The sequence below is a fragment of the Carassius gibelio genome, chromosome B14 (assembly GCF_023724105.1).
Source record: "Carassius gibelio isolate Cgi1373 ecotype wild population from Czech Republic chromosome B14, carGib1.2-hapl.c, whole genome shotgun sequence".
NCBI lineage: Eukaryota > Metazoa > Chordata > Actinopteri > Cypriniformes > Cyprinidae > Carassius > Carassius gibelio.
In genome coordinates, this window is record NC_068409.1 from 11,760,510 (window position 1) to 11,832,598 (window position 72,089).

At 35.4% G+C, this 72,089-nt stretch overlaps 1 protein-coding gene and 2 long non-coding RNA genes across 10 annotated transcripts; 1 reads left to right on the forward strand and 2 right to left on the reverse strand.

Annotated features, from left to right (window-relative positions):
- Positions 1-2,322: 2,322 nt before the first annotated feature.
- LOC127971734 (T-cell leukemia homeobox protein 3-like) lies at positions 2,323-12,765 on the reverse strand. Of its 2 annotated transcripts, XM_052574958.1 has the most exons (4): positions 11,757-12,763; positions 5,487-5,724; positions 3,245-3,425; positions 2,323-2,737 (listed from the first exon to the last, which is right to left on the reverse strand). In XM_052574958.1, the coding sequence occupies exons 1-4, from the start codon at positions 12,217-12,219 to the stop codon at positions 2,726-2,728; spliced, it is 894 nt and encodes a 297-aa protein (XP_052430918.1). In that variant the 5' UTR covers positions 12,220-12,763; the 3' UTR covers positions 2,323-2,725. The 2 variants fall into 2 exon arrangements, with proteins under 2 accessions (XP_052430918.1, XP_052430917.1); XM_052574957.1 differs by lacking the exon at positions 2,323-2,737 and having other exon boundaries at positions 2,744-3,425; positions 11,757-12,765.
- Positions 12,766-20,940: 8,175 nt separating this feature from the next.
- On the forward strand, positions 20,941-25,965 carry LOC127970930 (uncharacterized). 7 transcript variants are annotated; one of them, XR_008156696.1, is made up of 8 exons: positions 20,948-21,062; positions 21,157-21,209; positions 21,675-22,039; positions 22,224-22,336; positions 23,268-23,376; positions 23,522-23,611; positions 24,140-24,324; positions 24,392-25,965. It is a non-coding gene; the product is annotated as an uncharacterized LOC127970930 (long non-coding RNA). The 7 variants fall into 7 exon arrangements; XR_008156699.1 differs by having other exon boundaries at positions 20,955-21,062; positions 21,157-21,203; positions 21,969-22,039; XR_008156700.1 differs by having other exon boundaries at positions 20,958-21,062; positions 21,969-22,039.
- Positions 25,966-27,172: 1,207 nt separating this feature from the next.
- Positions 27,173-30,143, reverse strand: LOC127971053 (uncharacterized). The gene is made up of 4 exons (XR_008156734.1): positions 29,922-30,143; positions 29,269-29,617; positions 28,972-29,084; positions 27,173-28,015 (listed from the first exon to the last, which is right to left on the reverse strand). It is a non-coding gene; the product is annotated as an uncharacterized LOC127971053 (long non-coding RNA).
- Between the last annotated feature and the right edge of the window lie 41,946 nt (positions 30,144-72,089).

Sequence of the window (72,089 nt, forward strand, 5' to 3'; positions counted from 1 at the left end):
TTAACCTCTCGCTTCTTTCTCATCTTGTGTGGTAACATTTTATTGGCTGAGGTGGGGGCCCTCAGGTAGATAGGGCAAAAAAAACATGAAGGCACATCAGCAGGAGAAAGAGAGGCTCGGAGCACCTGTGGCCAAACACAATAGAGAGTTTTCGAAAACAGAGGCCGAAAGGAATTCCAGCAAAATGAGCCAAGTCACGTCGCAATGGCAGAATAGACAGGAAGATGAAAGCGGCTGAAAGACTGACAGAGGAAATGAGGGTAGGAGAGGCGTCACCGCAGCAAGCGACTCACACTGACAGGATCTAAACCAGGCGAGATGGCATCAAACTTGGCTAAACACAGCAGGAGTGTGATGGCTAAAACAGACAGTTGCCAAATTGTTGTTTTGCTTATTGTATAGGCCGATACATTTGACGACAGCTTTATAATAGAAGAGAATACAGAAACAAAGAGAAGTTTGAGCAACACTGTAAAAAAGAAAAAAAAAACATAGAAAACCAGTTAATGTCCTTGGCAGATAATTACCAGTACATTTTGTGTTAAATTTACAGACATTTCCCCTCAAACCTAAAACAAAATTCTAAATAATGAATTCAAAACACCTGTAAAAAATAAATGAATGCGGAACATTCTTTCATATTATGGACTTATTTAAGAGTGAATATTTTACTTGATAAATTATACTTCATTTAAATTCCATTGAAATCTAATATTTTAAGTACATAAATCTAACATTATAATTTTTTTTTATATATAGTTTGTGCTTACCAATGAAAGCATAACAGTAATATGCGAAATATTATGGCGATTTAATATAACACTTTTTTTATTGTAATATTATATTTTAAGGTGTAATGTATTTTAGTAGTATTTATTGTACATGACTCACTACAGTTTCACAAGACCACTCTAATATGCTGATTTACTGCATAATACAATTTTTAATAATGATTCTTGTTATTATCATCAATGAGGAACAGGTCTTAGGATGTTTTGATAAGTTCAAGCAGCATTTATTTGAAATAGAAATCGTTTTATAAATGGCTTTCCTTTGACTTTTTTTATCATTTTTATGTGTATTTTTTTTATAAATTAATTAAAATGTATTTATTTAAAAAACACCCCAAAACTATATGTACATTTTAAGAAGTTTAACTAGTTATGTTATTTCTACTCCATTTGACTTTAGTTAGCAACCTGATTTTGTCAGATTCATTCAATCATATTAAATTCTATTTTTGACTTAAATACAAGTAAATTGGATCTCATAACACAAAATGCATTTTTAGGTTACCTGAAGAAAATAAAAATAAAAAAATTTTGAACAAAAATATGTTATTTGAATGTCGTCAGTAATTCAGAAATAGTTTGCAAGATGTTAATATGTTTAATTTGCTCGTATGAGAGTAAAATTCGAAAATTATTGTATAATGAATTTTAAAACAGGCCAATCACACAAATCCAGCAGAATTGTTGTTTCCGTTGAAAGATGTTTGTTTTCCAGCTGTGGTTTGTGCAACTGCTGGTTCCTTTCTGTAAGCCACAGGCTGTAGAGCGCTGTAATCAGTTTAGCTCTTTAGCATTTCCTGGGAGATGCAGTCGTGTGTAGAACAGAATGTAAAGGCTCATTTACTGCGGATAAAACTGCTATGATTCCACGTCCCCTCCCTGTGTTACGTGGATATCACTCTGCTGTGGTAACCAATGAGGAAACTGCTGTTTTGACTGCTGTCTTGGCTCTCGGAGATCCCATCAGTTGTTTACGCCCTTACGGTGTCTGGGTGGACATGGGTGATGAATGCTTTCAAAATAGTTGTCAAGAACTTGTTTTTGTATACAAACTGTACTCGCAGGTTCTCACCAGCAGGTTTGGACAAGTTGACAGTGAATGATAATTTTGGCTTAATATAGGTAAAATGTAAAAGTGGCGTGTTGTTATCGATGTTAAAATAAGCCATTTGTTGTATGATTTCCCCCAAAAAATGGTGGTGGTACTATCAAAACCTTGTTTTTTTTAGCATCCCTATCAGCCCAATATTGGCTCAACCAAATTGAATGAGTTTAAAACTTCATTCAAACGGGGTGTTTTTACTTTAATGTCAAACAAGAACCTTTTTTGGTTCCTCATAGAACCTTTCAATGAATGGTTCTCAACGATCTAAAATATAAAGAACCGTTTTCCACTATAAATGCAATGGAAAGATTTCATAGATTTAAAGGTTCTCACATGGAACTATCAATGCCAATAAAGGAATAGCATTATTTCTGCTATTCTATAATCAGTAGTTGTGCAAAAATAACAGATTTCACCATTTATAGTATTCTAAATAAATGTTACACAGGATGAACCAGAAGTCTTAGAAGTCACAATTCTTTTTAATATAAAACACCTTGAAACGTCACGTCATGAAGAATCCATAGAGAGTGCCTCCATAATTGCTTCCAAATTGCGTTATAGTTAGGACTCCAGCTGGACAGAACGAACAGTTTTTAGTCCATTTCTTCATACAGGAAATGTAGAGAACATGCATCACAAACACATCTTACAAAGTCCAAAGAAAAAAAAAATAAACACAAATAAAAAGAACAAGAATGAACGAGTCTGGGGTTGAGTCAGTCTCCTTGATGCCAAATGGCACGTAGACAAACAGCCGTCTTGATGGGTGAAATTCATCAGACAGCTTTGCGGTTTTGGGTTGGAAAGGACAAAGCCCCTCTCTCTCTTAGATGGGTAGCTGAAGAAAGAGGAACGAGAATGCAGCGTAAGGGACGAGCAAATGACCAGTCAGATTCAGGTGGGAATGAAAATGTGAACTTAGTGTGCTTGTTTTTGTTTTGATTAGGGTTTTCTTTAATTAGCATTTTTGTTCCATGCCTAGACTTAAATATGCATGTTTCTGACAAATGATAAACAGATACAAAAAAATCCCTGTTTGTTATTGGGTTTATCTAGCGGGTATTTATCACAGGCTCAAAGCTGATCCTGTCAAAAATCATTGCAATTGAATAGAATCTTTCCATATATGATTGGAAAAGCTAGATCTCTTCTACCATCTCACAGAAGAAAAAAAAAAAAGCGTATGGCTTGGTACAGATGCTCATGAAGTGAGTCCAAGTGAGAATGTCAGAGATCCACCTAGATTAAGTTCTAATTGGCGTCCTATAAAATCCTTTCTCAGTTAACTAGCACTCATGAGAGTTGTGGGTCAGACCACAGATGCGACTGAGGTGACGGACGTCACCTTGTTGTCTTCGGCCCAAGGCTGTAAGTTCTGCAGGGCGTAAAGCGAGGAGTTGTGTAGGCAGAGAGGGTCTTGTTGGAGCGGCTGACTCAGGGTCTTCTGAAAGGCCTCCTGTTGAAGCTGCAGCATCAGGCGGCTGGCTTGCTGTCGCTCAGCCTCTCTCTCCTCAGCGGTCTGCCTCCTGTCATCAGAGACGCATGATTGAAGTCAACATGATGTGCAGTGACAGAGACCCTTTTCAAATACAAAAGCGGATTATGTCAACTAACATGTTTATCTGGTGCAGGTCCTAGGCTGGTTTTAATTACCTTGAGAGATCTGAGCTCTCCGCATACACAAAAGACATGTCATGCCTTTGTGAAAAATAACAATATGTGTGTTATGACTAAAGTCATTTTGAATGAAATGCATGAATGTTAATGGTTCTGTACATTTAATAATGTACACATGAGGAGCCAACTGGAGCTGTCAGCATAAAGATGGGAGTATTATTATATAACAGTACATGACAAAACAATGAATAGATGCTATTTTATTGGTCAGGGACCCTATGTACTTTGATAAATCAAATATGATTAAGTCTTCGACCAGTTGCATTAACTTAAAGGGATAATTCACGCAAAAATTTACATTTTATCATCATTTACTCAACCTTTTGTCATTTGTCATTGTGATTTTCATTGTATGGACAAAAAAAAAACTGTAGACAAAGCAAAGACAGAATTGACATTTTTTGGTGAACTTTCCCTTTAATGTCCAATTTACCACAAGTTTGTTCAATTTGAATTAAAAAAATAAATAAAGTTGATTTGACATCCCCTTTTCAAGGTTAGAAGGCATGGCTAGGCAGAAAACTAATTTTGAGTGTAACATAAGTGTTACAACTAACAGGCAAATTAAAACATATTTCAGGTAACATAAATTCATTTATTTTAATTTTATAGTTTTTTTTACTTAATTTTTTGGCAGCATCAAAATAATGTTTTTCCCTGCATTTTTTAGAGGCTTACTATTGTAATTAGTAATTCAAATGTGTATTTTCTTTTTTTTTTTTTCTTAAAATAAATTAAAGAATTAACATTTATAATGTCCTAGTATTTGATCACATTTAAATGATGGTTCGCTGATCACTAACAGCATGGAAAATGCAAACAGAAACAGTGCATTTTACTCCAGGTTTCTCAGGTTTGTTGTGGTGTAAAATATTCGACTGTAGTCTACAGACACTTTGAGAATGAAGGATGTATTTGCGTGTCGATCGTACGGGTAACAAGCCTGTGATCAAATGAGCCAAGTGCAATCGCATTACAGTGATGCATTTAGCTGTGATGTGTGGCTAATGGATGCCAGGCGGCAGGTATGGAGACCCTCATGGCGGACAGATTTTGTCATGGAGGAAGGAGTCATTAGGATGTATGATTTCATGCATTCATGACATCTGAATCCATTCTGAAATAAACTGTTTTCAGTGTTGCTATTGATATTCAGGTTCGGTTGGTATCCAGTGGTGAGGTAAGCTTTACCAGAATTTAATTCCTAAGAGACCATCTAAAAGCAAAGCGACCACGCTAATGAATGTTTCCCAGCAGCTTTCAGCAGATACAGATAATTGCTGAATTAAGTTGAGCTCCATAAATATTGACGAGTAGGCATACTGAAACAACCATAATAAATTTTTATTTGTTAAAGGCCATGACTCAGCTTCATTATAAATAAATCATGTTCAGCCAGCTCCCTCTTCTATTGCAGCCTGTTGGTAAAACCAAAGGTAAGTAAGCCAGCTCTTAATAAGATTGGGCACTTATTTGCTTCAAAAGAGCCAACAGCAAAAGGTTGAGTAGATTATGGGGAAAGGATGGACATGATCTCAATTATTCAGAAGTATAGGTACTGCATGGACAGCAAGTTTCCACACAGCCTTTTAAGAGCTTGAATGTTTCTGCTTGGTCAAGGCAATCGGTGTCAAATGTTAAATAAATAAACAAATAAAACGCAATCCTCTGCAAATTTACAATATTATTTTTTCACTAAACACCCTTTTCACTTAAACTGTTCTGACCAAATTAGCTGCTTTAGGGAATTATATATAATCAGATACTGACAACAAAAATTATTTGAAAGCCTTGGATTCAGATCGAAATAATGAATTAGTTACAACAGCCTTATACAGCTTTATAGTGAAGACTTCTAGGACTATATAGCTATTATTTTCTATTCGTGGATCCAATATATTTCCACTCACCTCCATTTTGTTCTTCTGTTTTGAAACCAGGTTTTGACCTGAGCGTCTGTCATCTTCAAGGCCTTGGCGAGCGTGGCGCGCTCCGCGGACGCCAGGTACTTCTGCCGGTGGAAGCGTTTCTCCAGCTCGCAGATCTGCACGCGACTGAACGACGTGCGGGGCTTTTTCCGTTTCGGTGGAGTTCGGTTCTGGTACGGATGACCGATCCGTCGTGTCACGGAGAACGGTGAGAGAGCAGCTGAAAAACAAAACAAAACAAAAAAACAATGAATTCAATAACACTGAAAAGAATAACATTCACGAAGAGCCATTAAATTTAAAAAAATCATAGCCAATTAGTATTAGCCTAATGAAATGAAATCTTGATTACAATAATTCTATATTAATTTGATAATTTTATATTAGTCCTGTATAAATGCAAATCCATTTTGGAAGAAAAAAACGTTATTGACAAGTTTTCTTGTTCAATGCCTTTAATGTTTTTGGGACATCTTAATGGCATTATACCGTCTTAACAGTGGAATGAAATTCATGGTCATTAGGACAGAAACAAACGAACGCCAGGAGGGTCTTTCTGAGCCTATTTACATATACCTAGGCTATGTTCTGGAACATTAATTTAATTTGATAGGTAAAAACATAAGTCAAGATTAATAATATTGATGATATAGCGATATTTCGACACGCACTTAGAACCTTAAATAAGCTCACGTTTTATGTGATTTGAATTTGTGATTAGTTTATCTGAACTGAACATAGTGTTCGCTTCGAGTTCCGTTTACCTCAGTCGAACGCACTGATCTTTATATATATATATATATATATATATATATATATATATATATATATATATATATATATATATATATATATATATATATATATATATATATAGGTCAGTGGTCACCTTTAACTTCAGCACATACATGGACATTTTTATTTCAGGCTTATATAACACAAAGTGCTAGTAGCAGTGAACTCAGGCTCATTTCTCATTCAGTCCTTCTGTATTGTTTATCCATTATTCATGGTTTTACAACAGAGGTCTTGATTGTTGCATTCAGAATTCTTTGTATGTATTTATTTGAATTTCTTTTCACCTTTCCCCTCCTTCCTGTTTTTCCCCACCAATGTCCCTAATAGAAGCAGCTGTGAATAAGAATAACCGATGTGGACAGTTTGGCACCTTTCCTAGATGCATTTGAGCCCAATTTTGACACTATATGTCACTTTATAAAATTATAAATGCATTAAAGCAAATACTACTTGCTATACATATATCAGAAACTGTGTTTTTTCAGTATTTATGGGGATCACAAATGATTCCTATGGTGGGACCTTTTCACCAAAGGGTAACAAACTGGAACCCAATCAAGGCCTCTGTGGCGGTTAGGAGTCTAAACAACATTGTTTTTCTGACCGTGTATAGTGTCCTGATGTTTTAGCAGTGTTTGTGCACCTGAATAAAATGAAAACACAAATGCATCGCAGGTTGCACATTGCTGTTTATAGTGCACAGGGACGTTCATTTGCACATTTCGAACAGCATCTGTTAGTAGTGATGCTGCTACATTACCCAGTGATGCTACCATTTTACACAATGGTGTAAAAAAAAAAAAATTATAAGCATGTACACATTCAAGAGGACCAAATAAGAATCAACCACTGGAAAAACTTGTGTCAGCCAATAATATGAATTTTGCACCTCACATATGCTTGTTTTAATTTAGTAATAACATATGATTTATGATATGTTATGAAAAACTATGAATGTAATAAAAAATAAATAAAAAAAATAATTCACATTTTGGCTTCCACTGCACTATATTTTGAATGGGGAAAAATATGTTTGATTCAACAGAAGCCAAAAAAAAATTAATATTGAACATTTGAAGAAAATGTAAACAAGGACTGTACAGTGTAGATGCAACTCTGTGAGAAAAAAAATATAAAAAATAAAATCAAGCAAAGATATTTCCAAAACATTATAATGCAATAATTTATATAGACAAATATATATATATATATATATATATACACATATATATACACACACACACACACACACACACACACACACACACACACACACACACACACACACACACACACACACACACACACACACATATATATATATATATATATATATATATATATATATATATATATATATATATATATATATATATATATATATATAATTCAAATTAGACCAGAGAGTGACCTTTGCTTAATGTGTTTTGTTATTCTTGTGGCTGAACTTGGGTCTAGCAATGGTTGGCGGGTCATGTGTGAAGACAGAGTTGGAGTTCAGATAATACCATGTTGGGGATCTGTAAATGTCTGTTCTTGGCCACTCAACTACATTCATTCACGTACTTCTGTAATTCAAGATTCGTCGGTGGCTCTCAGAAAAGCTTCTCAACAGTTCACACTAGTCACGCTGGGATTCCTCAAGGTCTGTCATGAGGTCAGTCTGACACTGAATCTGTTTTGGGCAACCTCAGTGATGCAACTTAATTTATCGTTAAAACTTATAATAAAAAAAAAACAAGATGTCATGATTTTATTTATATAGGCTAGATATTTTATTTTGATCACACCATTATTAATGCTGTGAGATCATTAGTTTATTTGTCATGTTTTATTAGACGAGCAAGTAAAAAGGCTTCTGATTGGATTAAGCGCATAGACTTCATTCCTTTGCGTAATTAGATTTGCTGGCTTTTAATTAAAACGCTGATCTTGAATGACAGGCGGCACGCGTCATCATCACTTAAGCACACGGGTAATCAAAATGATCAAGAGAAATTAATTTGTTTTGGTATTTAAAATGTATTTTAGATGATAAACTCAGTTTACGTGGTCACAGCTATACTTAATCGGTTTTATTTATTTATTTTTGTCTTTTTCTTTTATATGTAAGGTGTGCAGATTGCAGAACGAACTAATAGCACATTACCCAGAAACACTCCTCTGCAGATACATATGTGGGTCAAATGGAAACAAAAACAATCCCCGTATTCAGTCTCGACAGCAGAGGGAATTCTAAATGATTAGTCTGTGTAATAAAATTTATGGTGAGCACATCAAAAAATCAAAGCTTGCCTTAGAGAATATGCGGCCAGTAATAAAATCAGTTATACGTGATATCACCTTCATGCGACAGCCCCTGCCTTTCCCATTGCGCATATTACCTTTGTAAAAATCTAATAAATATACATGTAATGGATTCAAAGCGCGATATTGAAATATAACATGGGCATTTGTCGCTATTTACGCGCAGTGAGGCAAAACAGAATGTGCCTTTAAATTTTCTCTCCAGCTGGGAATTGAAATATCGAATAAAATAAAATAATTGTCAAGGAAAGCCATAAACCGTCCGCTCGAGAGCCTCGTCGTCCCTTCAGACACTGTCACCATGGCTACGCAACCTCGTCTCAGTTTCATAATCATTTGTATTTATGGGTGGGAAAGATCATTATTGTCATTTCAGATAGAGGGGCATCCACATGCAATTTCATTTAGCAATTTCTCCAAGGCCAGTGATATCAGATTACGACCATCGCCTCCCCTTGTTGTGATGCAGCTGGACCCAACAGTCCTCTCCAGCAGCGGTAATACAAATAAATTTACCTACTGATGAATATACTGTTATGCGCATAAGTAGCCTACAAGCGACTGAGCCTTTTCAGAGCACGCGCGGAAACAAATGCAGACCGTTTGAATTAAGACACCAAAACGTGCGTTTTTCGCGCCATCAATTTCAAAATGGTCGATTATAGCATTTATTGTGTTTCCAGAGTTATATTTATACTCCCTTGCACGCCGCAGTTGTCACCAGTGCTGTTAACAGGAACAGAGAAGCCGTGCGTAAAGGCCGTTACCATCACCAGAGCGCCTGTGTTTATTGACCGGAGAACGACTGATCTGTTTATGCATTTCTGGATTTTTATAAACTTGCAAACTGCCAAGGAGTCAATTAACAAAAAAACATGTGGTATAGCCTTTCATCGCCTCCCAATCCGGCATGATATGTCCGGCCTGCAGTGCATATCGAGTCTCAGGCCTGTCTGTGCAGCTTTACGCGCCGTGACACTTGTGGTGAAATGCAGACATGCAGTTCAAGCTGACGGAGAAAATAGTTGGAAAAAGAGAAACCAATTCCAGACAGTCACCGTGACTTGTGCATTATGAATAAGTGGCTCTGGTTCCTTTGGATGACGCTGGGAGAGAGGCATCAAATAATTGCAATTGTTAAACTATATTGTAACTTATACATTTAGTATAATTTAATGTAAATATCTTGAAAATGAAAAGACCGTGTGGTTTTGTGTTTTCAATGTTATATATAAATGTGGGTGTGGGTGTGTGTGTGTTAAACATATTTCGTTTAAAAAACTGATATATGTCCTGCTTTACCTTGTATCCACCGCAATTCAAAGGCACGAAAGAGATGCTATATAATAAACGAGTGGCCCAAAGTGACTATGAGTAAAATTGATAAGCATATTTACAAAAGAGCTTTTGCAGTTGACATATCATTCTCTCATTTGAATAATTAATGAGAATAGAGCGGAATTCTGAATATTTAATGCGCAGAAATCCATATTCTTCCTCATCTTCATCTCACTGTGGGTGACGTCATCTGAAGACGCGAACTGACCAGATGGAAAACCAAAGAGGATGTTACGACTACAGACGAGACACAAATAACGTGATGCATAAATCTCTTATATTTCTTATTCATTATTTTGAATTTATTTACTAAAAATATACATTCAAATTATATATAGAATTATGTATATTAAAGCGTATAAATTAAAAGAGCATTCACGTAATAAAATAATTGTTTCATTTTCTGTAACTAATCAAGCACAGGCATTGCTATTTTTCTTTCTTTGTGTGTGTGTGTGTGTGTGTGTGTGTGTGTGTCCCACTTGGAAATGTTATCCAAAATCGTCCTCTGTTGGATCTCTATTGGTATTACGTTTGCGTAGATTAAAACGATTTGTCAACATGCCATTACACATTACTACTGGCTGTGGCAACATTTAGCTCCCTGCAAACAACTGTATCATGATTCATTTGTCGTAAAGGCCCAGAGAGACAGTAGCTCAAGAATATAGATGTGACTTGGTGTCATAAAACCATTGCACAAAAAATTGTGATTTTGAAAGCCACTGTGTTTTTATGAGCAATACACACGTATAATATCCACAGGCCGAGATGATGTCGGTTCTCCTTCAATGCAACATCATGGCCTCTCTCAAATAAAATCTTATTGTGCTGGTTCAAAAGATTGTCTCGTGTTACTCCTCAATCTTCTGATGGGTCGAGTGGTAAAGCTAGTGGAGTGTTTAAAGGGTTTCCGATATTAATTCAAGCACAATGCTGTGTTATAGACATCAGAAGTGTTTTAGCAGAGAAAAAGGAAAAACGTCAACTTAAATATAAACACCTACTATTGGCAAAAAAAATAAAATAAAATAAATGCAAACAAAAAAAAAACATGTTTTAGAGTAAAATCTATTTGGCTTTAAAAAAATTAATTCTTAAATAATCTTAAATTATATGGGCCTATTAAATAGATTTATTGGTGCTGTGTTCCTTATTTTTGAATAAAAAGCCTTACTTTTGAATAAAAAGCTTCTACTAACTAAATAAATGTAAATGCAAAAGACCATTGTACATTAAAATAGGCTACTATTTCTTTAAGGTAGTACGGCACAGAGTTAAAAATATTTTAGTAGAAACGGATCCTGAAAAATAATAGGTTTTATTTTTTTCATTCTTTATAGCTACAATAATAAAATACAATTCATTATTGTAATCTTGAGACGTATTGTTCGATTTTAAAAGTAACAGTGCAAGTAATTTCAGTACAAAACATACCGTAGCAGTTTTTTTTATATATAGGCCTGTGTTTTGTTTGTTTCTATTAATGGGAATGCTGCTGCTTTTCTTTTTTTTTTCTTTTTTTATTATTATTATTATTTATTTTTTTGTGATTCATCGTCTTAATTTATCCTATAAGAAAATCACTGCGAAATCTGCGATTTACATTTAATCTGCAATTAAAAAAAAAAAACCTTCCGAACTAATAAAGGGAATTTCTCATTGTTAGTGAATAACACTGACCTTAAAAGTCAGCAACAAAATGAATCGTCCGTTTTTGTTGATGTTGCTCATAAGCGTGCCCTTTTTTCTAACAGAAGCAAGACGTATTCTTCTTTTGGCAGTGCTGTAAATATCTTCAAGTCTTACCGGTCAGCCGATCTTTCGCAAATCTTCTGCTGCTCTCCATCCAGGGGAACGTGAAGCTGGCGGGGCTGCCCATGCTAGGTATCCCCGGCGCGATGCCCGGTGGATGGGCAGAAGTCGGGGGGTGAGGTGCGGGTGGCATGGGTCTGTGGGCCGGGACGCGGATGACACCACCTGCGTTCCCTGAGTTCACGTTAACGTTCATATTCATGCTCACATTCATGTTCATGTTTACGTTGTAAGAACCTGCCAGTCCCGCCGCCATCGAACAGGCCGGATTGTACATGCTGTTGTAGCCGTTGCCATAGACGTTCGGCGCGAGCGCGTAGTCCGGGTCGCCGGTTCTGCTCGGCAGCATGCAGCTACTCGGTTGGTCCGAGCCATTGAGAATCTGATCTATTCCAAAGCTGATGGGTTCGTGCTGCTGGTGCGTCTGGTTCACCTCTTCGATCCCCGTGTGCTCCATTCTTTCTGTTGCGCACAGCTTGGAAGGTTGTGATGTTTAATTCCTAAAACTTCAATGCAACACGATTTATTCCCAAAGGTACAGAATCTATTTTTAACAAACAAATATTCGTCATTGAAGTGCTCAGAGCCCATGCAATTTTATAACGATGCCATCATAGGTAAAAAACAGGGAAGAACACAAATTTACATGGATTCCTCCGCAATTAATTCAGCATTATCCTGCACTTTTTTGCATTGCGTCTGGTTCTTTTTCAGTTCCATAATGATGGCTAAAAAGCAACTCGACAGTAGAAAGGTCTCAGCGCTCACGGTTTAATCCCGACGTGATGAGTTGCCAAGTTGTAGCAAACAAACCGGACGCGTCTCCGGAGTGGTGCCGTCCCTCAGAAAGGCGCACGGCCCAGACTTGAGCTCATCACTGTTATCTAAAGTGAAGTGTTAACTGTCCGATACGTGCATATTAATTGTCGTGAGCTGAAAATGTCCTGTTCACGCTCCTCTTGAAGTGATTTCGAGCAGGTGAGACAAACCCCTTCTGCCCAAACTCTGTCACGCGCCTCTCCATTGGCTCTTGCGCACTTCTGTATAGACAATGCCTCGCGCCTGCACCCCTCTCTTAAAGAGGCCGCTTCTGTTTTTCACCAGGGCTGTTGTGTTGTCGTTAACGTTGAAAAATAAAATGTTTCATATTCCTAGAACAGAGCAATGTAGTGGAATTATAAAAAAGTAAATAGAATGATGTAAGTCGTTTGTAATAAAATAATATGTTTTATTATTATTATTATTATTATTATTATTATTATTATTATAAGTCAGTGTGGTGTAACCAACTTGCAGGAAGCTGTTTGTTGTCATGTGACAGGAAAAACAACTGTGAGCCAAGGTCAGTTTTATCTTTTACCTTTTTATGAAACTCATATTGACTAAGAAAACGTATTCATAATCATGATGTCTATTTAGTATTTACATTTTGGTATTATTTTCCAAAGATTTTTTTTGTATTATAGAGTTTAAGGTTTTAAAGATGCAAGTTATTTTATTGTTTTTACTTCAATGCTTACGCCTTTTGTACTCCATTATAATATTATTATTATTATTTAATTATTATTATACATTTTTTTTATGCATCCAAATTTTTATGGGGACAGTTCACCTGCCAGTTCACCTTACATTGACCCTTGTAATAAAGTGAATTGTCGAATTAAAATACTCTGAATTTAAGATGGAATGCTAGTACTGACACTGGGTTATAGTAATAGTTAAAAGCTGTCTTCATTGCTTTAATGCTGTGAAAGATCAAAATAGCTTATAAACCACAGGGTTGATACTGTTAATTATCCCAAGGAATAAAGGCCAAACTGTTTAGATCAATTCAGAAAAAAAAGCTCTTCATGTTTTGACAAGGGTACAGAAACATGCAGCTTTACACATGGCAATGCGTTTGCTTAATCAAATGAAACTGAATTTCATTGAAGTGCATAGCCTTTGGCTGCGTAAAATAAAGGGTGAAGCCAGAGAAGCATCAGTTGCCTTCAGTGATGCAGAAGCCAGTGTGATTGGCGCAAATAATTTAACCTTTTTTTGCCCGAAGCTACAATGGAAGACTCTCCTCTTTCAATTCAATAAAAATGAAAAATGGCGCATAATAAAACCTGAAAGCAAGGAAAACGAATTTAATATATCATCGTTTTATTACGTACTTATTTCAGCTTTCGCACGAATAAAAATATTTCTCCGTAGCACAAAGTGGCTAGAGGGAAGCATAAAAATCAATTTTCTGAATACGAAGCTGTATCAATAATAAGCGCTCGTGTGTGTGTCTCAATAGCAGGAAAACATGTTGTTGGTTCTCAATGATGTCGAATAAAGCAAGCTGGAGTCGTGGCTTTTTAACAGCACGAGGTCGTCTCATCGTTAGGCTACAGGCCTATCAAAACGTGATGTTTTCTCAGACATGAAAAAAAGATGATCTTATAGGCTTCCATTGTATGTCTAATCCTTGATTGAAGACGTTTTTCAGAAATGATGATTAGGTTTCGTTGCTCGGGCAGAGTGATGATGGGCTATAGAGCATCACGGTCTTAAAGCCCATCCGAGGTCATAATGATCAGACACCACCGAGTCTGTCTTCATCACGAGGCAGTTAAGAAATTAAGATCGAACCCAATCATAATTAACAGTCCGGATTAACTATTATTCCCTGGTTTTCATTTCATGATTTCGCCCTAATGCCATTTTGTGTTATATATGCACATATGCAGTTGTAGATCTAATTTCTTGCACATTCCTATTCCTCCAGTAGTTGGGCTATTTTCCCAAAGATTGCTTTATTTTAACCACAGTTATTATCGGACTAAATGAACTGTGCTGAAAATATTTTAATTGCGTTTCTCTCTTGCTGTTATTGGGTTGAATTAAATTCCAGAAGCAAACGGTACCCCGCGTTCTCGAGTTGTTTTCGTCAGCACTGAATGTTAAATACAATTACATTTTCGCGCGGAGGCAAAATATTATCTAATGGTTACTAATTGGTTTAAGTTGTAATTATTTTTAACACTAAGAAGCGCTCAAATTATTAAACCTGACAAACCGCGCCTACCCAACTCTTGTTTCATTTCATTAGGTGCAATGGAGTGTTTATTCTAAAATCCATCCAATTAATGTCCTGCTAAAACATTGCAATGTAGAATCATGGTTTAAAACGCTATTTTCAGATGAGAAAATCTGAAATGCATGCTGGGATATTATGAAAGCCAATAAAACACTTAAGAGTCACCAAGTTCTGTGTTTTGTGATTTTGAAATAACTAATTATGTTTGAGCTATACTGAAACCTATAGCCTACTATATATATATATACCTGACTTTATAGATAGCCTACTAAAATGATGTTTGAAAGCCTCTGTATCCAAAACAAACCACTTGGTTTTTTAAACCTAATTTAGTTAGTGCCTAAATCTTTCTAAAACGGCCTTCCTGTCTCCGGGTTGAAAGCCTAATATAAGCGCTTTTAGCTGGTTGCCCGCGGGCGATGTCTTGGCAAGGCTGTTGAGTGTATATTGGGTCATTGATAAATCGGAATCTCCAGGCGGTGCTGATAATAAAGTATAAAGACAAAGCGAAGACAAAAAGAATTTGTCACAGTTCGCCTTTCGACAGACTCGGTGACCCGCCGCCCTCGCGGGTGTCCGGGTGTAACCTGTTTCACTGCGCTTTTGGAGATGCAAACAACTGCGATAGTGTTTGCTCAATATGGTGCCACGGGGATAGGAAGGCGATACCAAGCAGCACAGCTCATGACAAATGGCGATTACAACGCTACATAAAGAATGAGATGAGTCAGTAGCAAAGTAACTACTCACAGCCTCTTTTTTGACAGTTATTTACACGGACTGTTAGTCTATGCAAATTAATGTCGTGTGTGTGTGTGCGTGTGTATGTGTATATAGAGGCTATATATATATATATATATATATATATAGAGAGAGAGAGAGAGAGAGAGAGAGAGAGAGAGAGAGAGAGAGAGAGAGAGAGAGAGAGAAATAAGATAAATAATAAAAAATAAAATTAAAAACAACATCGTGACAAACAGCCATTTCAATGTCTGAACACCTGCCGGCCGTGCTCAATATGAAGCGGCACGTGGGTTTGAAAGGAAAATCCCACCCATCACAGCTGCATCCATCTATAGATTATGAGGATTGACTGTGTAATGCATGTGCTTTTTCACTTAAAAAGCAAGACGATCTTTTACACTTTACTGCTACTGTTTGTTTTTTGCCGTTTTTTTAACACTGTGCAATCTATTGCGAAACAAGCCACACTTACTAGTATATGTTATTAATATAATTAATTCATATAGGCTATGTATAATTTAATAAAATGTAGAAAAAAAGCGTTGTTGTCGTTGTTGTTTTTATATAAGTATTAGTATTATTAGTCCATTATTCCTATTTTATAAATCGTTTGTATATATACATATTATACATTATATGTGTAATTATAAATATAATGCTATTATTATTATTATTATGTTTATTATTTTTATCACTATTATTAATAAAGGATATGTATTTTATGTTTATTATTATAAAATTATTATTATTAAAATTGTAAAACTATTAGGCTACAAATATATTATAATATAAATTATAAAATAATGCTATTTGCATTATTAGTCCTATAAAAATGAAACTACTATACTATTAGCCTATATTATTTATTATTAATAAATAATATAATTTATATATGATTGTATTTTTTTTAATGTGTAGAATTATATTATGTAGGCTATTATTATAATTTAGAAATGGTAAATGTATTATTATTGTTATTTATTTAATATGTAATTATGTTACACGTTGTATAAATGGAGACTTCAGGTGTTGAGCTGATGGTGTCTTTCAACAGAGAAATGGCGGAACAGTTCTGGCTGATCCCAGCGCCTCTTAGTGTCAGTACATCCTTTTTCCTTTTTACCTTCAGCATTTCCTCGTGTGCATCTTGGCCTTGTGCCCCTCAAATGCATGTGTGTGCGCGCGCGTGTGTGTTTGCTTATGTGTATGCGCGCGCCGATGAGCCTGTCAAAGTGGGGATTCGCATCCATTGCACTATTCTCATTCTCCATCCCTCCCATGACTGTTGTGCTTTCTGCTGTAATTAGGTTGAATTCAGAGCAGATTGAATTACGTTATTCTGCATCTCGAGCTGCAGTCCTTGACTTTCTCCCTCCCCCGGGAGAACCTGGCGCCTCCTTGCCCGATCAGACGGCTTCAACTGGACGGACCGCCAAAAGGGAAACGCGCTAGGAGCGCCCCGGGATCTCCGATACGTCATCTGGTAATGTGGACTAAACGAGAGGTGTGAGGGCATGAGAGCAGGATAACATCGCAAGGTCTTGTGTGACCTGAAACAGATAAAGTGTTGGAATAATGAATTGTTTTATTCGCTTTGTCGATATGAATTTTGCGCGCAGAGGGCGTTGGGGAAAAAAAGAGATAGGAAGAACAATTTTGTTTCGGTTTGGATGTATCCAGTGTAGCCAGCATTTTATTTTTCACGTTCTGTTTATTATTATTATTATTATTATTATTATTATTATTAGCCTATTATTATTGCCGAATGAGTGAATGGGATAAACAAAAGAAAATATAACCTACTTGATCAAATATATTTATATATTGCTAATGTTTTTTCTCTCTTTTTTTTTATTGTGTTGTTGTTTTTGTATTTTGATTAACTTTACATAGCAGAATTTTTATTTTATCTACTGAAATCAAGTTTTTTAGTTTTGTTCGATAAATCAACTATTTAGGAGAGATGCACGTGTTTTAAATAAATAAATAAAAAATTTAATGCGTAAAACGAATGAACTTTTTATTATTATTATTATTTATTTTATTATTTTTATTATAATTATTCATTCTACATTTCCTTAAAACAGTTCAGGACATTTCTGGCAGTAAATGTGTTCATCTTGTAGGTCGTGTAAACAAATGAAAACATGCCTCACTAAAATATATGTATTTATGTAATTATTTGTGTGTTTGTATTTTTATTTGTTTTTATTAAATTGTCAAATGTAATCTTATGGAATGATCTATTTGCACAGACATTAATTCTGTTTCCAGCATATTTAACGTTTTCAGTATAAAAATGTTGAAATGTTAGGAAATACAGGACACAATTCCTATATAAGAGTGATTGTTGTTTCATTTTAATTGGATTAAGTTTTGTCTTTGTAGAAAAATGCATTGCACACGAAACCAAGTTTAAAAGCGATTTAATTGATTGATAACGAAATTAATCAGATATCTTTTGATATGGTTCTCTAAAAGCATGGTAAACAGAACCTAATGCTAATCAGATAGATAGATAGATAGATAGATAGATAGATAGATAGATAGATAGATAGATAGATAGATCTTGTCGCTCTTTTTCCTGAAGAGATGCAAAATAATGAAACATGTTTAATTTAAAAGCATCTGCTTCAGCCATTATTGTGTGTCTTGTGTTCCATCTTGTGTGTCTTTCGTTCCGATCGCGTTTCTACACGCGTCTCGTTGAAGTGTCAAAAGCGTAATTAAGCGTATCATTGGCTTTGTGTTGTTTACAAACCGCGAGCAGTAATTTAATTTGGTCCACCAGCCGCCCCCGGCACGGACTCAGCGCTGATGCCCGCGGGCTCCGCGCGGAGAGGGACCTTCTGCCAGCCACCTGCGGGGGTGGTCACCCGGGGGAGGGGTGGCATGGGCCAGCTTCATCAAAACAGACGGGAAATGTTCAAATGTATGTAACAATAACAGTTTGTTCACTCTCTAAGCATTCTGTGTCTCTGTTGTTTCTGTTACTATTCAAATGACATATGATTTCCAATTTAAAACTCCATGAGACGAAATATTGTACCTCAACTACAAAAATTGTTGAGCCATTGTGTTTTTCGGTCATTAAAAAAAACACACTTGTGTATCGTCAGAAATTTAAAAAGTGTATAAATTACAAAAAAAAAAAAAAAAAAAAGTAAAATAATAATAATTTATTATTATTATTAACAATAATAATTATTCATAACTTGTATTTCTTGTGTATATGAGAAAAAGATACACGCACAAAATGTATTTATTGACTCCATTTCAGACATAAAAAATATAAAAATATATAATAACAATAAAATAACTGTTCTTATTATCAATGATTTACTTTTTTTAAAACAATTAATCAAACCTGTATACTTATTGTTTTTCCAATTTTAATATTTTTTAAATTGTTAATAGTGTGTGTGTGTGTGTGTGTGTGTGTGTGTGTGTGTGTGTGTGTGTATGTATGTATGTATGTATATATATATATATATATATATATATATATATATATATATATATATATATATATATATATATATATATATATATAATTACAAGAGAGAAACAGAGAGAAAATACAGATAAATACATGGTGGAGCAGGGGTGAAGAGAGAGGGAGAGAGGGGTTTTGGTAATAATGATGTACCCTCAGGCTTAGTGCTGTCTATCATACAGCCCCCCTCTTCTTGCACTCTCACTCTCTCTCTCTTTCTTCATCCCTGCACAGTCTCAGCACAGACAGGCCTGTTGTATTAGATGGGGGGGGACCCAGGGTCTGGGCCAAAACACAGGGAGCACCAGCCTCCTAATTGATGACTCCCTTTGAGTGAAGAAAAACAGTAGCTGAGATTGATGGCCTTGCAATTTATAGCTTTTGGAATGAGTCCTAGCAGCATTAACTCAATAAGGTGTCCATCAAACTCGCCTTATAGCCCATCCTATGACCGCACTGAATGACTTTAATTACAAGGCATTTGCATGCAATATTGGGAAGACGGCATATATCTCAGGGTAAAATAGGGGTGAAGAATAATACATCATCATTTGCACTTCATCTTGATCAAAATAAGGAAGGTAATGAACGTGAATTTTATCAAGGTGAAGGTACTTCCCAATATGACTGGTGTTTGGTTAAGACTTTACAGTGTCCATGTCGAATATACAATACCTTAACAATTAACACTTAATAATAATAACAATAATACAAATTAGCTGAAAATGTATTTACCTTCTGGTCATTTCAAATGTTGATGGGTTTTATTGGTTTCGTCATCATTTGCTCACCAATAGATCCTCTGCAGTAAATGGGTGCTGTCAGAATACAGTACAGCTGATAAAAATGTCACAAGTAATCCACACCACATCAATTAGTCCATCAATGAATGTATTGGGAAGTAAAAAGGTGCGTGTTTGTAATAAAACCATGCTTAAGAGATTTTAAGTCACCAGTCCATAATTTATTACAGTTTTTCCTCCAGTGAAAAGTTTTTGTCCTCTCACATTAAAAACATGATTGTTTAGAACTGTTTTGGACTGTTTAGATTTTTAAATACTGCCTGAGCTGTACATATTTCTCTCCTGAGACAGCAATATTGTCGATGTAGGACTATTTGCTATTTGACTATTGGAAGCAATGGTCTGCACATAAAAACACCTTAATGATGGTTTTGTTTCTTGTAAAGCTTTTTGCTTTAAATAGATTAATCGAGGGGCTGGAGTCATGTGGAATACTTATGGACTATTGTGGGGGGGGGGGGGGGTTATCAGCTGTTTGGACTCTCATTCTGACGGCACCCATTCACTACAGAGGGTCCATTGTTGAGCAAGTGAATTGCAAAATTTCTCCAAATCTGTTCCAATGAAGAAACAAACTCATCTACATTCTGAATGGTATAAATTAAATATTTAATTTTACAGGGCCATGCTTTGATAACTTATCATGGGTCATTTAAGCAGAATCCTGTATCATTCTCATGAACGTAATTAGGTCACACTATATAGTTAGTTGTTTGGGGTTGCTTTTATTACATATTGTTATTTTTAATACTATAATCATTAATTAATGCAAAATTTTTATGTTCAGCACGTAAAGTGTTACCCTACATTATTGTAGACTCCCACTGTAATGGTTATTTGGAAAGTCTAGACTTGACTTCAATAATCTGTCCCTGTTGTCTGAGGGTCCTATGTGGTTTAATTTTGTACCATTTTGTTTTGCTGTTTCCAATAGCTACAGTCCGTCTTTGGCGAGTCCTGTTTTCCCAGCCATCTCAAACAAGTAATTGCATTTTCCATTTTCTCTCACGACAATGGAGCATCCACAGCGCACGTTATTAATCATAATGAGCTGTTGCAAATAAGCCCTCATGCATCACGAGCAACAAGTCCTCCAACTCATACGACCGTATGGGTCGTTTGTCACTATCCATAAATACGACCCACACGAGCGTTCTCTAAATTAGCGCCCCTATTGGCAACAGGAGGTATGATAAATGAACTTTCGCCTAAATGCATTGTGGGTTTATTTTAACATGTTTGCTATTTGCGTTTTGAATTGTTTGATTTAAACTCTCCCAGATGTTCGTGGATTTTGATGATATGGATTTTAGATGACTTCGAGACATGTACAGGTAAGGTTTTCTCCCGTCTCATAAAGTAGTCGATCGTTTATGAATAATATGAGTTTTTATTTTCAAATCGATACTGGACACTGTATGTCCTATTAAACCAGTTTGACGTTCAAATCATTTAATCGAAATCTGCAGCTTTATAAAGTTAGTTTTCATTGTGATATTCGTTTGAAATTCGCCTGTGGTGGAAAGAGGTCATGTAAAAGTCGCGCATTTACCATGTTTTTACCATAGTAACATGTCGCTGAACCATGTCACGTGTTATAAAACCTCAGTAACCACAACTCAATGTATCTCCCGTCATAACTGTAGTTTTACTTTGGTATTTGTAGTATAAACACGTTACCATGCTTTTCACCACAGTAACTGTGCTTATTGTGTACTCTTTAGTTAAGTAACACATTTGCCATGCCTTTAATACCTTTTTGTAATGTAATTGTGATTCAGTGTTTTTTTTCTTTTCAGTTTTGCAGTTTCTTCATATCACATACATCTCCAGCTCCTACAACAACATTCAGTGTCCAGCAGCTCTTTATGATGCTCTCGCTCTCTCTCTCTCTCTCTCTCTCTCTCTCTCTCTTTCTCTCTCTCTCTCTCTCTCTCTCTCTCTCTCTCTCTCTCTCTCTCTCATTTTCCTTTCCTATTTTTCTGAACTGTAATTCATAAATAAGTCACACATATTTTTCTTTCTTTCTCTTGTTCATCATGGCATATTTTCACAGCTCAGAATCAGATTTTGATCAGTTCTTGTATTAACAGGGAACTTGTACTCGAAGCTCAACTTGAAGAAGTTTCCAGTGAAGATGAAGTCCTTCAAAGGTTCGACACAGGTAATGTTGAAGATATGTAGTTATAACTGATTTACTTTAATTAATTTATCCTTACTTTATGTTAATAACCTTCCTTATAGTCCTTCCTTTCAAATATTTTGTTCACAGATCATTTCTAACACACTGTCTAAACATGTATGTATTAAAACAACAACAACAACTTGTTACTTTTTCTTTATTCCAGCTGAAAAGGAAGACCATGGGCCTGTCAAACCTTGTTTGTGGAGAGGGATGAATTTGACCATCTTGTGTGTTTACGGAGAAGACCAAAAGCTGCTAAGGCAGATATTTCCAGAGGTACGTCTGTGTTGATCTGAGCACCTCGACAGAACTTTACTGCAGTTACATTTTGCACCGAATTTTATGTTTTTTACTTTTTTAAATACCTCACGACCCCATCAGTACAAACCCTGTGCTATGTCAAAGTATTAATAATTCAAACAATTTCAGCAAATTCATATGATATTGTACAAGCGTACTCTCCAGCTTTTCCTCCTGCTGTCATTGACCATCGCCTCAGCTCTCATGCAGACTGTGTCCATTTTAAGTAGTCAGAGCGTTATATCCTAAAGTTTATATTGAGTCCACTGTATTCTTTATTAGCACCGTCTTAACCCGTTCTAACAGTACATGATATCTGTCCGCACCTCACAGTCTGCCTTTATTTCCATGTTGATTTTAATTGAACACGTCTGTTTAAAAGCAAGTCAGGAAATGCTGTGTAACTTGTCATGTGACACATCAGATCTTCAGTTAATTTGGCCAAATTAGATCATTTAAGGCTGTTCACACCAAGAATAGTAACTACAATAACTATTTTAGCATCCACACCAACATCAACCAATGATAAAGTTATGTTTATTAATATACACACTGCAGCGACGTTGATGTCTGCCACTTTAAATGATCAAGCTTTTGAAATGTGCATTTTGATTGGCTGTTTAATGTTCATCAGCTGGAAAATATATTCCACTGATGTTGTTCCTCTGTGTCATTAAGTATGGACTCATCCTTGGTATGAAGAGGTCTTTAAACTGCTTACAACAATCCTGCTGCATGTTATAGTGTAGAAAATAATTGAGAATAATATAGCTTGAAGATTCAGCTTTCTTCCCTCTCATTTTGTTAAACTCAAACGCAAGATTTTGCCTTTCTTTGCTTGTTTGTCTTCATCTTAGTCCTTTACTCTCTCCACTCACTCACACATTCTCTCTTGCTCTGTTGTAAGGTACAAACAGAGCGGATGGTTGCATGATGGCCTCTTTCAGGTTTGTCAACTGAATGTCTACTAGTGTGGCTCAGCAAGTTCCTGTCATGATCAGCCCTCTCCAAGAAAGGTTTGTAGAAAATTGTAATCAATATTCATTTAATCCTCTAACCTGAATCTTTTGGTGAATTTACTTAATTATATCTGTCTTAATTCATATGTAATAAGCAATAGTAATTAAACATGGGGTTAATAGACATATTTTTGTTTTACAGCTGAAGAGCAAAAACACAAAGAACATCAGTCCTGTTGGGGATGAGGAATGAACATGGCTCTATTGTGCCCAAACAGAAAAGAGTGAAAAGGTGCTCATCCCCATTGATGTGTCTGTATTCAAGCAATGCATTAGTACAGCATATGATGTTGATCTCTATTCAAGTCAGCAATTATCATTTTTCACATATACATCTTTTTATAAGTCCTACAATGAACAAATCATCAGGGCATCATTTCTGGAATTTGGGCAGAAAATGACTGAATATGGTGAGTACTGACACCTGCACCTGTATTCACCAAAACTATTTTTCTTATGGACTTACAGTTTTTGAAGGAGGATGAAGTCAGTTGATGGAGAAATGAAGAACGAGATGTGTTGTATATGAAGACTTCAGATGCAAAAGCCTTTAAGTTCTGTATGAAATGTTCTTCTAAGAAGAATTTTAGAAGAAAACTTCAGGTGGAACTTAGATGCCTTTGCATCTGAAGTCTTCATATGTACTATGAGTTTTCAATACATAACTGATTTGTTATGACTGTTTTTATTATTTTCTACTTGTACAGAAAGACTGCAGTAGAAGGAAAGCTGGTACTGAGAACATTTGTCTTCACTCCAGACTAAAGAGAAGCGGGTCTGAGGCCAGAGATGGAGGAGTCAATGGTCACCAAATGCAGCGCTGCAGCCTGAAACTGTGAAGACTGAATTCCCAAACAGCTGTGTGACTGCACAGATGTTACGGCCATAAAAGAAACTTCACAACTGAGAGCCAATACCTCCAACAACCTTCAACAGGAATCAATGGTATGTCCATTACAACAATTCTAAATAATAATAATATATAATTGACACAATGATTTTGTCTCTCCAGGACATCTACGCAAGGTTTTTCTTTTGTTGAGGACCGTCAGAGACTCCAGCCACACGAGCCATGGATTGCTCTCAACATCACCATCAGACAGACATTATCACAGAACCAGCACCAGCAGACTGCAAAACAAGTTCCTTCAACAGGCAATCAGACTGAACTGAACTCGTACCAGTAACACCACACACACACACACACACACACACACACACACACACACATACACACACCAGCAGCCTCATACTGTGTGCACTGCACTCTATCAGCTACACTGACTGGACTCTGACTCACTATTATTCTGCAACCTGATATTCTGTTTGCACTAATTCATACTGTACTGAAAGTGAAAGTGACGTGACATACAGTCAAGTATGGTGACCCATACTCAGAATTTGTGCTCTGCATTTAACCCATCCGAGGTGCACACACACAGAGCAGTGAACACACACACACTGTGAACACACACCCGGAGCAGTGGGCAGAGGTATATCTACAGTATACAGTGATTGTTGTTAATTGTTTTCATTTTGTTCTCTCTGTATAGTATAGTATTGCACTATATTTTCTACCTGTATTGAGCTCTTATGTATACGGTTTATATTTTTGATACTGTATATGTGTTGCAAATATATTCAGTACTTGTCATGCTGCAGTTTGCAGAAAAGCATTTTACCACCTGTATACTTGCATTCATGGTATTGTGATAATAAAATGATTTGATTTGAATTGGTCACATGACTTGTTCATCAGTTGTATTGTTGTGCTGGATAACAATTGCAAATTGTTTATGACATTGAAGAAGATCATGATAGAGACATGGATTTGAAGAAAACCAGGAGAGCTCTGATGATGAGAAGGAAACTGGATGTGATTCTTTGGTGCTCAAGACATTTCACCATGCCTTCATCTGGGTTTCTTCATCTGATTAAAATAAAATGGTTTTAATGTAACCCATTTTTATTTCACTTGAATATAATTTGTCTTAATATGCTTCTTTATCTGTCTTTATGCTGCATCCTAGTAAAATATTGCGTATGGTGTTGGATAATCAAGTATGGTGAATATTCTGTACTAGAGATGTTTTTTTGGTAGATACACCATTTAATTTTGTAAACAACACATATAATCACCATGGTTGTTTTGATGAAGACATGAACATTTAGTAATATTAATGAAATTCAGTTAGATGAAGAGCTGCATTAGAAGAGACTGCATGGACTTCATGCACAACTGAAGGTGATGAATCAAGGAAAGATCAACATGAATCCTGTTCTGTATTATAATGAAGATGTTCATGCACATTACTGATGTCTAGCTCCTGAGCAGGACAAAGATGAGACATTCTTTACAGAGATTTATGAATTAGGTATTTTATATTATGATTCTTTAAATTGCATGAATTGTATGGAACCATAAACTGCACACTGTCACACATTGTCTTACTGAATGACACATTGGCCTTGTCTGATGAAATGTCAGAATATGTATTTGTTGTCTTTGTTTACTATTAGCACTGTATTATTGCTCTTGATCTTATGAAATAAATTGAGCTCTTTCCAAATGGGCACTTATGTTGATTTTCTGGTGTCTTAATTCTAAGATAACTATGACTTCCAACTTACATAATGGTATGCTTTTGAAAAGACAACCTACAAAATGTGTCTCAACAGTTTGTTGCCAATGATGAGAATAGAGCTGTGCATTTTTTTCCTGCCCTTCCATCCCCAGGGGCCCAGTAGAGTCCCCTTGAAGAGCAAAACAATTAACATTCCAAATGGCTGTAAATCAAAATCTGATTATAGTTTCAAAAAGAAAATTGGTAGGACAACTCATTATGCTATGTTTACTAAATAATGTTTGGCACAGCTTTCAAACATTCATAGAAAAGTGCTATACATGTGTTTATAAAAGTACTCTTAGTAAAATAAAAAAATGTCAGCCTGCCTCTCACATATGTCATATAACTTTGCACAATAAACATGCTTAGATATCCCTTTGTTTAAAAAAAGAAGTATTTTTCACAATTTCATTATTAAACATTTTAAACTACATTGCCCATAAGCCTTAGCCATTCTATCGATGGAAAGTGAAAGTCATGGCGCAGTTTTTTGTAGTTCAATTAAGTTATGTTCAGGTTTAAGGTTAGGATCTCGGTAAAGAGGTAATTTCACAAAATATAGCAATGCACCATTGTTAACTGAAGGTACTATTGACGTAATAATTACAGCAAAATTTACTTTGCAACATTAAACGTTTTTTAATTTGGGCTAAAAGAAAGTCCAGTCACAGCGAGTCCTCGAGTGCCAAGTGGATTTCAAAGCCAATGAAAATCCAGTTGAGCAGAAGCGACACCCTTACTTGTCCATATACGGCCATTCATGACAGGCTTTTCCGGGTTCTTGTGGTGAATTTATTTTCACCCACTAAATATAAAACTAAAATGACGGATTAGCATTGTGGGGTAAACCTGATTCAGCAATAGATTTGTTGATTACAGTTATTTATTTTCAAACAAGGGCCTCATATTTGCGATTATACACATTCTTTACCCTAATATTAATGTACAATATTTAAGCTCAACATTTTTGCATATACTGTATGAAAAAATAATACTATATTTATATATTTATAGTGTATTAAATGTATACATTTAATCACTTGTGTGTTTTTTGGAGATGTATTTACAATCTTGCAATTTTTAGCTCTACCAGTTAAACTACAGAAAAAAAGGAAAATAATAATAAAAATAAATAAATAAATACAATTTAAAAAACAAAAGGATAATTTTTTTTTAGTAATTTCCATATCAGTGTTTATTGATATGTCAAACTTTTCAGACAAACAATGCAAATAACACCATTCTTTCTCTCTAGTTTGTCACTATGAAGAAATAAAAACAAAAAAATAATATATTATTGTGAAATATAACAACTTTTAAAAATTACTGATTGATAAAGTAACTAATAGGTACAGACAGAATTATGTAATAGAAAATCCCTTTAAAACTAAATTGGCTAATATAAAAATATATATATAAAATAAAAAAAAATGAATAAATAAATAAAAATTGTCAATTTGTTTGCAGAGAAGTTTATAAAATGCCAAATAATATTTTTACAAACCAGGAGTTGCAAGGCACCAGCTGAAATCATATTCTTTTCTTTCATTTAAAAGTGATTAACTAATTAGAAAAATATTGTTAAGACTAATATTTCACATGATTACCTCTTAATCTCCTGTAATCACTGATCGCTTCTGTTGTGAACATATGCAAGACAAACTAAAACGGTTATTAATAATTATATTTTATAAATCATTTTCAGCTGGAAAATGCATTTCTATCATTAAATGACCTTAAAGGTCACACACACACACACACACACATACATATATATATATATATATATATATATATATGGCATATAGAATACAGTAGGTGGGATGGTGATAGTGACAGGAGTGTTCACAGTAGAGATGGGAGTGTTGACTAGAGGAGAAATAATACAAGTAGACATGCTAACGACTGAGAGCAGATGTGCCACACAAGAGAGAGTGATGTGGATGCTTTTGGAAGGGCTGCTATTGTGGAGAGCTGATGGAGAAGGACTCAGTAATCTGTCAGAAATCCTGCAAGACAGGAAAAAATTGAATTTATAACATGATGAATAATTAAAACATTGACAACAAATGAAAGTGACGTGACATACAGCCAAGTATGGTGACCCATACTTAGAATTCTTGTTCTGCATTTAACCCATCCAAAGTGCACACACACAGCAGTGAACACACACACACGGAGCAGTGGGGATCATTTATGTTACGGTGCCCGGTGAGCAGTTGGGGGCAGCGCAAAAAAAGTCGTATTGCCGGGCCGAGACTCAAACCCACAACTTTATGGTTAAGAGTCAAACTTTCTAAGCACTAAGCCACGACTTCCCCCTAGCAACGGGCTAGTGGTTAAAGACAACATAACTGCAGCGTGTATAATAATAAACAGAACTTTATAATTTGTTGGTAGCGATGCTAAAATAGTCATTATAGTTATTGTTCTTGTTGTAAACACCTTTAAATGATCTAATTTGGTCAAATAAATTAAAGACCTGGGGCCGGTTGCATAAACTGCTTAAACTAATCTTTAAAAAAGTTAGCCATATAATTTGATTTACTCTAGACTTGTCATAATTGTTTAAAGTCAGTTACAAAAACATAGATTGGTCCAATTTTACTAAGAAATATGATTATCTCTTGGTTAACTGCTAGTTGGTCACAGTCTTAACATAATAGCTATGTTTACGCAACCGGCCCCTTTTGTGTCACATGACAAGTTACACAGCATTTCCTGACACAGTCTGCATGAGAGCTGAGGCGATGGTCAATGACAGCAGGAGGAAAAGCTGGAGAGTACGCTTGTACAATATCATATGAATTTGCTGAAATTGTTTGAATTATTAATACTTTGACATAGCACAGGGTTTGTACTGATGGGGTCGTGAGGTATTTAAAAAAGTAAAAAACATAAAATTCGGTGCAAAATGTAACTGCAGTAAAGTTCTGTCGAGGTGCTCAGATCAACACAGACGTACCTCTGGAAATATCTGCCTTAGCAGCTTTTGGTCTTCTCCGTAAACACACAAGATGGTCAAATTCATCCCTCTCCACAAACAAGGTTTGACAGGCCCATGGTCTTCCTTTTCAGCTGGAATAAAGAAAAAGTAACAAGTTGTTGTTGTTGTTTTAATACATACATGTTTAGACAGTGTGTTAGAAATGATCTGTGAACAAAATATTTGAAAGGAAGGACTATAAGGAAGGTTATTAACATAAAGTAAGGATAAATTAATTAAAGTAAATCAGTTATAACTACATATCTTCAACATTACCTGTGTCGAACCTTTGAAGGACTTCATCTTCACTGGAAACTTCTTCAAGTTGAGCTTCGAGTACAAGTTCCCTGTTAATACAAGAACTGATCAAAATCTGATTCTGAGCTGTGAAAATATGCCATGATGAACAAGAGAAAGAAAGAAAAATATGTGTGACTTATTTATGAATTACAGTTCAGAAAAATAGGAAAGGAAAATGAGAGAGAGAGAGAGAGAGAGAGAGAGAGAGAGAGAGAGAGAGAGAGAGAGAGAGAGAGAGAGAGAGAGAGAGCATCATAAAGAGCTGCTGGACACTGAATGTTGTTGTAGGAGCTGGAGATGTATGTGATATGAAGAAACTGCAAAACTGAAAAAAAAAAAACACTGAATCACAATTACATTACAAAAAGGTATTAAAGGCATGGCATTGTGGTTAATGATTTTTAACTACAAATACCACAGTAAAACAGTTATCATGGTAAAAAAAAAAATATGGTAAGTGTTGTGGTCACTGGTCATTTCAGATTCGTTGCGATTGCCACACATTCGTTCACTGGCATTCACAACATATTTGTAAAGAAAACGTCAAACTGCACTTACTTTGACATTAATTGCAGACAATCAGAACAGTACCTTAAAAAATAAACCATAAAATAAAATTGTTTACAAACCTGGACAACAACGCATGGTAAGATGTTGGGTCACGCCTCCTTTTTTTGGGTGGTAACGATGGTAACGACAGTCAAAGGTCATTTGATGACGACACACCCGACAAACGAGACTGTCGTAATACGGCCGCTAGAGGGCGCTTGATTTTAAAACGTAATAATAGGTCGTAATATGCTGCTTGCACAAACGACCTATGTGGTCGTTTTTAAGAGGAGGACAGTCTCTCACGAGAGAGAGAGAGGCACTGGAAGAGTTTACAACTTGCAAGCACAAGCATTTTGCCTCCGTTGTAATGGATTTAAAGTAAATAAATGCATGTGAAAGAATGCTCCACATGCCCTACCTGCATTTTAAGCATGTAACGGGTATTAGTTATACTGTGATGAAATGCGCTGCAGTGTTGTTGAATGATATTAATGCAACAAATTCATTTTAAATATCATTCATTTAGCTCTGAAATAGTTTAAAAATGCTGTTATTTGATGTGATGATCTGGGATAACGCATACAGTTATTTGACAGAAAACGAACTACACTGTAATATTTTTTTTTTTTTTACTTTTACAGTAAGTACAAGGAAATACTGTTTCTACTTTTTTAAGTTGCGTTAAACAGTGCTACATGCCATTTCTTTAATTTCTTTAATTTCTTTTCACACCATTGTTTCTCTGTGATGTAATATAATATATAATATGTATGTATATATAATATATAATATATAATATGTATGTATATATGTATATATGCATACATACTGTACATGCACAAACATATATAGATAATCTGATATTATCTATGTATGTAAAAATGCAATCTATTATATAGATTTTAGTTTGGGATTTTAGTTGCATGGTCTTTAAAACCTTAAAACGAGTGAAGAGTAAAAGATAATCTCTCCACAAGTAAGAATTTCTTTACGAAGGTCATATTATTTATTTTCATTTTAAATGGATGGGTTTGAATGGATAGAGAAGATAAAGTCAGCAAGTGTCCTTCATACTACTACATAACAATTTAAAAGCTTGCCTAAATGCACTGCATGATGTTCTGAGATGTGATGTGAAGAAGCTCAAATGTTAGAGGGTTTTTTTTTTTTTTTTTTCATTCTTTTTTTTTTTTTTTTTCATTCTCATATTTCTTTTTCCCTGGCTTGGCATGGCCCCCTAGTATAAGCTTTAGATAGCTTCTTTGGGGACCAGTTCTCATGCATGATTATCTTAAGTGCATATGAATATATGTATGTGTATGTGAATAAACAACTTCTTCTCCTCTTCAAAAAAAAAAATCAGTTTGTGTTATAAACTCAGGAAAAAAAAGGTTAATTTTAGGTGCTAATATTTACCTTTGAGGTACTAATAAAAAAGGTGTCTTTTGAAAAACTTTTGTAATTTTTATTTCTGAAAGTTTGGTTTTAATGACTTTAATATCAGTAGTAATAATGAAGTAGCCTATGAGCAGATGTGTCCAAATGTTTGAGTTGGGATATTTTGTAAAATGCAATAAAATCAAGAATCTCTTGATTTGTTAATTCTCTTTACATTTTATTTAATTGCCAAAAGTACAAAGAAAAGATTTCAAAGTTTTCACTTACCAGTGTAAATAGATTTTGTAAATATAAACACATTTTGTTTTTGACGGCTGCAACACATTCCAAAAAAGTTGGGACGGAGACAAAATAAAAATGTAAATGTTATATAATATCAGTGTTAAACTGTTTTGAAACAGTTCACCGTAAGCAGGTGAATTGCTAATAGGTGTCAGTGTCATGTTTGGGTATAAATGGAGCATCTCAGTCAGTCTTTGCAAACAAAGCTGGATCATGGCTCATCACTTTGTGCCAAATTTCACAAGAGAAGTGTCAAACAAATTAAAAATCTAATTTTGGAATGCTGCAAAAATGCAAAGAATTTAGGGTTTTCACCAAGTACCATACATAATATTATGAAAAGATTCAGGGAATCCAGAGAAATCACAGTATAAGGGCAAGGCAGGAAACCTCAGTTGAATGTGTTTAACCTTTAATCCCTAAGATGGCATGGCAACAGAAACCATCATGCTGTGGTGTTAAATATATCCACATGGGCTCTGGAGTAATTCAGAAAACCACTGTCATTTATCACAGTCTGCTGCTGCATCAAGAAATGCAACTTGAATATCTGTTACTCTATAAGAGAAAGCCGTACATCAATTCTATGCAGTGATGCTGCCGGGTTCCCTGGGCCAGAGCTCATCTTAAATAGTCAAAAAGACTAGATAAGTCCACATTTCAACTTGTTTCCAGGAAAAATGGATGTCGAGTTCTCAATCCCAAAGACCAAAGGGATCATCAAGAATTTCATTAGTAACAAAAGCAGAAGCAAATGTCTGTCATGGTACGGGGTGCAGCAAAGCAAACGGCATTGGTGACTGGCATAATGCGCTGGTACTATTGACATGCAGGCATATATTGGGATTGTACAGAGACATATATACTGGCCATCAAGATGATGTCTTTCATGGGAAGTCCATGGTTATTAGATCAAGACAATGCCAGCTCTCATTCTGCATGTGCTACAACAGAGTGGTTTTGAAGACATAATGAATGTGTCCACAGATCTTTCTCCTATTGAAAGTGTATGGCTCATCAAGAAAAGGAGAACTATAGACAACAACTAGCACAGACTGCTGAGCATCTGAAGTCTTGTATCAAGCGAGACTGGACAAAGATACTGCTTGCAGAACTTTAACAATTAGTATCGTCAATTCTAATCCTAAACAATGAAACATTGTAATTAAAAGGACCGTTGACGTGTCTGTCCCAACCTTTTATTAAAAACTCTGCTTGACTTTTCGTCCGATAAAAGAAGGGTCATTTGAGGAGATGTTTTTCATGCAGACCATTATTGCGGTTTATTTGCAACCCGTTTTAGCACGGGCCTGAAGGTGTGTTGGCAAAGTTCTTGATCAGTCCATTTCATGTTTGATTAAAAAGGTGCAAAGATCAATAATATATATTCTCCTGGAGATCCCGAGGAGAGAATTTAGCTGATAATGTAGTTATCTAGAAATACAGCCGCTTTGATATCATTTATTACAGTTCACGGTAGGACCTCCAGGCTGGGTCTAATAAATCTGAGAGTAACAGCTAGTCTGCTAGTGGCCTCTGCCCTGCTTAACTCTATAAGAACACACCGTCTGAGGACTTCATTATGTCTTCACAAACACCGCCAGATCGATCCGGTCACCCTTTCAGTGGCAGAATTAGTCGTGATGGAAGCAAAAGGACAAATCTAATGAACAGCATTTGTGTTTAGGCTTGCTTTGCTGCCCTGTAGGAGTGTCTGGCAAGGAATATTTTCTCCTCTGTCTAATTAAGAGGGTTAAAATAAACTCAGCTTGAGCCCTGCAGTGGGACGGGGGAAAGAACGCATTAACGCCTAACGAGGAAATGATTGCAGCTCAGAAGAGGGAAAAGAATGAATGAAGTGGTGTAGTCAGAGACGAGATCGTTCCCACTATATGTGACCTTGGACAACAAAACATAAGTACATAAGTAGGACGGGTATATTTGTAGCAATATATTGTATCAGTCAAAATGATAAATTTGTCTTTTATGCCAAAAATCGTTAGGATGTTAAGTAAAGATCATGTTCCATGGAGATATTTTGTAAATTTCCTACCGTAAATATATAAAAACTTAATTTTTGATTAGTAGTATGCATTTCTAAAAACTTAATTTGGACAACTTTAAATGCAATTTTCTCAGTATTTTATTTGATATGTTATTTTATTTATTGGTCTGTTTTTTGCACCCTCAGATTTCAGATTTTTTAATAGTTGTATCTCGGCCAAATATTGTCATATCCTAACAAACCATACACAGGAAAGCTTATATTTATTCAGTATACATCACTAAAACAGTAACCCTTATGACTGATTCTGTGGTCCCTGGTCACACACACACACACACACACACACACACACACACACTATATATATATATATATATATATATATATATATATATATATATATATATATATATATATATATATATATACAGTGGGGCTCGAAAGTTTGGGCACCCCTTGCAGAATCTGTGAAAATATGAGTAATTTTCAAAAAATAAGAGAGATCATACTAAATGCATGTTATTTTTTATTTAGTACTGTCCTGAGTAAGATATTGTACATAAAATATATTAACATTTAGTCCACAAGACAAAAAAATAGCTGAAATTATTAAAATAACCCCACTCAAAAGTTTGGGAACCCTTGGTTCTTAATACTGTGTTCTGTTACCTGATGATCCTCGACTGTCTTTCTGTTTTGTGATGGTTGTGCATGAGTCCCTTGTTTGTTCTGAACAGTCAAACTGAGCAGCGTTCTTCAGAAAAATCTTTAAGGTCCTGTAGATTCTTCAGTTTACCAGCATCTTTGCATATTTGAACCCTTTCCAGCAGTGACTTTATGATTTTGAGATACATCTTTTCGGACTGAGGACATTTGAGGGACTCAATCACAACTATTTAAAAAGATTCAAACATTCACTGATGCTCCAGAAGGAAACAAGATGCATTAAGGGGCTGGGGGTGAAAACTTTTGGAATTTGAAGATCAAGGTATATTGTACTTAATTTGTGTACCGGGAAACATACAAGTATCTTCTGTTGCTTACGAAGGGCAGAACCAAATGGAAAAAAATTATATTTCAACTCAAAAGTTTGAGTATATAAAATATATATATATTACAGAAAGTGAAAATTTATTTGCATGCTAGATTTAAGAATAAACTGTTTACATGTCAGGGGTGAATGTAACCATCTCACACACCAAATGTGAGTTGTGTGCCTTAGGACCCTTCTTTATTTCTTAAAAAAATGATGTACAGCATAGAGTTTTCTAGGTTGTTGAAAGCACCAGCGCCAAAGCCTTTTTTTGTTAAAAACAAAAGGCTCTCCGATGACATCAGGCTATACAACTCCTCTTGGCGTGTGCAAGTATGTGCTTGTTTGCCTGTAACTGAATTTTTTTTTTTTATGTATGTATTTTAGGTGCGTGAGATTGTATGTTTGTGTTTGCACGTTTGTGAATGTGTGTACAAGCCTCTATGTGTTTGCACACGTGTGAGCGATCAGTCAGGTTACTCATGTCAATAGAAGTTTCTCACTGCAGATGAACCCTGTAGAACTGTACTGCTGTTGCAAACTTTGATGAGTGATGAGTGATATCACAGCAGTTGATTGACAGCGGTTAAAGGGTGAGCCTGAGCTCTTTTGCTCCGCGCTTCACCTCACCACACAAATACTCATTAAATGGACCTGAAGCTGCCAGAATATCTCGGCACATCAACAGGTCTGATCGGCCTCAGAAAGAACCGATCCGACGGAATCTGACGAATGCCAAACACGCTCATGAAGGGGAATCACAACCGTTTTACTTTTACCGTATGTCTGTCATTGCCGTTTTTCTATTCAGTTTTTAAGACGTTGTTCATTGATGCAAAACCACACAGTAATGTCGTTGATGAAGCCGATGAAAAGAATTAACATGATTTGAACCTCGTATGACCTCGGTTATGAGTGATAAGGGATAGTGAGGTCAAAGTTCATTCTACTAATTCAAAGTCACACAACAAATTAAGTACATGTCAGCACTTTTTCTTTTTTTATGTAAACTTATTTGTAAGACTAAATTATAGAAGTCCAAAGGTCATTGTGAGATAAAGTGTAAAGTAAGAAATGGTCACACTGTTGTGAGAAATAGCTGCAATTGTGAGATTTGAAAATGTGCAATACAAAATCATATTGTGAGATTTGTGCGTACCTGTGTATTTATGCACGTTCTTATGATGACACTAATATCTTGTGTCTTAGTGTTTATTTATTTTATTTTTTTGGACTGTTAACTTTCTACTGACATGTATTTCATTTAGGCTATCATGAAAATGTATATACAGTTGTGCTCATAAATTTACATGCCCCTTGCAGAATCTGCAAAATGTTAATAACTTTAACAATATAAGAGGGATCATGGAAATTGCATGTTATTGTTTATTTAATACTGTCCCGAATTAGCTATTTAACATAACAGATGTTTATATATTCTCCACAATAAAAAATTATAACTGAATTTATAAAAATGACCCCATTCAAATCTTAATATTAATATATATGATTCCTAATGTGTGTGTGTGTGTGTGTGTGTGTGTGTGTTTAATTTATAACTCACAATTGTGACTTTAGTTCTTGTATTTTTTTATTAGATTTTAATATATATATATAGTCATATGTAGTCATATAAATAAATAAAAAAATATATATCTATCAATTGTTCCATTGTTCTATCATATTATCTATAGTTCTGCCCATCGTTCTATCTACCGTTCTTTAACCAAAGTTAAAGACATTCAACATTCAAAGTATCTTCTCTTTCCGGAGTTCGTCGAGATTTGTTGGAGTGCTGCTCATCCTCTCAGCACATACGTGACGGCTGACACACACTTTGAGGCGACCGCGGTGAAAGGCTTTGACTGGCGAGATGAAAGTTTGTGGATTCTAGAGAGCTGCTCTTTCTCATGTTACAGAAACGAGGTCAATCCACTTGTCCCGTCTACACTGGAGCGCTGAGGCCCAGGCCGCCATGATCTCACGCTGGCCGAAGGGCATTTTCATCTGTGTCTGGGCTTACATTTAGCAGCCATGTTTGTGTTGAGAGTCTGAGGATTAATCCTCTGAATCCATTGTTGCTCTTCAACTGGCTTAGCTATCAGAGGTACTACTGTTACAGGCCGACGGATCCCATTTGTGGAAACGTTAAGCTTTTCTCACCTCACGTGTTTGTGGAGACATGCAGTTTCTTCGCAGGGGCTTCCAGCCTCACCTGAAATCCGATCTCTCACATCTGCGCTTGCTCTCCGAGCCCAGATTGTTGGCTACTGCAGCTAAAGGCTTGTTTTGTTCCAGTGTAATGCAACTTCAATACTCTTCTGCTTGGACCTTCCATAAAAATGTCAAGGAAGAAATATCTGGATTAAGCCCAAGTGAAGTAGTGTTCGTTTTCAACACATTGATGTGAAGCTGTCCAGTCGTGCAGGCCTCGCTCGGTCCAGGAGGAAAAGGCATTAGTTGCAAAGGCAGAGAGAGAGCAGCAGAACATGCCTCGGTAACCAGATACAGAATAAAGGAAGTACCTTCGATATAAAACCAGCAGATTTATGAGAGGGTTTAAATAAGGCCAGCTGATTAGCTTGATTCGTCTGTCTCATGTTGTTAAAAGAGAGGTCAGTGATCCGTGCAGGTGTTGCAAGACACAACCAGCATTCTTTGACTAAGCCCAGTTCTCACACAGCTGCATTGAGGGAGCAGTGCTGTGCTTTGTTTAAAACCAATATGACCTTCTTTTAACAGGAAACGGGTTTGCTGTTAGTACTCTTGAGTTGGTTCATTGCATACTGAAGAATTATTGATTTGACACTGCAGAATCCTCAGAAAAGGTGCTTTATTAGTGATGACGATTATTATGGTTGAGATGTGTGTGTGTGTGTGTGTGCGTCTCAAATTGTGTATTTACTATATATATTCTATATATAAAATGCAATTTGTTCCTGATCCAGAAGCTGAATTTTCTGCATTTTAATATGCTGATTTGCTGCTCGAGAAATATTTCTTATTATTATAGATGCTAAAAATGGTTGTGTTGCTAAATTGTGAACGTGTGATATATATTTACAAAGTTCAAACGAACAGCATTCATTTTTATGTTCTATATATCACACGTTCACAAAAATGTTTAGCAACACAACCATTTTTAGCATCGATAATAATAAGAAATATTTCTCAAGCAGCAAATCAGCATATTAAAATGGAGAAAATTCAGCTTCTGGATCAGGAACAAATTGCATTTAAAAATATATAATGTATCTCTCAGATAGTGTATTTGCTATATATTGTTCATTTTTGTTTCCATCTTTTAAAAATACGCTAGTTCATATATGACTTTAGAGTTAAAAGATGTAGACTATAGCCACAAATATCTAAACCACCAATAAATCCTGATTGCTTAATCATACAAAATATATATATTATTGTATAGCATCAGAAATCATAACCACTATTTTAAAAGGCATTTTAGATATATACAAATACTGTATACTCAGTTATATTAGCATTTGGTTTAATATCTATCTTTAATGTAACTTTTCATCTTCTTTTTCTTTGCTTATAGTGTCTGCGCCTCATAAGCAACCAGCCATGGCTCATTCTGTTTTTGCATGCAGAGGTGGATTTATCGGCAGATTGTAATAAAATAACAGTGGAATAAACTAGCATAAAATGTGTATAAAGCAGGTTTATGACCTGTCATCTTGTAGCAGCTTAAAGTCTATAACTCAGCCTTTTGTGCTCTTAAACTTCACACGTCTTGAGGTTCATATAAAATGAAAGACACCGAGTGGATTCAATATAGAAATCAGAGACACTATATGCAAACCTCTCTCTAACTCTTTCATCCTCCGTCACGTTGACAGGTCTGTCCGCTCAGACTCAGTATAAGAGCTTTTGCTGTCTCACCCTGTCAGCTGTCTCACCTCTCCAGTTGTTTCGTCGCCTGTCGGTCCCACTACTGACATTTTAATTCCAAAGCACCCCCCTTCACCTCTCTCCATATCTTCTTCCATTCGTCAGCCCTCGAACCGGTGCAGACCCTGTGCTGACAGCTGAGGATGCTGAGTGCTGTTCAGTTAGTGTGTGTGTGTGTGTGTGTGTGTCTGTGTGTATACGTGTGCATGCATGTACATGTGTGCTTGTGTGTAAGCAAGTGAAACTTAAGGAAGCTGCTTGTCTTTTGTAGTGTCAGAGATCAGAGGAATGTAATAAATGACTAATAGAGGCATCAACACTGTACCATGGTACCTCTATACAGTTGCTTCCAGTAAGTGTAACGCCAACACACCCTCATCACACACACACACACCTTAAAATCATTAAAGCACTTAAGAAAGGCCAGAGAAGGAATGTAAACATCACTTCATTCACAAAGTCTTTGGATTTTTCATTCTTCCGTCTTTTCTCTCATATTATAAAGGGATGATTAGAGAAGGTTGGGGTTGTTGTGTTTTTGGAAAGAATGGGAACCTCAGTTTCTAGAAGCAGCACCCACATATGCTGGTTTCCTGTAATCATCCACACTTGTATTTTCTGAAATTTAAGCTGATGCTTTTCTCTAAAGTGGAATTGGAGAAATGCTTAATCTTTGATTGGCATGTTTATAATTCTATCATGACAAATTTCGGAGGGTTTGGCATGGTAATGTACGTGACAATGTTAAAGGGTTAGATCACCCAGAAAAATGAGAGAAAAGTTTTTATAATGCTTGAAACGGTGAACTAACCCTTTAAAAACACTAGGTGTCACGTGATGATGTCATGATGTCCAATTGAGTTAGACCTATCAAACTGTGACATCTAGAGTTTCATGCCAGAGCTTAGATTTGTCTAAATCAGTAGGGGATCTCAAGATGACTTCAAATGTATTCAAATAAAGACTGACTTCAAATGTATTCAAATAATAACAAAACTTGCCCAGGTGTTTGTTTACAGGTCCAAATCAAAAGAGCCCAACTTCTGTGATATTGTGGACTCTAGAATTGTCTCGTTTCCCTTCTTCGATGCACATCTGAGGTATTTTGTTTGTGTTTGTTTTATCATTGCACAAAAAAATCATTTAGTAAATTGAAAGGACAACTTTTGAGGTCAAATTTATATCTGTCGCACAAACATATGCAGTAATTATATGCATGATTGTGGCTTTTAACCTGAATTAAGGGGAAGTTGTTCTGTATGTTGATGGATTGATCATCTTCAGCCATTAACTACCGAGCCGTAAAGCTGTTTTTCCACACATTTGGTTTCACACACTCACAACCATTAGGCCCTAATGAATTAAAAGACATCTCATCACCCGGGAGGCTTTGCCATGATCAGTGTAGCGCAGATCCTCAAAACCAGTTTTCTTTTGTAGCACCCTCATTTGTTACTTGGGAAACTATAAGATTTTGATCTCCGGATGAACGATCAGGATGTGAGGAACCCCGATGTTTTGTGATGGTTTGGTTGATAGATGAGGCCCAGGGTTTTAACTTCACGCCCGGCCCCGAAGGACCCAAGCTGGGGGCGTTTGCAGAAATCCAAGCAGCACCACCATGGTTTTGTTTCACCGTGCTGGTCTTTAGCCACTCTGGTGTCAGCATATCATGCAAACAATCTTCTGCAGTTTGGTAAAACTGAGTAAGAGATCCATCGCATGCTTTTGATGGTGTGTTAAAGATGAGCCTGAACGTGTCTCATCTGATGATCCATTACAATCCCATCTCCTATTTGTTAATCCTCTGTAACATTTTGAGTAAATGCCTTGCTGAAATGGTAAATGCTGTTTGACACAGGGGTTTGAAAGAGCATAAAACAGCAAGAAATAAAAAATGAGAGAATTAAATCCAGCCGAGCGATGACTAAATGATGCATATGCTGATAATTATAACTCATTAGAGTCCTGATGATGTGAGACTCCAGTGAGGAAATTAACTAAATGGTGCATTTAGTGAAAAACTTAAAATCTCTGTGTTTGAGTGACAACCTTTTGTGTTTGAATTATTTGCTGAAACATATTGTGTGTGTGTGTGTGTGTGTGTGTGTGTTACGGGGGATGAAATGTGTGTTTGGTCCAACACTGAGGCAATCAAGAGTCAATCTGTTCTGATTATGTCTGAAACATGATATTCCTGCAGCTGTGTTGTACCATCCACATCCCACACACCTACCAACATGGAGCACACTCACAATCATGCACACATACAGTCACACACTTAATATTACAGACAACCTATTCTTCACCATGGCACATGGTTAAATTCATGTTGTAGCTTATTATGGCCAAAATGACCACATAGACAGGAAGAGATCATCTATGCATTGTTTTTGTGTTTTTCAACTGTAAAAAAGAAAAGAAAAGAAAAAGAAAAAAAGAAAACTGTACCTTTAAAATTAATTTAACTACTTAGAGAAGACTCAACTTAAGAAATAATATTGAAATGAGTTATATATACAATTTGATTATACTTAAAAAAAAAAAAAAATGAAATACAAACCCGATTCCAAAAAAGTTGGGACACTGTATAAACTTTGTGTAAAAAATGAATAATTTACAAATCTCATAAACTGTTATTCAAAATAGAATATAGATAACCCAAAAAGTTAGACATTTTGGAATGTCATGCCAAATATTGGTTTCCAAAAAAGTTTGGACAGGTAGCAATAAGAGGCCGGAAAAGTTAAATGCACATACAAGGAGCAGCTGGAGGACCAATTTGCAACTTATAAGGTCAATGCAACATGATTGGGTATAAAAAGAGCCTCTCAGAGTGGCAGTGTCTCTCAGAAGTCAAGCTGGGCAGAGGATCACCAATTACCCCAATGGTTTAGTGAAGAATAGTGGAGCAATATCAGAAAGGAGTTTCTCAGAGAAATATTGCAAAGAGTTATTATCATCTTCAGTGCATAATATCATCCAAAGATTCAGAGAATCCGGAAGAATCTCTGTGTGTAAGGGTCAAGGCCGGAAAACCATACTGGACGCCCATGATCCTCGGGCCCTTAGACGGCACTGCATCACATGCTACTGTAATGAAAATCACAACATGGGCTCAGGAATACTTCCAGAAAACATTGTCGGTGAACACAATTCACTGTGCCATTCACTATTGCCAGCTAAAACTCTATAGGTCAAAAAAGAAGCCATATCTAGACATGATCCAGAAGCGCAGCCATTTTCTCTGGGACAAAGCTCATTTAAAATGGACTGTGGCAAAGTGGAAAACTGTGGTCAGACAAATCAAAATGTTAAGTTCTTTTTGGAAAACTGGGACGCCATGTCATCCGGACTAAAGAGGACAAGGACAACCCAAGTTGTTATCAGCGCTCTTAAGAGAATAGGGACAACCCGTTTAGAACATGTGCCAGGCTCGCCAACCGTTTTCCCGTCGTTAAAATAGCAAAAGTAGATTTGGACACGCCCTGAGTGCACATGCGATTAGATCATTAAAGTAGGGCCCAGTATTTCTAAAATAAATGAAGATATATATTTTTTATAAAATATCAATTAATTACAGATGCTTTTGATTAATACAATTTAATGAAACAAAAAAGTGTAAGTTCATGAGTTTTAGTGAAATATAATTTTTATTAATATTTTTGATTTACCAATCAAAACAGAAACATAAAAAAACTTACCGACCACAAATGCATGCACTGTAGTGTATAGTGAAGTTTTGATATTGTGAAATGTAAACAGATCTCCTCTAAACTCTAGTGAAGGTATTTTTCTTAGGAAAAAGAACATCTGAGAAGAAGATTTCATCAACAGTCTTAATTTAATCTCATATCAATCAGGAAAGAAAACTGAGAACTTTCATTTGCGAATCATTTGTGTTGTCAACGTTAACCAAACGTTAATAGCTAAAAATGAGTCCAAGAGGTTGGGGTTTGGGTAAGTAACAGAGAACCTGAGGATCATGCTGAAACATGTCTTTAATCATCCATGGGATTTATTCACAGCAGCATCTAATGGGTAATATAAAGATGAGGCCTTATTCTGAAAGAAAACCTGTATATCTTTGAAAAGAAATGAGATTTATGCATACATCAACACCAAGAATAAGCTCTAGATATTAGACTTAGAGCGGGTCTGGATGATATTGAGACATCTGAACGTGGCCGCCCACCATCTCTGACCATATGACGCATCAGAGGACACTTAACTAACCCAACTCTAATTTGCCTGAAAGTTTTTCTTAACCTGGCCACATAAAAAAATAAACTTTTACAAGGTATTATGGTTAATACAAAGCTTTTGAGGATGTAATGATTCTTGAATTTACAAAGTTAATAGCATCAAATCTCAGTTTTGTCATTTATTCATCCATTTATATATAGAGCACATTCAAAACATAATTTGCATGCTTAAGTGCTACACAAAGTCGATTTAAAATCTGTTTAAAATCGATTGGTTTATTTTGCATTTGATTTTATTAAAAAAATACATTTAAAGGGACAGTTTTGTCATATGCAAAAGTGTAAAGCGCATGGCGCAGGTGCACTCAGGGCGTGTCCAAATCGACTTTTGCTATTTTAAAGACGGAAACAAAGAAAAAACATTGTGCCAGACTTTAGACCAGGTTTGAGCACAGTCTATTTTCAGCTAAATGAGCTGGCGCTGGACCCGAAAAATGCGAAAGGCGCCAGACTGAAACTAGCAAACACACTTGCGCTGCTCCTTGCGTCGCATTGCGCCGGGTGTATGATAGGGCCCACTGTGTTTTGTAGGCTATTTACATTTTTATGCTAATTAACTTATATGGAATACTTTTTTTTCTGGTAAATATTCCTTTAAAAATAATGTTTTAGAATTGTATTAGTAGTATCATTACATATGTAATATATTTCTGTCACGGTTTCTTCAAGTTAAGCCCAACCTTTTTTGACGGGTCTTCTGAAGACCTTTAAGTTTCTGTTTGTTTATGATATTGTTTATGTTTGTTCAGCTAAATATTAACAAACAAGTCTATATCATGTTTTGATACAAGTAAACTGACCTTCTTTTTATTTATTCATCCAGAATTTGGCAAATTCCAGATGTTCTGAGGTAAAGGTATTAGGGTAAATTCCATTTTTATGTCGGGAATCTGGATTACCCAATTCTGTCCACATTTTCTGCATCGCGGAAATCTAAAGGCCTTAGTAATAATGTAAAGTATTATTACAATTTAAAAAAAAAGTTTTCCATTAGAATATATTTTATAGTGTAATTTAATTGTGTGATTTAAAGCTGAATTTGAACCATCAAAACTTCAGTCAGTGTCACATGATCATTCAGAAATCATCCTAATATGCTGATTTGCTACTCAAAAACATTTCTCATTATTATCAATGCTGAAAATAGTTGTGCTACTTAATATTTATTATTTTTTTAATAGAAATTGTTCATGATATTTGGATGAACAGAAAGTTCACAAACAGTGTTTATTTAAAATAAATCTTTTGTAACGTAAATTTCTTTACTAATGCAATCTGAGTTAAAGTAGCCTATACATTTCTCTACAGTTTTCTGACCCGAAACCTTTGCATGTTAAAGTATGAACTCGTCAGGTTCTTGCAAATATTATTATACATAGGCTACTGTCTGCATTAACTCTACACTTAATGAGAGATGCAGATGAAACATAAATGAAAATACTGAAAGATCAACCTGTGAGAGATGACTTTTTCTCCTGGGCAGCTCTTTTTAGTTCTTTAACACCAGGGTCATTGTCTTTGTTTGTTCGTCATGTTAATATGGTATTGGTGTTATGAGCGGCTGCTGTGTGCATCGCAGGGCCATGCTCAGTATGAACACCTCTAATCCCTTCTCCTTCTTTCTCTGTGTCTCATACACTCTTCCTGGCCTCTGTTCATTAAAAGCTGTCAGTCATCTCTCTCACACTGGGGTTTTGATCGCGGCTCGGCTGTCAGAAATGAAACACCTCGGCTAAGCGCTAAACACTTCATCCCACGGTGCTGCAGCCAGAGTGACAGAGCTCCAATAGCATTAAGCTATTCTCTCCAAAGCAAACACATTTATGGGCAAGTTAAGATGCCGCTCATGTTATGGCAGAAACTGTCAGATCTTTTGTCTTCTCTTCTGACACCGACCTTTTTCTGTTTTATCACCTGGATACGGTCAGAGAAAACCAGCGCTGCAGAAAGAGACACATTTGTCAGTGACATATTACGTGGAATGGATTTGAGGGCACTTGAGTGGCGTCTTAGAGGTCATGTACACAGTTTTGGGAGTGACATTTATCACATCTGAATGGAATGGTAAATCCCCTAAATTATAGCTTTGGTAACACTGCAGTGATTGATATCATCGCCAGTAATCAGACTTGTAATTCTGGGCTCTATAGTGACATCTGTGGTTGAAGTATAAAATTGCAAGTTACATTTGGGAAAACATTTTTCAGAATTTAAGAGCTAAGTCGATAGTTCTATTTATTCTGTCATTCACTCACCCTCATGTCATTCCAAAACTATATGCATTTCTTTCTTCTGTAGAAGACAGAAGAAGATAGATTCTGAAGAATGTTGATATCAACATTTTCAGTTCGCATCGAGTTACATTATATTCCATAGGGACCAAACATTCTCAGATGAACATTCTAGAACTATGCCTTTCATGAGAGTGAATTCGAATAGAATCAGCCAAATTACAAAAAAATAAAAATTCAACGTAGTTGCAAACACAATTTTGTTAGTCTAAAAGGTGTCACAAATTAATATTTGTCCTCTGATATGTAGAATCCAATATTTCTGTTAAGGCTTAATGGATAACTGTTGAAAAAGCCATCATAGTTTTACTGTAATTCTTTTTACACCATCAAATGTAAATGTTTTCATCTATATAAATATTGGTAGAATACAACTATTTTATACAGTGTTATGATATAAAAATGAATAAACATAAATAATAATATTAAATACATTTTAGTTAATTTGTTCTAATAACTAACTTTTATATAATTAAATCATTATTTTTATTACTATTATTTTATACGAATGTTGTTTTATTATTTAATACAAATATGCAGTTTATATTATGTTAAATATTATTTGTGGGGCTTAAACCTCACAAATAAGATTTTGTAGTCTGAAAAATAAATAAATAAACAAACAGTATTATTTAATCATGATTGTTTTATTGTTTAATACAAATATTTCATTTGGAAAATGTAATATTTTGTGGCTAAAACCACACAAATACTGATGTGTAACAGAAGATTTCATAGTATATGTAAAACATTATTATTAAATAATAAAAAACTATTATTAATGAAATATGAATAGGATTTTCTATTTGAGAAATTAGAGGCTTTTTGCATCTAAACTCTTCATATATATATATATATGTATATATATATACTGTATATATATATATATATATATATATATATATATAGTTATAACCAAGAAAGAAGTCAATTTTTTTGCAGTCTATTTTGATAGCACCTTCTTAAGTTCTACGTATAGTTTGTTGTCTCAATTTAAATTCAGGAGTTAAATGGAAATCCATTAATTTCAGTTTTTTATGGTGCACAATCCATTTTGTCACTTGTTATTGTTATAAATAACTGAACTCTGCGTCTACAGAACAGGATTCAGCAGAAGCAGAGTAACAGCCGTATTGAGCTGCACTGTGTGAATGGTCGATGTATCAATTCCACCAAAGCACACCTGATAGAACAAAACATAACGAGAATCTGAAGCCTAAGAACAAACTATTCAAAGCCAATAACATGTAGTTTCTACTTCGCAGCAGGTGTGTTGGTAACATGTAGCCTACCGTTTGCATGGTTTTCAGTGTGTTTAAATATAGCTGTGTAATTTGTAAGTGCAACTACAGCATGCATTGTTAGCCTGCACGGTGCAGGAAGAGCTAATCAGTCAGCAGGTATGTGCAGCGGGAGCTAACGTGATTTAGTCTGCACGCCCAACAGATCCTATGGCTCGTAAGTGGCTGTGATGGATGAGCTGGTCCACACACACACACACACACACAGAGCCTAGAACCCAGAGTGAGGCCCGTCAGAGCGGTGCCGACCCCGGTGTGACATCACCCAGCACGAGAGCGTGTTTCTGTTGGCCTGTAAGTGCTATTGCTTCTCCTCCATCAATAATGCAGCGACTTGAGTTGTTGTTCCTCAGCAGTAAAGCTCACATGAGTGCAGCAATTAAGGCAGCATGACCTCCGATCATCTCAGGCTTCATCCCAGCCCTGGGCGATGGATCGGAGAGGATCTGTCCTCTAAAGGGCAGGGGAGGATGGTTTTAAACAGGACCAGAGACCATCTGGCAGGGGCCCTGCTGCGGTAACCTGACTAAACATTGGTGAAGGGGAGATGCTCTGTGCTCACTGTTGTCCATTAAAACAGGGATGTTTTCAGAAAGCAGTACAGGCTTTATCCGACCGTAGCATTCGTAGATAGGGAGGCTGGAAACAGTAGCATGGAAACTGACACACTGCATACGTGACCTGGCTTGTGTACTGTCGTTGTTTTTAGAAAGCCTTGAGGCAGAGCTAAATATATCTGGATTAAAGTTCTTGAATGAATGATTTCATTACTTGCCATTAAAATGTAAAAAAAAAAAAAAAAAAAAGTCAAATACCATATCAAACACTTTTATTTTAATTGTCAGTACATAGACTCGCTATTAAAATAAATATTGCAAAATTACCACTTTTCATTTTTACTTGTTTTGTAATATTTACAAATTCATAACAAAGAGGCCGATTTACTTTAGAAGCACAACTGCATATAAAAGACTCGTTTTTGTATATTTATCGTTTCTTTTGCTTGTTTAATAACTTGTTTTATAGTTTTAGCCATTTTAAAATGAAATAGAATCATACTAAGCATACGTTCTCTGAAAAGAAGGTCTTAAAATTTTATGCAGTACCACATGAAGTACTTTTACTTAGTTTTAAGTACTTGTTCAAGTTACAGTTACATAGTGACTATGTGATTAAAGTGTACAATCTGAGTTTTAATTTGAGGGAATTCTCATCACAATTAGAGGTAAGGTTAAGGAATTACAGCTCTTTAATAAGTGCCCCCCCCCCCCCTTTTTTTAATTAAGGACAATAAGTAATTGGAAAATTCTACATCAATTAAGCAGATAAAAGGTCAGGAGTTAATTCTAAGTGTGCCTTTCACATTTGGAAGCTGTTGCTGTGAAACCATATCATGCAGTCAAAGGAGTGCTCCGTGCAAGTGGAAAAGACAATTGTTCGGCTTCAAAAAACAAAACTAATCCATCAGAGAGAGAGAGAGCAGGAACATTAGGAGTGGCCAAATCAACAGTTTTGGTACATTCTAAGAAAAAAAGAACCCACAGGTGAGCTCAGCAACAGAAAAAGGCCTGGATGTCCAAGGAGGACAACAGTGGTGGATAATCTGAGAATCCTTGGTAAAGAAAAACCCTTTCACAACATCCAGCCAAGAGAAGAACACTCTCCAGGGGGTAGATGTGTTACTGTCAGAGTCTACAATCAAGAGAAGATTCATGAGAGCAAATACAGAGGGTTCACCACAAGGTGCAAACAAGGCCTGATTAGACTTTACCAAGAAACATCTAAAAAAAACAGACCACAGACGCATTCTTTAGATGGCTGAAAGATCATCTTGTACCAGAATGACAGGAAGAAAAACTATGGAGAAGGATTGGAAAAGCTCATGATTCAAAGCATTCAACATCATCTGTGAAACATGGTGGAGCAGTGTGATGGCATGAGCTTGCATGGCTTCCAGTGGCACTGGGTTACTGGTGAATATAGCCGGATGAATTTCTCTTAAAAATTAAATATGAAGAGTTCATTTGCAAAAAAAAAAAAAAAAAGATAACTCAGTTTTAAAAATCTATTTTTTTTAATGTGCATTCCAGTTAAACTCACATTGCAGTCAGATTGTTTTGATTAGGTTAATTTTTTTGTAAAAAAAATAGAATAAAAACCTTTACTAAAACAATAGAACAAAATAAATAAATGATAACATACTAAAAAACATGATTAAAAAAAAAGTCTCTATAAGATATTAAACCTTGTTTTCTTGCATTTTTTTTATTGAATATGTTTTTACTTTTCTTGCATTTTTAGCTTGTTTTTAACTTGTTTACACTTGAAAACAAGTAAAAAATCTGTGCCGTGAGACAAAACATCTCATACAGTGTTGTATGAAGTAAATTTATTTTAGCGGGACTTTAGATATTTTAATTGAAAGATAAGTGAAAAAAACTTTAGGATAGTGTATTTCTAGCCTAATTTGGGGGCATTTCTTGACAAATATTGATATATGTGATTGATTAGTTAACTTGCTCATCTAGGTCTGTAATTGTGGTGTAATATTTCAGACAAACCTGCCCCTGAAGCGCTCCGTCAAAAGAAAATGAACTCTTTGCGCTTTACATGTCAGTCAAACAGTGTCTTCCTGTCTGTGTGGGTGGTTCTCGCATAGAAAATGATGTAATGTGAAAGGTCTGGTGGATGTTTGAGACAAAGCTGAGAAGAATAACCCTTTACCTCTAAACGATCAGCAATTAAATCATAGAAAATTATCAGACATTAATCTCTTGACAAAGAAGATGACATACCTTTTTTTAGTCAGCGGTGGTGACTCTCTGAGAAGGTGTTGTCTTGCGTGAAGGATTTCACCACTTGACTTGATGCTGTGTGAGTCTGTAAAAGACTCACTGACTTGACTCAGTAGTGTCATAATGAGATGATTTGGCATTTTTACCCTGAAAATGTTGATCAAGAGTAGGGTTAGGAAATGCATCACAACTGCTGAAACCTCATAAGAGGATGTGTTAGGATACGTTAGAAGGAACAGTTATTTTGAACATGGTCTGAGTCAGTGAATCCCTTAGAAAGTTTTTGCAGTATTGTAATAGAGATGGGAGCGATAAGGAGTTATTGAGTTTCACCAGAGCTTTGCATTTGCAGTGGGGTCCGTTCAGATCAGGTTTTGGTGGAAGTTCACTTATGAAATAAATTCATGTTTAGACATGTTTGGGCATTTGTGCAATGTAATACAAATTAGTTTTTAGATCGTCTTGTTTGGATTATTACAGTGACTAGAGGATAATATGCTGGTGATGAATATTCAGATGTGTTTTCAGGGACAAGTTTAAGTACTTCTAATAAGATGTTTTAATAATTTGAAGAAAAGAGGTCTCTTATGCTCATCAAGGCTGCATTTATTTGATCAAAAACAAAGTAAAAACAGAAATATTGTGACATTATTATAAATATTTTTTTTCTACTGTAGTATGTTTTAAAGTGCAATGTATTCCTGTGATGCAAAGCAGAATTTTCAGCATCATTACTCCAGTCTCCAGTGTCACATGATCCTTCAGAAATCATTCTTATATGATTTTCTGTTCAAGAAACATTTCTTATTATTATCAGTGTTGAAAGCAATTGTGCTGCTTTATGTTTTAATCTATTTTGATACTTTCTTTTCTTTTTGAAATCAGAATTCATCCGCATTTATTTGAAATCTGTTGTAACATTATATGTACGTATAGAAGTATTGAATAAATGAATCGCTATGACATTTTGAAACAATGAAAAGTGACGGTGAAGACATTTGTAATGTTACAAAATATTTTAAATCAATGCTGTTCTTCTCAACTTTTTATTCATTAGAGAATCCTCAAAGAATGTATCAAAAAAAAAAAAAAAAAAAAAAAAATATATATATATATATATATATATATATATATATATATATATATATATATATATATATACACATACATACATACATACATACATATATATATATATATATATATATATATATATATATATATATATATATATATATATATTATTTTATTTATTCTCTGTTTATGTGACATTTTCATCTTTATATCTGTTCAGATCTGTAGCAGTAGAAACAGCTACTGCTACAGATCTCAAGAGATATAAAGACAAAGATTTTTTATGTTTTTTTGCTCTACTTATCGCCCTGAAAGCAAGATACAATCCAGCGATAGGCTCTTTAAATGGCATTTCAGCCATGCAGTGGAAAAAATATTGTGTTTTCAGGGCAGGTTTTTTTATTTTTTATTATTTGTTTTTTTGCTGTTTGAGATTTGTTTTGCGAGGCGCTCTGGGGCAGCCGAGAGACATTTAATTACACAGAGAAGCAGGGAGAGGCGTTTTCATCAAAAGTTGTAATTGCGTTATAAAGGAAAGTCTGTTCTCCCGTTTTGTCTTTTCCTGATATTGTGCTGTTTGTAAATATATACAGAGGGGAGAGAAATTACAAGGGTATTTGCATTTCTCCCCCCTCGGCGCTCCTGACTTGAACAAAATTAATTTAAATGAAAATAAGTTATGGAAATACCACAGGAGAAATTTATACGATATGAAAGAAGGATTTGGGAGTCTTTTTTCCCATCCTTTCTCACAGTGTTTCAAGCGCAGATTGAGCAGTAAGGCATACAGAAATCCTGTCTCATAAATGTGTGTCTGAAAATCGATTACAGAGTTTCTCCAAACGAAATGCACAAGACATTTTGAGTCTATTAAGGTCGCTGCATTACTTAGTCTATTGCTGCATTACTTAGGGGTCTGCTGAGAAACCTCATTGAATATCTCACTGTTATTGGCCTTTGTCATTTTAATATCGAGTTGTGTAACTGCACATCCGAGACCATTATGATCCAGCATTTCATACTCGTCTAAACAGCATCCAATTGCATCAAATCTTGCCGAAATAGCCGCAATAAAGCCTTAAAGACATAAAAATGGGGTTCAAACGCCCCAGAAGGGCCGTTGGCTGGTGGCAGCAAGCGTGATCCATGTCTCAATACTGTACTGAAAAGCATGCTGGGAGTCTGCCTGCTCTGGCACCAACTAATTAGACCACCATAATAATCAGAGCTGCTAGAAGCAGTGCATCATGGGAAACGCTTACACTATTAGCCCCGCTGGTTTGTCTTCATCTTAACAATTCACAGGAGTCACATGACACACGCCGCGTGGATCGATGGCGCCCTGTTATTCGACTCCATTGTTGATTCTTCATAATTTAACTGGTAGAGGAAAAAAAAATATTCAAATCATATGTAATTGTTACATCGCAATAGGGAAATTAAGCGACATGCTACAAGGGGCTGCTCCAATTACTGGCCTCGTTAAAGCAATTGAAATGACTTGATGATATTATAAAAGTTTAATGTCTGTAAGTGGAGCTATAACCAAGTAAAGCAGTGAAGGTAGCACAGCGAATTCTCATTCATCATGGGAACTTCTGTGTGGATTATATTAATTTGTTGGAAATGGCTGAAGCTGTTTGAAATGTTACCTGTGGTGCTAAAACTCTTCTGTCTCTGTTTCTCCTTCAGAACAGGATGTTCTCATTTTTAACTTTTTAGCCAGAGTCCAGCCAGAGAATGTATTTTGAACCACGATAAAAGAAAACTGGATTTTTACAATTCACAAAGAATATGTCACTGGTTTTCATTTATAATGTATTAGGTTATATATCCTGCAAATATTCAGAGAGAAGTGCAGAAGTGGTTGTTATATCAGACTTTTAGCTGATGTAAATTTGCTTATCATCAGCAAAAACGTGATACCCTAGAACATATTTCTTAATGATTTGCCCCAGAGGAAGAATATAACTACTAAAAAGGTAAAAGACTCATAACAGACCCCTGATGAAAACCATGACCTGATCAGTGTCAGATTTGTTGTTTCCCAAAACAACCAGGAACGATTAGTAAGGTAGGATATTTTTAGATTACATTTTTCATCTTATATGATAAAAAAATTATCTAATAATTATTTTCTTAAATAATAACTTACTAAATAATAATTGCATTTTAATAAATTTTCATATTTGTATATAGTTTGTATTCATTTATTTCAGTAATAAATATTGTTATATTTGTTTTTTTGTCATTATATATTATTTTAGATTGCATTATATTACATTTCAGCTTTTTCAATTAGCAAAAAAAAAAAAGTTGTACAAAGTTTTTTAATAGTTATTAGTTTTAGTTGCCTGTAACTACATTGGCGTGGTGTTCTGGAGGTAGTTACTAATGTCACAAGGGTTGTTTCTATAGGGTGTTTGGTCACACTTTATATTAGGTGGCCTCATGTATGTACTTGCATCAAAAAATAATTTGTACAAATTATTGTATTGAAAAACACTTTTGATGCTATTGAGCTGGGATACGGGTAAGGATAGGGGCAGGTTTATGGGTAGGTTTAAGGGTGGGTTAAGGTGTAAGGGATGGGTCAACAGTGTAATTATAAATGTAATTACAGAAATTAATTATAGATGTAATAACATATAGGTGTTTAAAAATATATATAAGTACAATGTGAAAGGAAAGTAAAAGTATACCTTTTATTGTTTAGCTGCATGATTCTAGATATCAGAACAGAAGGATAGAGTCCCTTTATTGCTGTGCTGTCTGCTGAAGGTATCTGCTTGTAATGTGGTGTGTGTGTGTGTGTGTGTGTGTGTGTGTGTGTGTGTGTGTGTGTGTGTGTGTGTGTGTGTGCGTGTGTGTGTGTGTGTGTTTCGATTATGTCTGCTGTCGGGTTTAACGTGTCAGTAGCTCCACACTTTAGTGTATTGATCTGTCCGAGTGCTGCCATGTGAATCCTGCTCGTGTTTCTTTGACAACTGTGGCCAATCTGCCAGGCACCCCGGTTTAGAAACCTCAGACATTAGAGAGGTCACGCCGTCCCATGGGGGAAAAAGAAGAGTTCTCAATCTCCCATAACTTCTGAAGAGTATCTGTCTCTTACATTGGTCCTGTGCTCCAGGGCTAAAGCAATCAAAACTAAAGCTCTGTTCACACTGACAGTGATAAACTGACCGGAAGTTATTCATCTTCAGTGAGAGTTTTCAGTGGCGTTGACTTTTAGAAATGAAATCACTATGAGTGTGAATGAGTGGGGTTTTAAGAGAAAGATATTTTGAAGAATGTTGGAAAACAAACAGTATCGGAGCCCACTGACTTCCAATGAATGGACAAAACACTACTGAGACTTTTCTCAAAATATATTTTATGTTTTACAAAGTAGTGCCTGATTTTTCATTATTTGGTGAACTATCCCTTTAACCTTCGTTTCAGGTTTGTGTTCCATTTATATGCTAATTCATTATTTTAGATTAAGTTATTTGTAACTGCTTAACAGCACACTGTCAATAACCATATAATCATTTCAGGCTGTCATTAAGGAAATATTCAAAGTAGTAACAGAAATCACTTTGTTTTCGACTCACGTGCACTATGTGTGTGGTGTGCCACCTATTCTTGCTCTCACACAAAAATAAAAACCAACATGCACATGCTTTTATGAAATACTGCACAGACTTGTTCATGCAAATGATGTTTAAAAATAATAGGACAATTTTCAGTTGCAACAAACAATCTGTTATTTACAGAAAGATTAAAGGGAAACCTCAGTGAAACAAACGGAATTCAGAGGAATATTTTTTTCTTCTTTGTCACACATTTCCACAGAAATGTTTACATGCATGAGAAATGATCCTGTTGTGTCATGCATTGATAGATGTGTCCTAAGGTGCCATAAACATTTACCAGACACTGTAGGCTTGTCATGCCCACATTTCCCAGATCTCGTAGTATGGGGCTATAGTGTGCTTACTGTGCACTGATTTATACATCCATAATGCATAATAGCCCCTCCTCTAGTGAAATAGTCCATCCTCTGTTGTCCTCCCATATCAAAATCCACCAACATAGTTGTTTTTAAAATTGTTTTGGCTTATAACTGGTGCTTGATCTTTGCATATTTTGCTCCTGATTCAGATGAGGTGACAACAGTTTGAAGTAAAAAATGTCCTGTGGACTGGATTCATATGGATTACTTGTGGATTATGACCTGAAATCTCAAAATGAACATTTCTCAACAAGTTTATTCAGGTTCAATTAAAAATTTTTCTGAGTGAGAAATAAAGAGTTAAAATACAGAGAGAATGGAATTGTTGAGATTTAAGAGATGGACAGAGTGAGAAAGAAGGAGATTAATCTGAAACTGGTTTTCAAATGAAGGATTTGGAAAATGAGCCTCCATGTAGCAACACGTCAGCCTGTGAACAGTAAAATATGGTGACATTAAGTAGGTGTCACACAGCTGAGGACATCACAGCTCACCGTCACACAAATAAAAATGTTCAATATCACTATACGTTTGATACACCGGACTGAATTTTTTTCTCAAGATCTTTTTTTTAAATAAGTGATTACATAATTATTACAATGCTTTAATTATTTTCTATGTATAAATTAATCCCCCCCAGAATAATTAACAAAATATATATTTCATATGCATCATATGATGCACTGGAAATAGTATAGAAACCATTTTTACTCAGAAATTCATTGTAAAGAAGCATTTAATTAAATTAGAGATTTAGTAGAACAGCTGAAATTGTTACTGTTGGTGGTAGTGCAAAGGAGACGTTACGCAGGAGATCAAAGAAAAGACCTTTGAGGTAAATACAACAAAATGCAGTCACACTAACCAACTTAAACGTAGAATGAAAAAAAAAAGTTAAGGGAGAACTGAGAGTATTTAAAGGGGAGCAAAGAAAAGAACTAATGAGTTAATTAATCACACACAGGTTAATGGAATGAGAATTAGGAGTAAAACTGGGTCAACAAAAAAAAGGTGAACTGAAAGCACAAAGACAACAGAACAAAAACTAAACATAACCCTAACAGAAATAGTATAGTAGTAGTATATTCTTGTAACACATAGTACAGTAATCTTTGTTTTAATTTTTTATTTTGTTTTTAAGTTTGCATCAATTGGACCTTAAGGAAATGTCTTCAACATATTTCACAAAGGGAATCATATTCATTTTTCTTTCACAGGCATTTTTGTCTCATGGGTTGTTTTTTATTGAAAAGTAATAGATCTGTTACTTGTTCAGTTTCACTGTAAAACGGTCTTTGAAACTTTTTACCATGCCTTTCCGTATAATTACATTTACAAATAACTTTCATGTTGATATATAGATTTATTTACTTTTCTCCCAGCCATTAAATCTGTAGATATGAAAATCCATCATAAAAAAAAATGATAACATTTAAACTAATCAAAACAAATAGCGAAATAAACTTTTGAATATGTATTGTGTGGAAATGATTTATATCAATTTTACACAAATTATTTCTATCCTTCAGTTGTGGTGCCATCACACACAATAAAGATGCCACTGATAAATTTGTATTAAAAGTAAGTGTTTACCAAGAAGACAAGAGTGTCAGTGAAGAGCTTGAGATGAAATATGAGACATTTTGTAAAGACAACAACAAAAAGGTAAATATCAATTATGAACAATATAATTTCTAGGTGCAGTCAAGCTGTAATTTTGACAAATTATGCAAAGTGTGTTTTAGATAGGTTTTTTCCTTTTTTTTTTTTTTTGTAGTCATTGCTCCAGGCAAAAAAGAAACATTCACACAGAAACATCACAGGCCTCTCCATTTAGTTTTAAGTGTCCTTCTCACAGTCAGACCTGTTAGCTGTACTTTAGCAGTCACTGACACAAGATAATAGCTAGTGCTTAGACATGGAGGTTCATACTTTCAGAATACCAGAAAGAGATCTTATCAGATCGAACAGATCACAGAACCCATTCTGGTTCATCTGCCTTTCAACTCTGAAGATGGACGCTTCATTGCATCTGTCTGAGAAACCCTGAATCTGTAGCTTGTCTCCTGTTATTAATAACGACTTATTAAAATCAAAGGAAAGTGATGCATGACACGGTTTAGCAGGTTGAATGAGATAAGCATGCTATCAGAGCACAGATGACACATGTGATTTTAAATAAGACATCTCCATGCTTTACTTGTTTAAGTGAACTTCTAAACCGGTGAGTGTTAAAAGTTTGCATGTATCATCTGCGGCTGTGGTTTCTGAGTAGCTATATGGAGTTACAACAAGGTTTAATACACTTAAAGGCATTTATTCACTCATGTTGTCATAATTTACTCATCCACCTGCATTGTTGGTCACACTTTATTCTGATAGTCCACTTTAGACATTCTATTAACTACAGTATAAGTATTAATTTACTACTACATGTCTACTAACATATTCAGAGCAGACTGTTAGGTTAGTATTAGTGTTAGTAGAATAAGTTGACATATATTTGGAAAGTTTCACATGTTGTATGTGTTAAGTGTTAGAAGATATTGCAAACAGGAAGTTTGCTTGGAAATGCTTTTATTTTGTAAAAAAAAAAAAATGGCACAAAGTCACACTTGTGGTGTTCCACAGCCATTGAAAGTAAATAGTGGAGAATGAAAGTAAGAAAAACAACTGGTATTCAGGAGCATGTTGATAATGATAACTTTCTCACATTAGATGCGTATTATATATTTATCAGCTGATAAAACTCTTTCTGACGGCACCCATTCACTGCATATGATCCACTGATGAGCATGTGATGTCATTCTAAGTTTCAATGAAGTAAAAAAAACTATATTTTGGATGGTCTGCGGGTTAGAACATTTTTGGCACATTTAAAATTTTTGGTGTATTATTCCTTTAATGAAATTATTACTTTTTCTACTTTAATGATACTTTTATTGTTTGTTTGTTTTTGTTAGGTTTTTTTTTTTCTTTTAAGTTTGACTGTCTAAATCACCACTGTGTTTACATTTCATGAAAGACATGGGGTCCCAATGCCCTCAGGGTGAATACATTGAGGAAGTTTTCATTTTTGGCTGAAGGAAAGGGCTTAAGTGAATGAAAAGGGAATTAAAACTCTTTATTTTCTCCCCAAGAAGGGTATGATTGATCATGTGGGTGATTGCCCCCAAAAAATGAGCCGATAAGTGTGACTCTTAAAGATGTCCCCAGGGAAACATCATTGCTACTTTTGGCCACTGGGCCCTTTCAGTAACGCTATCCGCATCGAAGACGTACAAACATTGATTTAGCACTTAGCTCTCACGTCCCCCATGAGCGCTTATCATTTCTGGCCTCTCGCCAGCATGGAGGCGTCAAAGTTACTAATCGATGTGCAGAACTTTGAAGACGCTGAAAGCACCATAAGGAGGCTGGAGGAGGGGGACGGGGACCAGATTTCTTTGATTAGGTGACAGGGTGATGGAGGGATATCCACTGGACGAAGTCAACAGATGGCATTCTGACTCTCTCAGTAGAAATTCAGACCCTTTCACTAGCATAACACATATAGAGACTAACTATGGTTTCTTGACAGTAAATATAAGTATAATCATTTATATTTAAAAAATATAATCAAATAAATACACTAACATTCAACAGTTTGGGGTTGGTATAAGATATTTTAAATGATTATGAAAGTCTCTTTTGTTCACCATGGCTGATCAAAAGGCACTTATTTGGTCAAAATACAGCTATTTAATGAAATATTATGAAACAGTTAATTTTGTATTATTAATTCATACAAAGCTGAATTTTCAGCACCATTACTCCAGTCTTCAGTGTCACATGATCCTTAAAAAATGTATTCTAATATGCTGATTTCTTATTATTATCGATTGTGAAAACAGTTGTGTTGCTTATATTTTTGTGGAAACCAAAATACATTTGCATTCAAAGGTTAGGAGTCAGTAAGCACCTGAGCAACCAGAGAGCAATGGCCTGAGCCCACAACATCCTAACACTGTCGCAGTGAGTTGTGCATGAATTAAATCAGACGGAAATCTGATTAATGTGATTTATATACAGTATTTGCATTTTCATGTTTTCTTGCTCCAGATATGGTTACAGTAGATATTTGTATTACCTTCCATCTATTATTCAAACATGTTCTAATGGTGTTTTCAGGAGGGGATATTTCTTGTAAAGTTTCCTGTGCTGTATCATTGTGTCTCATAATGGGCTTTTATCTGAGACCTCTGTTCTGTTTCACCTTTTGAAGGACTCTGAAGTCTTGAGAGAGGTTGAGGTGGAGTTAGCAAAACAAATTATTAGCAACATGTATTTTACGTGAGACTGATTCATTTAAGATGCATCAGGTGTTCATAAAAATTGTTTGTATAGTTCTATAAAATATATAGATAAGGGAGGTCGGGGCTAGTTGTCACATGGAGTTGTCAATAACAAACTGACTAACATGACTAAAATGGCGTGTAGAAACAATTTCGTGTGTGTGTGTGTGTGTACTAAAAAAGGCAAAACACACAAAATTACTTAAATTTCAAATTAAAAAGGTGCAAATGAAAAATACCAAACTTAAAAAAAAAAATCATCAATACCATTGGGACAACTTCATATAGTATCAGGTGAAATGATAATAATGTTATTATTATTATTGTTATTTATTTATTTTTTGTAGTCCAGGCTTTTGCTTATACAGAAATCATGAAAAAATACCTGTTATAACAGCTTGTCTTTTTATTTTTTTTTATTCTTCTTTGAACTGTAAATTACAATAAGATCTTTGTGGTGTACCTGTCCAACTCAAGCAACCAAACTGAATTGAGCATGTGCAGTTACTGATGAAGTATTGGAAATATAAAGATAACATGATTTCTCATCTTACTGTAGCTCTGAAATCCCAGTCATGTTGAAGTGAGCACTGTTGTCGGGTGATGTTTGCAGGCCCAGATCCTGCCTGCCCCGGTGCTCTACCCATCCTCCCTTCTGCTGGTGTAAATGCACAGCCATTACTCTCCATAAAAGATGATGGATTAAAGGCTGATAGTACACTGGGCTGCAGCGCTGCTGTCTGAGAGCCGCTCATAAGAATGATGAAGTGCACTGCGTTGCCCCAGAGCCCAAACACTCGCTTTCGCCTGTGGGGGAGACGGCACAGGAAATCGGGTTTGTAGAAAATCCGGGGGTTCCCAGATCTTCATTCTTTAATCTCAGTGAATGTAGCAAGTGTTGGTTTACAGTGCTTGTTCTTCTTCATGCTTAGTGGTTGACTAAATATAAAATGAATAAAAAATTCATCATTCTTAGTGAGATTTACATTGTTTAAATGGATATATTTTTTTCTATTTTGATTAAGCCTTAATTGGCTTAAACGTGCAGTTTACATTCTTTTGTTCCCCTTTTTTCACGTTTGATCTCGCGGGTGTCTGTGACACTGAGAAAAGATCACTGAGAAATCGTTCCTAAAATCATCAAGTGTGTGGTCTTGCGATCTGGTTGAATCTAGTGTGTGCATTCAGAGCATTATAAATCAAAAAATCGGTTGAACTGTCTTCCGAAATAGGGAGACTACGAATTGAGACGAAGCCAAAGGAGGTGGAGCTGCAGGCTTGCGGGGTCAAGCTGGAAGTGGCTTGGCAGGCCGGGTAGAGCTGGAGGAATTGAGGACCAAGCTGAACCTGGAGTGATGGAAGGGAGGGATGAGGAATAGCTAGTCGAGTGAAAGACCATGGTGGAGGTCGACAACTGACCAAGGGCGGAGCTGGGGTTGGAATCCTTGGACTGACGGAATCCAGTGGAGCCAAGGAGGCGCTGAAGGCTTGTAAGGCAGAGATGGAGTCCAGGGATCATAAGCCTGATCCACAAGGGATCCACATTCCAGGGTGGAGCTGGTGACCGGAAGATCCAAGATCAAAAAATGGAGCAAAGGAACTGAAGAGAAACAGCAGAGACAGGGCTGAAGATCTGGCTGATAATGGACACAAATGCAGGAGAGGGAGCCTTGGCGAGAGCTTCAGCAATGACACAGCCTTGGTACAGGGTGGAACCAGTGGAGACACTGGAGATTTCAGGGCTGAGTGGATATGCAGACTCTAAAAGTATGGTGATGGATGTATCAGTTGTGGAGGAGTATTCACTCCATGTATTCCATGAAAGTTCCTTGAAGCTTGTTTCTGCACAAGCACAGTGCCTTTTTTTGGCACTGAGGCTTGTCTGGAAACGCACACAGGTAGTCATCACTCTCCAGATCCAGTATGAGTCAGTTCTTCAGTCACACAATGGTTGCAAATGAAGATGAGTTGAGGATCTAAATGCAGCAGTTTAGTTTTATTTACACAAACTCAGACAGGAACAGAATGGAACAACTAGGCTACACGCAACAAGAACTGACCATGAACAGAAGCAAACATGTGGCTTAGATTCGGGACGACCAATATGTGTTTTTCAGAACCAATGCCAATATGGATTATTAAAGATCAGGTAGACCGATAAAGGATATTTTGAATTGAAAAATATGTCTGGTGTAAGAATTATAATTTCTGTCAATTAAGAATAACAAGGGCTCTGACAAAAACTTTATTTAAATGCTTTTTAATTATTTTATCTGCGAATTGGTTTTGAAAATGACATATACCGATAACCATAAAACTGCTTAATATCGGCGCCGATAATCGGTCAACCCCTAGCTTAAATACTCTGAAACAAACCAATCAATTAAATAAACAGCAGGTACACACACTAGAAAAACATAGAACCAGTAACCATCGAAACAAATTAATAAAAAGGAATCTTGAAATATTGAAAACCCAAATTCAGACTGAAGCAAACATAAAACACAAATGACCTGTAACACCATCAGATAAACATGTTTATCAAACCAAATCCTGATTAGTGTCTGAATATTGTGCACACAAACACAGTAACACTCAGTCTGGTAAGGCAAGAGGTATATATTGGCACTGTTATTCAAATGCAAAGATTTCAAAGCGTTTAATCTTGTCAACATGTAACTTCAAATGGTCTTTAGTTTGGCACATTCGCAAGCGTGTTTCAGTTTGAGAGGCTTATTCACTTTCTGAACATGCTCATCTGTCAACCTGCTTCCATCAAGAGCTGCTTTTATTTTTCTTATTTGGCACATGAGTGATTAATCGTCACTTGACGTGGCAGTGGAAGGCATGCTGAAGCAGCTCCTGTTGAAATTTATAGGGGTTTGTTCCTGGAGGGAATTCTGACAGGAAGGTTAATCTCTGTCACAGAACCATTTTCAGGGGCATGTACATTGTTTATACAGCATGAGGGTAATTAAATTGCCATTAACTGTAACTATGAGTATTTGTAAAGCCAAAATTATTCTATTGTTGGAGCAATTTGTGTTATAAAGTAGTTTGCACCAGTTATGTGGTAAAATGTTGTGTGAATTCACAGTGCAAATTATGTTTTGTAAACTAAAGAAGGTTTATGCCAGCAGACAGAAGCATCACTGTAGCATTACGTACAGTAAAATAAAACCCTCTATGTGTCGTTCACCTCCTCTCACTACCATTAGTGTCTTTTTGAAGCAATGCATTCACCACAGCAATGCATTCTGGGCCGCAGTACTCATTTGTCTCTGTCAAACAACTATGAAGTGTTTCATAATTTCGGAGCCAATTCTTCTCTTGGATTAGAGGTGTTTTGTAGAGTAACTTTTCGTATGACTGTGCATGACAGAGTGCTTCTTCCTGTCAGTGCTTGACATGAGGAAAGTGGGTTCCGATTTCAAGTGGAGATAAAGAACCTCTCCAAGTTTGCTCATGTTTATTTTTCTTTCAGCTTACATTTAAAGCTGAAGTGTCATTTATTTACCATGTTGAAATACTGTTGACCCAATCTGATGTACAGAAACAACTGTAACAAAGCTATTTGTAGGGTTAATTCAGCTGAAAAGTATATATTTATATTTGCTATCAAAACTGATTGTAATATGTTTTTATAATGTATAACTAGTCCGACTCAGAATCAAGTTAGGCTACGAGTTAGTCTTCCTTTCCTTTCTCTTCTTTTTTTTTTTTTTTTTTTTGCCTTTTTATAATATTATCCTTTTGTGTTTATGTTTTTTAGTGCTTTGATTAAAAAGAAAATGCTTTTTTAAATGCATTAAAATTAAATAATATTTTTTTTACTCAAAATTGCTTGACATAAATGAAATCTATTATGATTTTTGCCATTCCATTTTGTCCCACTATCAAACCCTGTTTTCTGTCTAGTCCAGCTAGTCCGAAGTATGCACTTAACGAATTGTTAGGCTTCGTCTTTCTTTTTATTTTGGTTGACTGGTAAACAAAAATTAATTTTCTTAGCTTGTTTAAGGAGCAAAATCTTCACATAAGCTTTTTGTTTTTCACCGTAAAAGTATCTCCTTTTTTATTTTCTGAATATTTCACCATGCATTTTTTTTTCTGATTGGAATGAATTGGTCCTATGGTAACAGGGAACTAAACCACACCCCCAGTGTATGATGCTGATATGAATTTGGAACACAACTATTTTTTATGGCTAATGGAAGATTTGGGAGCATTCGGGAAACCTGTTTGAATATAGTCATTATTTGTGTAGCTTCTTTTGTAGTCACAAACCATGCAGAAACAGCGCACTTCACCTTTAAGGGAAATGTATCTGTGTATATGAACTTTTCTTTGGCAGAGACTAAATTCAGGAAATCTAATATCTTTCTGTGTACATCATAGATTGTAGAAAAAGACAAAGTGCAGACATGCTAAATGTTATTTAAAATCCATCAGCATCTCACGGAGCTCTTGTCATGTTTGTCTGGTTGAAATGATCGATGGCAACATGGGATTAATGATTCCTCATCATGGCTTCTAAGTTATATTCTGTGAAAAACAGAAGCTGTCATAGTCAGATGAGTGATCTTCATCAAACAAACACAAGCACACACCCTATACAGTACATAGACACGCCAACTTCCTCCATAAATGGGTCATGGGGGGGGGGGGGGGGGGGCATGCAGTTTATATGGTTAAAACTCACGAAACCTGTCAGAAATATGCTAAATATCATTTCCTTTGATGTTAAGGTGAAATGTGACCCAGCCTTTTTTTGTGTGTGTGTGTGAGATTCACCCATATTTATTTAGCCACCATTGCCATTATTTAAAATATTATGGCATCTCAAGAGAACTTGTGTCCCAGATGATTGCTTTGTTTGTGACACGTAATTCATGGGAAATAAGCATAATACCAACATCCCTCACACTATTGCTGCAGGTTTTTGCTGAGAGAAATTTGTGTTAGTGCCACATAAATGCCAGTCAAAGCTCAACTTTTGCTAAAGGCTATGAAAACATCCAGACTTCCATCCCAAGATAACACATTTGAGTCTAAACATATTTTTTCAACAAGTAAGCTCACCGAGTTGGAATATGATGGAAAATAATTGTCTCAGGTACTTAAAGCTAATGAGGTCTATAATAACAAAGGTAAGCTGTGGTAATCTCATTCATCTCAATGGCAGTAACTTGCAGAAATGTTTATTTTGTCAGAAACTACTTTTGGATGGCCATCAACTTTTAGGTGTGACTTCTTTTAATAGCTATTCTGTACTGTTTTTTCCGATTGTCCTTTTTTTTTTTTTACTTGCCAATATGTTAAAATTAAATGTATTATTGTTATTATTTGATTGTAATAGTTATTTGTTTGTTATTGTAAAGCAACTCTGAGTATTAGAAAGACATTATATACTGTAGATACAATTATTTTATACATTTAATTTTATTTTAATTTTAAATTTATAGTATTTATTCATATTCCAAATTAGCTTTATTTTGTATTTTAATTTAAGTTTCGATTGTTCTGTTATGCTCTTCTGTAATTTTTATTAGTTTGTATATATATATATATATAGTTTGTGTGTTAGTTATATAGTTTGTGTGTGTGTGTGTGTGTGTGTGTGTGTGTGCGTGTGTGTGTGTGTGTGTGTGTGTGTGTGTGTGTACTTTTTTTTTCCCAGTTAGGTTTTTCATCTGATATTTAAATGTTATTTTATTTCAGGTTGAGTAACAAATTGTTAGTTTTTAATTATCAAATTATTACTTTTTTATTATTATTTATCCGTATATTTCAGTTTTAATAATTTTTAGCACTTAAAATTATACAGTTGGTTGCCATTAATTAATATAATATAATTATAGTATATGATATATTAGTATACTTGTTATTATATATTAATATTTTGTTTACTTTTAATAACTATATTTTATCTATCATAATACATGGTGATCAGAATAAACTATTTTAGTTTAGTTTAGTTTAGTTTAGTTTAGTTTAGTTTAGTTTAGTTTAGTTTCTACTAATCCTGTCCACTTGAATGAGGAAAAACCAAAATCTATAAAATTGTATGGCAAACATTTCAATAGCACATGTCAAATAACCAATAAAAGCTGACAGAATATATATACATTATTTAACTAATAATTATAAATTGATAAAGTGCTACCGTTTCTGTAATTTTTTTTTAATCTTTTTCTTTTTTCTTTTTATGTTTTGGTGTGAAATACAAATTGCAGTTTTAAACAACATGTCTGTTTGTGTATTTGCTTGTTCTCTCTCTCTCTCTCTTCTTACAAGAATCAGGAAACTCAAAATTTGATTCAGTTGTAGTGGGAATTCACAGTTGTCTTATCGAGGCTCTTGGAGTAATCAGCTCGGCTATGAAAGCTGCATTATTTTTCGTTGTCATGTTGGCAGGTGCTAAAGACCAGAGGAGTGACGAGAATCAGGAGAGTAGGAGTATAAAAGGAAGGAGCGGACAGACTTCCTGAGAACATCAGACGCCATCTTCCTCCACTCTTCCCCAGCGCGATGAGTGACGCGACGTCTGGCGGCTCCCTGACAGTGCAGAGGCCAAGAAGTTAACCGCCATGTTGTGCACCATGAACAAAAGCTGAACGAGACCAGACGACGGATGACACGCTCTGAGGTTAAAGTACAAACAGTCGTGATAAATCAGATACCGACTGCAGAGAGAAAGCAGTTCAATCCTCAGGCATGTAGTTACAGGAACTGATACAAATTGGGGTGCTCATAAACTAGTTTCACTTCAGGATCCTAGTTTTAAACTGAAGCAAGCCTTGACCCAAAGCAGAGCCATAATTGTGTTATAACTGTGTTATTATTATTCATATTCCGATATAGTATTTTTAATATTTTGAATTAGCTTCCATTTTTATATATTTTAGTTATTTTAGTAACTTTCCTTTATTCTTTTGTTTGTTTGTTTTTCTTTTCAGTTTATTTTATTCTTCTAATAAAATGATTTTCTATATATATATATGAATTATTTACCTAATACATACAGTAGATAAATAATAATAATTATAATATTTGATTTTAAGCCCATTTTTGTTTAATTTGTACCAGTTTTGCTATTGATAACTAAAACTATTACAAATATTTTTTGTTAATTGAACTGCAATAAAATATAGATAAATATAGGTTTCAGTTTGAGTCATTTTTAGCACTATCAAGCAATAGTAAAAAAAAAAAAAAAAAAAACTTTTTCCCAGTTTAGGTTTTTCATTTAATAGTTGTTTTATTTTAGTTCATCTTAATGAACAAAAATGATTTCTAATAGTATTAGTTAACAACAACAACACTGGTACAAAAAATATGATGTTAAAATAAAATATAAAATGTGTATTATTATTTATGTCAATAATTCAAGGCACATTACATGGCAGTCTGCACAAACTACTATTTTAATTTTTTGTGTTTATTGCTATTTTCAATTAGCTTAATTTAATATTTTAATGTAAGTATAGGTAAAAAAAAAAAAATATATATATATATATTCTATGTAACTTTTTTATTTATATTTATATATTTATATTATATTTATATTTCAGTTTCAGCTACTTTAGCACTTTAATTTATTTCAATAGTTGCCATTAAATAAATTTTTTCCAGCTGGGTGAACTATCCCTTTAAATCAAGTGAACCTGTTTTTATTGTCTGGTGTCTTTTGATTGGACACACAGCCTTTGACTTTAACAGCGATACATTTCATGCGCATCTTCCGCAAAATGCAGTGATAGGTCAGCAGTTTCAGGGACTCGTCTCATTGTGTTTTGCTGGTTATTGGCTGAAGGCTGAGTTCCTCCATCCGGTCAGTGCAGATATTGGAGGTCTGATTGGTTGACTGGCTGGATCTGTGTTAGGTACCTGCTTTCCATCTTCTAGAATCTCTCTCAGTGTCTGTTCTGTCACAACACGGTATATGTCTCAGCAATGAAGATGGATTACCATAAAGTGGCGTACGGCTGAGAGAAGGAAAAGAGAGAGAGAATAGCTCCACATAAATAATAACAGAGGAGTATTTTCATGTAAAGAACAGAGGAGGAACAAATGTCCCTCTGTCTGCTACCTAGCTGTCCTCACCCGTTCATTCATTAGACCTGACCTTTGACCTCGCAGAAGGTGATCATGAGATCAAATTACAGGCTGGCCTGAGGTGCTAGGGAAGGCATTATGGGTAATATGCTGCCATGCACATGCGATGTTTCTGTCATACGCTGTCAGGCAGCGTTCAGGTGCTGTCTTTCACCGTCTGTGATGTTGAGTCTGTCGGGAGTCTCGAGGGGTTTGCCTGAGCACAAATGGGGGCTTTTGTTTTCAAACAAACACCTTTCAGATTACTCATGTTTGCACACAGCGCAGTCAAATGCACTAGTTGTGTTAAGTTAAGCTCTATCAGCAGCACATGCACATAATATAGTATCAACCCTCACAGTTTACAGAATCAGAGAAAGTTGTGTTGTACACAATTGCAATGAAACACTTGTTCAAGGACAATTTTTAATTCATTTCAACTAGAGTACCTAGAACTGAATTATAATATATTATAATATATAATAAGTCGTCTGACATTTGTATCACAGACATATAATTAAACAGTATATTCATTTTTAATGCTATTTTTATTTATTATTTAGTTAATTGTATTTTTAGATTGACCTATAATTTTATGTTGGTATTATTATTATTGTTATTATTATTATTACTTCTACTACTACTACGTCATACAATTTTTTTTACTCTATACTTCTTTATACTAGTTTATAGTATTTTTTATGAAGTATTTTTTAACCATACAAACAATTACCTTTTTTTATTTTTATGAGTATTAACTTCTGTGTTATATATATATAATTGTCATGATTATGATTTAAATCAATACATGAAAAGTTCAGATGCAGAAGCCTCTAAGAGCCATTTGCAATTTTATTCTAAAAATTAGCATTTTTATCAGGCCTCCTATGTGTAGGTTGAGTAATTTCCCTTTAAAGGCAATTAACAGGTTCTTTAATTGCCATTAAAATGAAATAACTGAACATAAACATAGGAGCCTGAGAAAAATGAAAATTATAGAAGAACATTTCAGATGCCAGTTAAAGGCTTTTGCATCTTAACTCTTCAGTAATTAATCGATAAATTATATATACTCTCTATAAAATAATCATATGTTTTTGCATTAGAGTGATGAGAATGATATTAATATAAAATTGTAAATTTTAAAAACTATCTTCATGCTAAATACAATTTTTTTCTCTCCTTCTTTTGTTTATGGGATAAAATATAACCTGAACGTGTTCTTCTCACTACTGCTTTCATGTACTTCAGTACTGAACTTCACACAAGACGATTTATATAATATCCAGTAATGTCATTGTCTGTCTGATGTAACAGAATGAAAGTATTGTAGCAGTCTGGACAGAGACTGTCCTCATTTAAGGGCCCAAAGAGTCTGAAGTGACACTGGACAGCACTTACTGTTGGACTGTCTTTATTAACCATACTGTAAAAGTTTTTTGATCACCTAGTGAGGTTCTTCAGATTGGAGATGGATTGCTTTGTGTCGTCTGATGAATTTTGTACACAGATAAATGATGTCAATTACATGTCAGAAATCACATTGGATGACAAAATTGATGACTGAAAATTAATTGTGGATTTATTTATTTAAAATTTATTTATTTATTTGATTTTTGGCCTTCTTCTATTTGTCGTTATTCTCACTGGAAATGTCATTCAGTCGCTTAATTAAATTCTAATTTAAGTGTAAAGTATAAATCAACTACATTATTAACAAATAAAGATGGAAATTGCTGTAAAAAATGTTACAAATAATTGAAAAATATTTATAAATTGCATTCTACATTTGTGTATATGCGTGTATAGATGTGGGAATAATTTACTTATGTTTTTTTAAACATTTATTATGGTGTAAAACAGATTCGTATGTGCGTACTTTGACGAGCTCTGATGTTCTCACTTGAGTATGTGATCAGAAGCATAATGTAACAGCAGCAGCAGCAATATCTGATAGCAAAACCGTTCAGAGGAGAATGTCACAGCGGAGACGTCTAAACCGAAAGAGCAAGAGCGAGCGAGAGAGATGCAGTGAGAGAGAGTGAGACAGACACACAGAGAGAGCAGCTTTTAAAAGGATTTTGTCGGTTATTGACTGGTTGCTCTCCACTGCTAATAGCCATTTAAAGATTATAGGCCTGCTGGTGGAAATCAAGGCCTTCATTGTTCTCCTTATTGCATTCTGGCAGATGGGGGCTGACACAACAACACGCTCTCTCCCCGCGGGCAGCCTCACTCCACACCGCTTTCCATCAGCAGCCATTCTATTGAACCGGCCCTAATAACTAGCCATGAATTATTTATCTCCATACGATATTGAGGGCCAAGAGGAGGAAGAGGACGACGTGAGGAAGAAGGCGGGGTGGGGGTCTGCGTGCAGGTGCCAGGTCGGAAGATCTTGCGGTCCGCCCCAAACACTCCCAGGATGGCTCTTTCCCGGAACGCAGCGAGCATTCCGATCACGGGAGAGGAGGAGATAAAATATATATTCATTAAATGTCAGTCGACTGATGAAATGAGAGCGATCCATTAGAGGCTGGCCGGGGCGGCGGTGTGGAGGGCTAATGTTTCCCGGTTGTTCGGAGGGCCGGACGGCTTTTAGTGGGCACGCCGGTGCCGCAGGGAGCAAAGCTCTTCATCTAGCCTGTGCTGCTTTAATAGGGGAAGGGCACAGGACATCTACAGAGATGGAGGATCATAATCTTTATTATTTGGGAATTGTGGCCTCAGCGCCTTCGGGGCTGAGGTTGGTCCAACTTTTACACATTACAACTTCAGTAATGAATATGTTCACACTTTTCTACAGGAAGTCACAAAGCCTTCTTATGGAGAAAAAAAGGGCTGATTTAAAAAGCACATTTTATCCCAAAACTGAAAAGTAGGCCTACAGTATGGTGCACATTGCTGCCACACACATTTTTTCCACTCACTTGTGTCGTAATAACATGATAAGTTGTTTTAACGACATCTTTTCTCATTTAAAAGGGGTCCTATTATGTTTTTTTTTTTCACTTTTTTAATTTTAGTCAGTGTTTCGTGTGTATTTTTGGGCATAAAAATATTTACTAAGTTACAAATCTCAAAGTACACTCCTAAGTGTGATATTTCTCTTTTTTTTTTTCAAGGACTACAACAAACGGCTCGTTTCGACTTCAGCTTTGTTTTTTGGGTTTTGTGATGTCACAAAAACTTATTAGAATATCAATAAAATAATTACGTCTTTGGAAATTTGAATGGTTAAGGTTTGGGTCGAGGTTTGAATAATTTTGCATGTAAATGTGTTACTATTACGAAAACATTTTTAAAATAAATAGCTGACAGTACAATACTGGACAGTGATGTAGACTAATCTGCAGAATGTACACTTCAATTATGAGACTACAGTGTCTGTCACACATTGAGTGCAGTTATATCACTGTATTTCTGAAGGAAACCGACTGTCTTCAGAAAAATGGATGTCATTTTCATTTCATTTAGCATGTAATGTCTGTGAGCAGAGTGATTTTTAAGTGGTTATTGACATTCTATCTAAAACAATAACATTACCACTGTAATAAAATATGTCTATATCCGTGCATGCAAAGGTTCTGTGTGATCCTCTTATATTCAGTATTCTTGGGGTCTGAATCCAGCTCAAATTGATAGGCGCCATCTTTAACTATGCCGAAACAGGCGGAACTTGCTGCTTTGGAAAGGGGCGGGGCAGTACTGAAAAACTGTCTAAGCTGTTCGCCAATCAAAACGCACTGCATGGGACAGCTAACCAGTCACGACACATTTCTTTTTTCGCAAGGCAGGCCTTCATCAAACCCAGAGCTAATCGAATAATAATGTTTTTTTGTTTTTTTTCCGAACCACCAAGCATGGGAGCATGTTCTAGTAAACCCCCAAAGCAAGACTTTGTAAAAGAGCATAATTGGACCCTTTTATTCTCGTCATATTGAGATGTTTTCTCGTAAAAACAAGATGTAATGTTGTAAAAACCATATATTTATCTCTTATAAAAAAAATTAAAAAAAAAAAAAAACTATATATTTTCTTGTTAAAATGCCTTTATATATATACACAATATACATATAAAGTTAGTTATCCACTAACTGCACTCAGACCCATGACTCATTTAGGATATATATATATATATATATATATATATATATATATATATATATATATATATATATATATATATATATTAATGATAAGATCAAAATCTGATTATTTTTGAATAATCGACTCTGGGATTGGAATATTTCTTTATTTGAATGACTGAAGTTTGATTTAACAACAAATCAAAATACGAACAAAGAGAAATAAGATATTTTAATAGGCTAATAATTATTATTTTTTATATTATTATTATTATTGTCTGTTTAAAAACAGGCAAATGAAAATTAAGCTAGATTTTTTTGTAGGTCCATTTTTGTTTGTGGGTAGACAACATGAGCATATCAGCATCATTTCTTGAAACATAATATGTTGACAGTTTTAATTACATATTTTTTATTTGTAAATGCCTAACATCTTTATGCCCCTAAATCTTTTTTCCAAGTCGTGAATTGGTGTAACATCACATTTATTGTTGAGTGTTTCTCAAAGGATATTCTTTCCTTTCTTGCAATTTTACACAGCATCTAGAGATGGCACACTGGAATTACATGGCCAGTGGCAAAGCTGTTTTCATAATGATTTGAAATTAAATATGTAGAGTGTTTGATCGATACAATTTCCTTGGTCCAAATATAGAGGAATAATGAGCAGCAGCTGAAGAATCCACCTCAAACATTCATTATGGACAATAATGTTTTAATTGCCAGGAAACGCTGTTAAAAACACTTTGTCATTTTAGTTTGCAGGGGATCATTCACAGCCTTTGATTAAAACTCCAACACAGATGCGTCAATCACATTGTTTTCATAAATACGTATAATAGAAATGTTTATTGCTTAACCGTAATGCTCCTGTTATGTGAATTAATAGTCCATTTTATGCCTTCATTGTGTCAATAGCGCAGTCTTGATCTTTCTAGAATGATATGAGATTTAGTGACTCACGTAACCCAACCATAGGAAGCTGTCTTAACATTTTCCTTTTGGTTTAACATGGCACTATGCATCAAAATGACTTAAAATTAGTGTTTGTGTGTGTGTGTTTGGGCCAGTGCCACATTTTAGTCTTATGGCAGGGAAATAGAAGAAACTTTAATAACAGTTTGGAGTCCAGCCAGAGTCAAGACAAATAGCCTTGGATCGCTTCCAATGAAAACATGCCAACTGTCCACAACTGGCATCATTACTGGCTTCTTCACACCCAAAGGAAATGCCCCCAAATGACACAATTTCCATGCCAAAACCATATTAGAAATGGAGACAATTAACCTGAAACTTAGCATAGGTTTAAGACCCACAGACCAAATAAACGCCTTCTCAGACATCTTTGAAAAATGGGAGAGAGGGAGGGAGAGAAA

What these genes read in the sequence shown, in the direction of transcription:
- LOC127971734 (XM_052574957.1), bottom strand. Translation starts at nt 12,219, where the DNA reads ATGGAGCACACGGGGATCGAAGAGGTGAACCAGACGCACCAGCAGCAC. An exon ending in TGCGAAAGATCGGCTGACCG is followed by an intron (nt 5,725 to 11,756) that starts GTAAGACTTGAA and finishes TTTGTTTTTCAG; the next exon opens with CTGCTCTCTCACCGTTCTCC. An exon ending in AACAGAAGAACAAAATGGAG is followed by an intron (nt 3,426 to 5,486) that starts GTGAGTGGAAAT and finishes CTCTGATGACAG; the next exon opens with GAGGCAGACCGCTGAGGAGA.